Consider the following 72,089-nt stretch of genomic DNA (forward strand, 5'->3'; position numbering starts at 1 on the left):
GGGTCTTTATTTTTTGTTTTCTCTCTTATCTCCTCTAATTTTCTTCCTTTAATATGTTTAACATTTATTCCACTGAATACACATTTAATATGAAATTTTATGTATTGGTCACTACTGGGATAGGTCCTTTTTGGTAGAGAAGTGAAAATAGAACTGGAATTTGGAGTATGGAATGTGGCTTCTGAGACAGTTCCTCAGTTGTCTGGGGTAACGAGGCTTTGTATAACTATTTCTCCAATACTAGTGCATTTGCACAGTGAAGTATTTGTCTACTCTATCATTCTGCTTATGCCAGATAGTTTTTCAAAGAGACTGAAGGCAGCTGACAATGATGAATTGAAATGGTTACTTAAAATTGAATTCTAAGGTCTGTTGGAAGGAAAATACATTTATGAATCTTTTCTGAATTTAAGAAAGACCAAAGCTTTCAGAAATTTTTGAAACTGGCTGGAGGACAATATCTTAAAATGTATCCTGAAGTCAGGAAGGAATACTTTTGGGAAATCTTAGTTCAGGGCCTGAGACCAGTAATGATGTTGAGGACACTTTAGTGACAAAGGAACATGAGTAAGAACTCTGAGGGATATAATGAATCCAATCGATAAAAACTGTCTGTGGTCTCTTCTGAGTCAATGGTTAACGTGTCTGGATGATATTGAGATAGGGAAAACTGTCTGTGGTCTATTCTGAGTCAATGGTTAATGTGTCTGAATGATATTGTGATAGGGAGAAGAGTTTTGAAGTGAATAAAGAAGTCTTTACATGGAAATAAAGCTATTGGAAAATAGATCAGAGAATAAAACTGGGATATTTGATATAGATAAAGAGGATCCTTTGCCACAGCCTCAACTTTCATTAACACTATTGTATGAAAGCCTGTTGCAGCTTGCCTACCCTTATACTTAGCCCTTTTTGCACTTCATAACATAAAGGTACACTCTCTCACCTATCCCAAATCTTACAATATTGCATTGCCTGGAGTGTAAAATCCTTTTGGTGACAAGGGAATAATGTTTAAGCAGTAGCCCTCATTTGGGGGAAGCTTTCTTTTATGACTTCTCAAGCCCCTCCTAACCATAGAGCTTCATTGATTGTGCCTGTGTATGTATTCTTCTTTAAAGTGAGGTTTATTCCTTATCAGAATGCACATAAGTCTTTCAAACTACCTTAATGAGGTATAATAGACATAGAAAATGTCTATATATTTACTGTATAACAATTTGGTGTACTTAAACATAAGCATGTACTCATGAAAACATCATCACAAAAGATTTAAATTCATTTTGCATAAATTTATCTAACAATGCCAAAAGCTTTCCCTTTCCCCATTCCCCCACTTTTGTAGTGAGATTGCTTAAAGGGCTACCTTCTAAACTCTGTGCTAAAGTGTATACTCAAGTAGTGTTAATTATATGCCCAGTGTTGTAAATTAGATCTACAGAATTTATTTATCTTGCATGATTGATTACCCTTTGACCAATGTTTTACATTTCTTCCTCCCTCCAACAATCACCATTTTAATTTCTGTACCTGTAAGTTTGACATTTTAGGTTATAGATGCAGAAGAGATTATGCAGTATTTGTCTTTCTGTATCTGACTTATTTCCCTTAGGATAAAAACCTCCAGGTTTACCGATGAAGATGCCAAATCATATGAAAGTCTAAATCTCAATATTAAAGGTAAATATAAGGACAAGCATATGATACTAAAGTGGGGTGATGGTGATACACAAATCACTTTTGACATTAAAATGTAAATTAAAATATAAAAGCAGTAATAATACTGTAACTACAACAATTTGTAAATGGAAACAGCATAAATAAGCAAATCTAGTATCAATCACATAAATTGTGAGGATACAAATAAAGTGTCCTCTCTGTGATAAAAGTTAAGTCATTAGCTTAAAATAGTATTATAACTATGAAATATTTGATATGAGCTACATTGCAACCCAACAAATATACATAGAAAATATCATCGGGCATTGGTATGTGGCTTAGTGTTACTTTATGATGTGAAACATTTTGCTTCTTGTGTACTGTGTCATGAATAAACTGAATTTCTACTTTAAAAACAATGAAAGATGCCTGTGTCCTTAATTGGTGGCTGTACTTATAGCAAAAAAAATCAGCTTTTTCACTAAAAGCTCTACTGAATACTTAACAATAGAAACTATAGAATCTAATGAATCTTTGATTTTGTTTTCTTTTAATCAGTAATTCCTAATGGATTAGAGGTAATTTTTCTCCTCAGGAATATTTGGAAGTATCTGGGTAACTTTATATTTTCACAAATGTGTGTGTGTGTGTGTGTGTGTATGTGTGTTTGTGTCATGTTGAGTAGGTGTGGGTGCTATGGTCATCTAATGGGTAGAGGAGATCAGTTGTGTTAGTAAAATGTCATGGTCTTGTCAGTGGCATGATTTACATCCTGGACACCATCCTAGGCTCTAGCCCCTACTGCCATCGCTGGAAGCCAGGTGACCAGATGGCCCAACCACAGGTGTCAGCTCCATTCCCACCCTAATGAGATTTGCTGTTCCTGCATAGTAATAGAACCTGCTTCCTGCACACATGTTCTTTCACCAGCTCTCTCTCTCTCTCTTCCTTCTTCACCCTCTCTCTCTATTGATCTTTGTCTTAACCCCCTCCCCCTTCTCTGCTCCTTCCTTCCGGCCTGTCAGATTTCCCACCAGTAAACCCTTTCCCTTAACTCCAGTGTTTGGTGTGTTTTGTGGTAGCCTTACAAATGATATTGCAAAGCACACTAGAATGCATAGCCCACTCATCTCCCCCTCAAATGTTAACAACACAGTTGAGAAACCTTGTTTTAAATATAAATGAAAATTTTCTGGAATACTACATTTTAAAAAATGTAATAGAAAAGTCCTCAGGTATATAACTTCATCTAGTGTAATTCCAGTAAGTCATCACTCATTTTATTGTATTAAAATTATAGGAAGCCATTTTGTTGAACTAAGCTCCTGCACAAACCCCAACAGACCAGACCAAAAGTCCAAATGAGTCACTAATAAAAAAATTCAAACTGAAGCTAAGTTTTGGGAAAATCAGGAAAGAAAGAGATAAGGGCCAAAATTCTCAAGCTGACCAGTTTCAATTAGCATGAAAATAATGTTCCCTGGGCTTTAATCTTTCCATCCTTTAATCCTCACAAGAAGTAAGTTAAAGTAACCTGATGTTAGTCGGTTGTTATCTTTTATTGCTCTGTCTCCCTGTACTCTTCTTACAAATGAAAACATAGTAATGTATGAATTAATGATGGGGACATGGGGACACATTCTAAGAAACACATTTTTAGGTGACTTTATTATTATGTGAACAACATAGATTATACTTATATTAACTTAGATGGTATAGTTTACTACACACCTAGGCTAAATGATACAACTTGTTGCTCCTAAGGTCATGTTGAATGAAAATATCGTGAGATTAAATTAAGAAAAAATATGGTAAATATAAAATCTATGATACTGCTCCCAGTATCATATGGCACATTGTTTTATAGAATGCTTTTAAGAATAATCAGAAGTGTACTCAACATGATGATTAAAAAGTATAGTAAAGACAAATACCACTAGCATAGTTATTATTATCATTAGCAAATTCTGTATATTATGTACATAATTGTATATGCTACACTTTCATAAAACAAGCAGCACAGCAGGTTTCTTTACATCACTAATCACCATGAAATGTGAGTAGAATGTTGCACTGTGACATTGTGATGGGTACCAAGTCACTAGGTGATTGGCATTTTTCAACTCCATTATAATCATAGGCAACCACAGTTGTATATGCATCCTGTCATTTGTGGAAATGTTATACAGAGCATGACTGTACCTGTGAGATGACCAATCCACTTTGTACTTTCTTCCTGCCTTTCTTTAGCCTTTGTCTCTAAAATCAATCACTCCTGCATGGCCCATCAGAACACTTATCATAGTTTTTGGAATGAAGTGTTGCCTGAATCTAGAATAAAAAATGAAGCCAATTAAGATGTTTCAACTAAATTGCTGTAATTTTGTCTCTTGACAATTGCAGGTTATAAAGTGTTTAATGTGGGGCCAGCATTGTGGCACAATGGTTTAAGGCACCATTGCATACTGGCATCCCATACTGGAGTGCAATTTGAGTCCTGGTTACTCTGCTTCCAGGCCAGCTACCTGCTAAATGTGCCTGGGGAAGCAATGGAAAATGGCTCAAGTACTTTGGTCCCTGACATCTGGCTCAGACCAGGCTGTTGTGGCCATTTTGGGGAGTGAATCAGCTGATAGAAGCTCTCTTTTTCTGTTTCTCCCTCTCTGCTACTCTGCTTATACATACACACATGCATAAATAAATAAATAATAATTTTTAAAAAAATAAAATTTAAAAAATAAATAATGAATAAATAAAATTTAAAAAATAAATTAATGAATCTTCTATTTCAGAACATACTTATTTACATTTAGGATAGAAAAAATATAGATATTAACTTAAGGTCACAAGGAGAATACCATTAACTTAAAGCCATAAGTTAATTTAAGGCCATAAGTTGGAATTTACTTTGTCTGAAATAATTATTTTTCTTCAAAGAGCTCATTCTCTCATCTTCATCAGCCATTTATTCAAATATTTCCTTTTAAATAAGGTCTTTTGCAAAATACTACTTAAACTTATAATTATCACCCACCCTTTCATTTCTATCACTATTCCTTGCTTTAGTTTTCTATATATTTACCACCATCTAATGCATATTTTACTTACTTTTTTATTAATAAGTTCCCTCCTACTACTAGCATTAGCTTCCTTGGGATGGGGATAGTCATCTGTTTTGTACAAAGCTGTGTTTCTTACAACTGAAAAAAATACTTAGAAAATGTACTCAATAATATATATATATTTTTTTTGTGACAGGCAGAGTGGACAGTGAGAGAGAGAGACAGAGAGAAAGGTCTTCCTTTGCCGTTGATTCACCCTCCAATGGCCGCCGCTGCTGGTGCGCTGCGGCCAGCACACCGCGCTGATCCGAAGGCAGGAGCCAGGTGTTTCTCCTGGTCTCCCATGGGGGTCAGGGCCCAAGCACTTGGGCCATCCTCCACTGCACTCCTGGGCCACAGCAGAGAGCTGGCCTGGAAGAGGAGCAACCAGGACAGAATCTGGTGCCCATACCGGGACTAGAACCCAGTGTGCCAGTGCGGCAAGGCAGAGGATTAGCCTATTGAGCCACGGCGCCGGCCTAATAATATTTTTAAAATGAAGAGAATACTACATTTTGATTGAAAGAAACCTTTGAGAAGGATTCCAGAGAATCCAGTTAGGGAGTAGATAACACAGTAAGTAGAAAATAGACATAGGATGGATATAGTGAAAGTCTATAGACCAGCTCTCTCAGGTACCCAGGGAGTATAGCTAAGGTTGGATGCCGTGGGGAAACACTCAGAATTCTAGACTATCCAGTGAACCTGGTAATGTCTAACGAGTAATTAATAATGTAGTACAGATGAACATGCCTACTAGGAAGGACAGACTTTGGAATGAAGAGAGATATTATAGAAGGGAGCTCTAGAGAGAAGTACTGACATGGCTTGAGAAGGCAGTAAAAATTAAAATATATCCAAAAGTGTCAGCATTTATGTAGTACGGTGAACAGGAAATACAAAGCTTACAGCCTGGTAAATTTGAATGTAACAACCTAGTACAGATATTAATGTGCTTATTGATTAAAAGACTCTTATGGAAAGAGGTAGCTCTGTGATAGTGTTCTAGGACTGATTGAGAAAGGGGAAATTGCAGGACATGCCAAGTGATGAGTACAGGCCATTAGTGATGGAGTAAATGCTTTTCAAATAAGGAGATACCACTGTGTGATGACCCAGTCAGAATGATTTGTGCAGTCCATTATCAATAGAAGATACCATTTGCATACAGGTTCTTGCTGTGAAGTTTTCTCACAACCAAACTGGTTAAGGCAGATTTATCTCTTGTGGAACCACTAATGTGACTGGAAACACTAAGTCACTTTTCCTGGGAGAGTATCATCGTTTGATTGATTGTTTGATGGAGCCATTCAGTGGTCACTAATTGGTAACCTACTCCATGCTTATTAGTTGTGCGACATGCTTAAGAGTCCTGATTTTGAAGTTAGAAACAGCTGGATCTAAAGCATAGCTCTTACACTTAACAATTGAATTATTTCTGTACCTCAGTTTCAACACATACGTGAATTGGAATGAATCATAGCTTTCATATAGTGTTGCAGGATTTAAGGGGGACATTGTATACAACTTAGGTTATGCTTTACGAACACAGTGAGCTCAGTAAATGTATACATAATTCTTATGCTTTACTAAGATAATAGCAATACTGTGGAGAACCCTAAAGACCACCCCATATGTGAGCCACAGATAAAGTTTAAAAATATTTCCAGGAACTTAAATGTCCTCTCTGAAAGTTAATCCTAAATCTTGAAGTTGGATGTGAAATATTAAAACATTACATCACATCATAGAACACATTTGTTCAGTAAAGGTGGATATCATATTTTTGAAGTCTGTGTAATAAGACGACTCTTCACATGGTAAGTTATGTAACTATGTTGGATAATGTGAGCTGAGACCCTTCTCAGAGCTCATTCACGAACAAAGCTGCAAGTTAATAACAATAGTAAGACTCAGAATCAGGAAACAAAATCAGTATTGCTCCTGTGCCAAGTGGCCCTTTCTTCCTGAGGATGTATAGTTCCCATTTCTCTCTCTCTCTCCCTCCCTCTCTCCCTCTCTCTCTCTCTATCTCCCTCTCTCTCTTCCCACCCATGTCATTTAACTTTTGTTTCTTTTTCTTTCTTATAAGCTTTTTCTTTGAAAGTTGGTAGTTGTGTCTTAAGTACTTTTTATACCAATAGTCTAGAGGTACATTCCAACAAATCTCAATTGGAGAGAATGTGCTCAGGAATTGGAAGTCAGAGAGACTGAATGTTCATATTTGAGCATCTGACTATGCAAAGGAGGAACTGTTAGAAATCCACTATTTCTGGGGCTGGCATTGTGGTGTAGCAGGTTAAGCCACCACTTGCAACACCAGCACCCCATTTGGTCCCTGGTACAAGTCCCGGCTGCTCCACTTCTGATCCTGCTCCCTGCTAATGCACCTGGAAAAGCAGTGGAAGACGGCTCAAATCTTTGGGCCTCAGCTATCCTTGTGGGAGATGCAAATGAAGCTCCTGACTCCTGGCTTCAGCCTGGCCCAGCCCAGGACATTTTGGCCATTTGGGAAGGGAAGCAGCAGATGGAAAATCAACCTCCCTCTCTGTACATCTGCCTTACAAAGAAATAAAAATAATTTTTTAAAAAACCGGGAGTCTACTATTTCTGATACTGAAAGTCTATGGTTAGCATTTAGCCCCATTGTTTCTTTTCTTTCTCTTCTGAATCTCATACTATTTTGCACTTTACTTTGCTGGTCATGTGTTTGGCACAGGTTGTGGGATGGTTTGAGGAGGAAAGTGCCTGAAATTGGAAAGAAGACAAGTATGTGGCAGCTAGGGAATTCTCAGAGGTTCATTTCCAACGTCTGATTGCCTCATAGTATTTTCTTCAGAAACCTTTTATTTAAGGTATACAAACTTGATGAATTTCAGAAATACAACTTTAGGAACATGGTGATTCTTCCCACCCTACCTTCCCTCCCACTCACACTTCCACCCTTCTTCCTCCACCCTCTGCTATTCCCATTCTTATTTTTCACTATTATCTATTTTCAATTAACTTTACACATATAAGATCAACTCTATACTAAGTAAAGAGTTCAACAAATAGTATGAAAAAAAGAAAACTTCCTCAACAGTCGAGACAAGTGCTGTTCAAAGTCATCACATCTCAAAGTGTCAATTTCATTTCTGTAGATTACCTTTTAGGTACTCTATTAGTTACCACAGATCAGGGAGAATATATGGTATTTGTCTTTTTGGGACTGGTTTATTTCATTAAGTATAATGTTTTCCAGTTGCATCAATTTTGTTGCAAATGACAGGATTTCATTTTTCTTTTAACAACTGTATAGCATTCCATGATGCACATATCCCCTAATTTCTTTATCCAGTCTTCAGTTGGTGGCCATTTAAGTTGATTCCATATCTTAGCTATTGTCAGTTGAGCTGCAATAAACATAAGGGTACAGATAACTCTTTCACATGCTAATTTCATTTCCCTTGGGTTAAATTCCCAGGAGTGGGATGACTGGGTCATAAGGTAGATTTATATTCAGATTTCTGAGGTATCTCCATAGTGTCTTCCACAGTGACTGTACCAGTTTACATTCCCACCAACAGTGGATTGGGGTACCTTTTTCCCCACATCCTTGCCAGCATTTGTTGTTTATTGATTTCTGTATGAAAGCCATTCTAACTTGGGTCAGGTGAAACCTCATTGTGGTTTTGATTTGCATTTCCCTGACGGTTAGTGTTCCTGAACATTTTTTCATGTTTCCATTGGCCATTTGGATTTCCTCTTTTAAAAAATGGCTGTTTAAGAACTTTGCCCATTTCTTAACTGGGTTGTTTGTTGTGTTGTTGTTAAGTTTCTTGAGCTCTTTATATATTCTGGATATTAATCCTTTATCAGTTGCATGGTTTGCAAATAATTTCCCCCATTCTGTTGGTTGCCTCTTCACTTTCCTGAGTGTTCTGTTGCAGTGCAGAAGCTTCTCAAATGCATGTAATCCTATCTGTCAAGTAGATTCCCTTCTACATCAGAAAGCCTCTCTGAACACTGGTAGAGAAGTGATCAGTATATCTTCAAACTTAACGTTGAAAAATATATATTTAATCCTGTCCACATTTGAGACCTATTTATATCTTAGACAAGTGAGTGGCTTGTGTGTAAATATTTATCTGATAAAGACATTAATATTTCCCCTTTCCAAATGAAGACAAGAATACCATTATTAAGACCATGGGAACATCTTTCTAGCCACTCCACAGATAACCAGTTTCCTTCCCTCACCCTTATTCCACTGATGGCCTTTCTGGTAATTTTACTAAGACCAGTATCTTTTACCTGTACTAGAAGATCTTGATGATGCATGAGAAGCAATTCTTTGCAGAGGTGCATTCCAAAGAATATCTTGAGGGGCCAACGCTGTGGCATAGTGGGTTATGCTGTCGCCTGCAGTGCCGGCATCCTGTATGGGCACCAGTTCAAGTCCTGACTGATCCACTTCCAATCCAGCTTTCTGCTATAGCTTGGGAAAGCAGTAGAAGATGGCCCAAGTCCTTGGGCCCCTGGACCCACGTGGAAGACCCGGGGAAAGCTCCTAGCTTCAGATTAGACTAGCTCCAGCTGTTGTAGCGAATTGGGGAGTGAGCCAGTGGATGGAAGACCTCTCTCTATGCCTCTCCTTCTCTCTCTGTGTAACTCTCTGACTTTCAAATAAATAAATAAATCTTAAGAAAAGAAAAAAAAATTCATAGAACTGAAGAGAGAGTAAGAAAGAGAGAAAAGAGAGCTCCAATCCACTGGTTAACTACTCTAGGCACACAGCAATTTGGGCTGAACTGGGTTTGAAGCTGAGTTGGAATGTGATCCAGATCTCCCATGTGAGTGTTAGTAGCCTCATTTCTTGAGCCATCACTGTTCCCTCCCAGGGTCTGCATTAGGAAGATGCTGGAGCTGGGAGTTGAACCCAGGTACTTTGAAGTAAGACACAGGTGTTTTAACTTTTAGGCTAAGTGTTGGCTCGCTCTCTCCTCTCTCCTCTCTCTCTCTCTCTCCCTCCCTCAGATTTATTTATCTGAAAGGTAGAGTTACAGAGAGGTAGTGGGAAAGATAGAGAGAAAGATAGAGAGAGAGAAAGAGAGAGAGAGAGACTTCCATAGGCTAGTTCATTCTCCAAATGGCCACACAATGGCTGGAGCTGGTCCAATCCAAAGTCAGAAGCCTGGAGCTTCTTTGGATCTCCCACATGGGTATAGGGACTCAAGGAGTTGGGTCATCTTCCATTGCTTTCCTAGGTATATTAGCAGGGAGCAGGATTGGAAGTGGAGCAGCTGGGACCTGCAGATGATGGCTTTACCCACTACACTTCCACAGTACCAGCCCCAGTGCTGGCTCTCTTATCATCAATTTTGGAGACTTTGCATCTAAGGGACATATAGGAACAAGGACAAATGCTTTGTAGGTTTGGGAACCAGGGAACCTACCCATAGTCCATTATGCACACATTTGTCAGCAAGACAGAGGGGAGTGGTTAAGTCACCTACCAGAGCTGTGTGTCTCAGACTTAGCAGACAATGTTTACTTGCAACACAAGCCAGAGAAAGAGGAGCACAGAGGCAAGCCTATGTCTGACTAATGTTTTCAATCCACTCCAGAGTGTCATATTACATTGAATGATGAATGTAAGCTTTTCCATTGTCTTATTAAATATTAACATAACAATAGTAATGGACTTTCATAGCAGATATTTTCTAAGATGTTGTGGGCAGATCTGATACGTCTAGCCATCCTACTAGGGAGTGGGAATTGTAAATAGGATTATATTTTCTGGCAGTAAACAGAAAGTGCCTATCTCTGGTGCAGCCGAGCTGTGTTTCACACCACTACATATTACTTCTTGTAAAGGACAGGGGAATCATACATTTCAGAAATTGGGTCACATTTTTGGAGCCCCCTTCCCCATTTAGAGCAAGAGGCATTCTCAATACCTTTACTTTCTCTGCCTCTTTTCTTTCTTTCTCTCTTATATTTCCCTTGCTTTATGATGATGTTCTTTGTGGAGTTAATGCTAGTTATGTGAAAAAGATTTTAATCCATGGCCTGTATAAGCATGTAAAGGTATGTGTGACACTTCAGTAACTGAATTTTAATCAGTAATGGCAAGACTTGAAATAAAGTGAGAAGAAAATGAAAGGGCATGAAGAGGGACCAGATTCTAGTTGTTGGACTGGAAAGATAGAGACTTATGTTTTTTTTCCACATTGGACACATGGCTCTGTCCATTGTTCATATATTTGGTGCTCTGTGTGGCAGTTATTAGGGGGTTGAAGTCTATATAATTAAGCACTGGAGATGGTAGATATTTATATGCATTTTAACAAAATTTAAAATGTCTTAGCTAACATGAACAAAAGTATCTTACTAATGTGATATTGATTGGTGACTTTTGATATATGTTTCAGGTCAGGTGAACTTTTTGAAGTCTCCTAAGAAAAGGAAAGGTAGGTATAGGATAAATCTATGTATTAAGATACAAATAATTTTTAAAAATATGAGCAATTTTTCAAATTCTAACATGCTATTGCTTTGTGACAGTTTTTTACTTCTGCGCTTAGTTTTGCAATCCTTAAAATGGAGTGAACATTATTGTTTTTATAAAGTTGCTTTGCAGGTTGAATAAAGCAATGCTTTGTAAACTGCTTAGAGTGACTGGCAATCAGCACTTAGCTGCAGTCTTTTTTTAATATATTTCATAAAGATAATTTAGACTCTAAGAAGATTATAGAGGATTTTCTCATGAGTAATTGAGATATAAAACTCATAAAATATTTCCAAGAATAATGAAAGTTTTGATCAGAAACAGAATATTACCGATTGGGCTGTGTGATAATTATTACATTTCATTCCTAAAATGATATGTTAAGGAAAATACAGTAAATACTATGCTGACATTGAGCCAATTGGGCAAGTAGAAATTATAGTCATTGTATTTGAAACTTATGGAAAAGAGCAAAACTTCTGGATCATATGCAGAAAGTGGCATATTCTGGTAATACATAGCTAACACTCCTTGTTTGCACCGCACACACACAGACACAGGCTTATTGCCAAGAAGAGAGAATAATGAAACTCAAGAAGTCACAGATGTACAACCACCATAAGAATCCTGCTGGGCTGGAAACACATGAGGCATCACCTTCTGGCTCCTGGAGCTTCAAAGGAGGATGTTTTTCATCTTGGAACAGGGACCAATCATTTACTACTCTGGCCCTGCAGGGTCTCCCTGTCAATGTCACTGTCTGTTAATTTCCTTGTGTGTCCCATATTGTTTGTTTTTCTATCCCTCACCCACTCTCTTCATTTTTTACTTTACTTTTTTTTTTTTTTTTTTTGACAGGAAGAGTTAGACAGTGAGAGAGAGAGAGACAGAGAGAAAGATCTTCCTTCCGTTGGTTCACCCCGCAAAGGGTCACTACGGCCAGAGCGCTGCACCGATCCAAAGCCAGGAGCCAGGTGCTTCCACCTGGTCTCCAATGCGGGTATAGGGCCCAAGCACTTGGGCCATCCTCCACTGCCTTCCTGGGCCACAGCAGAGAGCTGGACTGGAAGAGGAGCAACTGGGACAGAATCCGGCGCCCCGACCGGGACTAGAACCTGGTGTGCCGGTGCCGCAGGCAGAGGATTAGCCTAGTGAGCCATGGTGCCGGTCTCTTCATTTTTTTCAGACAAATGCTTTTTGTTCTTTTTATTATTGGAGGGGTATTTTTTTTTTAAATGACAGAGACTAAGTTATAGGAGGCAATGAGTTCAACTCAATGAAGATTCCTAAATGCCTATGTTAAGGCATAGACAAGTTGATGATTAAGGAATACTACTTCCCTAAAGACCACTCCTGGGCCTTCACACTGAGAGCGCCTGAAAAATGAATAGGCTGATCTAGGATGAGCTGTGTGGCTGGACCAAATTGGTGGGACAGCCAACATGGTCTTGAAAAGTATGCCATAGAATGAAGAAAAAGGACACAACCAGTGGTAAAAATATTTCCTCAGTTGGAAGTCTACTAGAATTTACTCATCAATTATATTGCATTTTATAACTTGCAACAAACAAGACTCCAAATGCTATCAATCAGGATTGCATTGGAAAGGAAGAATGCTATCAGTCAAGGGCTAAATCTGGCAACTGAAAATTTTCTGAAGATGTCTGTAGGGATATAGTTTTGGACTAATAAACAAATGTCTTTATTCTCTCTTTTTTAAAAATAGAAACAAATGTCTTTATTCTCAAATATACATAAAGCTAGTTGCCTGTCTGCTGAATCTGTAAGTATAAAATCTCTTCCTCAGGGTGGGTATTTTGGCACAATGATTTGAACCACCAGTTGGAATGCTCATAGCAGAATGCCATTTGTAGCCCCCAGATAACCCTGTTGTGATGCAGCTTCCTGCTAATGCATCCTGGCAGGCAGCCAGTGATGGTTCAAGTGCTTATGCCCTTTCCACCAACGTGGGAGAGACCCAGTTAGGGTTCCTGGCTCCTGAATTCTACCTGGTTTAACCCTAGCTGTTGCAGGCATTTTGAGAGTGAAGCAGAGAATGAAAGATCTCTCTCCTTTCTCTCTCCCTCTCTCTCCCTTCCCTTACCCTACCTTCCTCCCTCCTTCACTTTCTTTCTCTCTCCTTTTCTTTGTCACTCTGCCTTGAAAGTAGATGATGTTAGCAAAACTCTTTTTTTAAGTCTTGATTATTACTATATTTCCAGTTGTGAAAATATTACTTTGCCAGCTTCACATCTGAGTTAAGTGTATGTATGTGTGGTGCTCACTTGTAACTTCACTAGGAAGAAAATTCCATGAAGTGGGAAGAATGTCTGTTGAGTGACTGATGAGGGACAAGAAAGAAGCTCCTTAACTCGAGTAGAAAGTCTGTCTCCTACTTTTCTCTTCAAGACTTCCAACTAATTTTGTATTATTTTGTATACAGATTAGAAATTCAGATCTGATAAGAATAGTGGGCTTGTGGATTCTGGAATCCTAGTACTTCTTAATAATCATAAAATGGAAATAATAATAATCAAAGGGAAATAATTACTGATTAATAAAAGGACAAAGGTAATGCTGATTTTTTTTTGAGATAGCATGGAATACAACAGAATCCAGTAACCCCCAGAGACCTATTGTGTCAAGAAGGCCTTGAAGCCCATTGCTTTATCTGTTTTTTGAGGTGTGGTGCATCTGCAACCAACATTCCATACACAGAAGACACAGCAGTCTTTCAGGACATGTCTATTGAGGCATAGAACTTAAAAAAAAGAGACACAGCCCTACCTAGTATTTGAACAATGCAACTTTACAGATACCTAGATCACAAAGAAAGTGACCCTGCAGCAGTGGCTGGCTGAGACACTCAATACAACTCAGAACAGAAAAAATCATTAGTGATGGTACTGGAACTGGCATTTTTAAATACCTTATGGGTATAATAAAGTAAAGATGTCTGAATTTGGAAATTTTGCAGTCAAATTTTAGAGAAATGTAAGGCAAACCAAATGGATATAGGATTATAAACAATCATCCTAATATTAGTCATATACAGAAGTATGTTCTTACAGGCAAATATCTAAGTGTTCTTTTATTTCCTGAGTTAAACCAAAATAGTGACTGATGCAGAGGCCACATCAGTAAAGAGGGTTGCTGTGGACTGCCTCATTTAGAACAAAAGCAGCGATGCGGTGTAAGTGGCAGCAGTACCAAAAGGGGGTGCCTGCTGAAGGAAGATTGAATCTGGGCTTCGAGGGGGAGCAAATTTGTGTCACAGAATACAAGTATTTCGTGACACCCTTTCATGCTGACATACTGAATTCTGGCACCTTCACCTGATGACAGAGAAAGTTTGCAATCTTATACAGAAAGCCTAAAATAATTCTGGTCAGACTTCTTTCCAGGACTTAGTCCTGGTCACATTAGCTCTTCTGCTACAACTGTGCATTCCCTTTTCTTGCTGACACTCACGTGAAACCTCTATGGGGAGGGCACGTTTCCAAAGAACTGCTTCGATGCCCTATATGAGTCCGAAAGGGAGTGACATGGTTTGTGCTTCCCGCCTTTGCTGTGAGGAAAGAGCAGCAGATCACCCACAAATTTAAGTGAATGTGCTTCTAAGGGAATGCTCTGCACAGATGAAGGATTCCTGAAGGAGACCTCCGTGTGGTGTGGCAAGAGTGTTAGTGTTTTAGGGTCTATTGGATACTTGGAAGAAGGTAATTAACCCAGGAATACCTCTTTCTTTTTGTTTGTTTAATTTGTATTTATTTAATTTATTTGAAAGGCAATAAGACACATTTACACGTACATACACAGAGGGAAAGATAAAGAACTATCTCCTATCAACTGGTTCACTCCTCAAATGCTTACAAGATCCAAGTTGGGCCAGGCCAAAGCCAGGAGATGGGAGCTCAATCCAGGTGTCCCATGGAGGTGTCATGGACATGGCTCATGTACTTGAGCCATCATCCCCTACCTTCCAGTGTGTACATTAGATGGAAGCTGGAGTGCAGAGTACAGCCGGAACGCAAACCCAAGTACTCTGATACGCTATTCGCACGTTGTCAAGAGGAGGCCCAACTTCTGCACTAAATGGACACTACCGTCCCCACTTCCCACTGCTCCCACAAGGTTCCTTCTGAGTGAATTGTTCTATCAACAGAGAATGAAGCTGTAGCAGAGTGAAAAACGTTAAACTAGAACCAGTGGGCTCTTAAGAGAGAACTTTGCCGTGGAGGGGTCTCTAGTGAAGTCCCTCAGGGAACTGTTAGTCCCTTAGGAACCTGTTCCTAAGCTACATTTGCAAAAAATGGGAGTGTTGACTTAACAGTAAATATTTAAAGAGAGGATGGGTAGCAGCCAAAAGGGGGTTCTGAAAGTAAACTGAGATCTAATGTAATATACACCCTCATTACTCCAGCCTCTTTCACAGAAGGCTGAAGTGAAAGAGACAAATTTTAAATATTATAGAAGAGTGAAGATGTATGCAGCTCTAAAAATCTTGGTACTTAAAAGTGGCTGGAATTAAAGGAATATGTCTAATATGCAGCTGCGTTAATAGCAGGCTTTGAACAAACAGAAGCTAACGTGATGAAATGAGTGAAGATTTTATTATGGGAAGCACCTGTGAGAGAAAATGCAGAAGCCTAGAAGGGTGTCAAATGACAATGCAGAAGTGACTCCTGATGAAGACTGGGTGGCAGTGTCATAGTCAGTTAGGAAGCCTGGGCAAGGCTCAGCAAGGTACTCGGGAAGCCCTCTAGCCAAGTTGATTACCATGAGTACCCTGTCTCCCAGGAAAGGACTTGCTTTAATATCCCTGCTGCCCTCAGTCATTGGCTTGAACAGCCTGTGGGAAGCCTGGCCTCAGAATAAACATGATAGAATAATGGATTTCAAAGCACAGCATCTGCTGCTTGTGGTCTATTATCTTCTCTGTACTTCAAAATCTGCAAGAGATGTTCTCACAGCCACTTCAGTTGTTAAAAGGAAGTGAAGAAGGGTTTCACACAGCAGGGGTGATGGAAGTGTTGGAAAAAATAAAAGCTTGAACTCCACTAAGTTCACACTAATCAATAAGTGGTTACACCAGACTGAGGTTAATAGACAGTTTGTGAGAATAGCAGAAGCAAATGGCTCAGATTCTAGGATTTGGCTGATGGATTTGTATCAGCCTTGTGGTCTGTGGCAGTCATGATCTGGACAAAGAGAAGAAAGAAAACTGGAACTTTTAAAATCCCTGGACTCCCATGACCATCATTTTAAATTTTTATCTAGGAACTAATTTTGTTTTCATTGTTATTTGTATTTGTATGTTTATTTTAAAAAATTTTTTCTCAGGGTAATTAACTGCAAAGGAGACATTATTTAGCAAAATGCATTTGGTGTAAAAGTTTTTTTTTAAAGATTTATTTATTTCTATTTGAAAATCAGAGTTACACAGAGAGAGGAGAGGCAGAGAGAGAGAGACAGAGACAGAGACAGAGACAGAGAGAGAGAGGTTTTCCATCCACTGGTTCACTCCCCAATTGGCCGCAACAGCCGGAGCTGTGCCGATCCAAAGCCAGGAGCCAGGAGCTTCTTCAGGGACTCCCACGCGGGTGCAGGGGCCCAAGGACTTGGGCCATCTTCTACTGCTTTCCCAGGCCACAGGAGAGAGCTAGATCGGAAAAGGAGCAGCTGGGACTAGAACCAGCACCCACTTGGGATGCTGGCGCTTCAGGCCAGGGCATTAACCTGCTGTCCCACAGTGCTGGCCCCTATGGGAAGCTATTTTAAACACTATTAAAAGTTTAACTTTTAAAGTTAGATAGGTTTAAGTTCAATCCCACCTCAAACACTTTCTGCCTAGATAAAAACTGCTGTCCACTGACCTCCTATGTCTCCATTTGTATAATGATACAAACACTATTTACCTAATATTTTTTTACCTAAGCTTTAAATATGTTCTATAAACAAAGTGTTTTGAACAGTGCCTGGCACTGCATATGGTAACTAATGTTATTATTTGTACTACAATATGATGCAGTAATCATGTGAGATGCTAGGAAGACAGAAATGGAACTCTTAGTGAGAAACTGATTAGGTTGAAATTAGATTTTTTTTTTTCCCCTTTAAAATGATGGAATGGTATCAGAGTTATGTCTCATAGCTGTTCAGGTAGGAAAAAAGCAAACTTTCAGAGGCCTCAGCATTTTCCATTCCTGATAAGCATCCCCAAATTAGCTGTACTTAACCTAGCAAATCTCTGTCAGTTATCCTATCTAAAACACTTATGATGTCAGCAAGTTATCTTAATTTTCACTGAAAACAAATGAAACATTAAATTAAAAAGTTCCTATGAGGGGCGCGTGTTGTGGGCAATGATCTAAGCTATTGTGCCTGTGATACCACTATCCCATATGAGCACCAGTTTGAGTCCCAGATGCTCCTCTTCCAATCCAGGTCCCTGCTAGTGTGCCTTGGAAGGTAGTGGTAGAGTACTTAGACCCCTGCACCAATTTGGGAAAGCAGACTCCTGGCTTTGGCCCAGCCCAGCCCAGCCCTGGCTATTGTAGCTACTTGGGTAGTGAACCAGCTAACTGTATATTCATTCTCTCTCTAGCTCTGCTTTTCAAATAAATAAATACATCTTTTTATTAAACAAATGAATAGGGGTAAATATGTTCAAATATTTTTCTAGTAATGAATTTATATTTATGACATAATTGTAATTCTTGCAATTCCATAATATCAAGGAAATATCCCAGCTACAAAACGCAAAAAGAATTCAATAGAAATTTCTCCAAAGAATGAATGGAAATGGTCAAAAAAACATTTAAAGAATGATGTTGAGGAAAAGATGCTTAGCACCATTGCCATCAAAGATGGGGATCCTCGCTTCAGCCTTACCTAATGAGAGTGGACAGAAGATCTCTTTCTCTTTTCCCCCCTCTCTGTCTGTATATGTGTGCATGTGCCTTTCAAATTAAAAAAAAAAAAAAACAATTTAAAATTATTAAATTATTTATATCTATATAAAAGGAAAATAATTGGTTTATTGAGTATAATTCACATACCAAAAAATTGCTTCCATTTAAAGTATAAAGTTCAAAGGTGTTTTGCATATTTATATACTTATACAACAACCATTACTGCAATCCACTTTTAGAACATCTTCATCTGCTCACCCTACTCCTATTAGCAATCAGTCTCCACCTCTACGCTCCGGAAGTGTAAGCAAACACTAGTCAATTTACTCTTTCACTTTATTACCCATTCTAGACATTTCATATAAATGCAGTAATATAGCAGGTGGTATTTTGTAACAAACTGCTTCAAGTTGGCATAATATTTTCAAAGTTCATCCATGTTGATGCATGAATCATTATCCCATTCCATTTTTGTGTATGAGTAAGTAACATTACATTGCTAGGAATATGCTACATTGTTTTTATTCATTCATTTGTTAAAACCGATAATTGTGGATATTAACATTTGTGTACAAACTTACATTTACACATGTTTTAATTTCTCTTGGGTATATGCCTAAAAGGGGAATCAGTAGGTCATATAGTAGCATATTTAATATTTTGAGAAATTGCCAAAATATTTGTTCAAAGTTGCTGCAACATTTTACATTCTCACCAACAGTGTAGGAAGATTCCAATTCTTTACCAATTCATCAGTTTGTCCTTCTTTTTGATAGCCATCTTCATGTGTGTAAAGTGGCAAGTTACTGTGGCTTTGACTTCCATTTCTTTGATGGCAAAAGGAAGACCTTTCTCTCTCTCTCTCTGTCCACTCTGCCTGTAAAAAATTTAAAAAAAAATTAAAAAAAAAAAGAATGTTCTTTCCTTAAGTTCTTCTTTCAATTAAAATATGACTCCTCAAGAATGCAATTTCTTACCCTACCCCACTATTTAAATGTGTTATCTTTTGTTATTCTTGTATTGTATTTTGTTATTTTCCTCAAATAGAAGATTATGCATGTGTTTATGCACATGTGGGTTATTTTAGATGTTTTTTTTCTCATATAAGATGATAAACGTCATAGGGTAGGATTCACATCTTTTATTCTCCACTCTCTTATCTTTGAAAGGTCTGGCACAAGTTAAATTCTCAGTAAATACTTCCAGAGTGAATGGATGGCAGAATGTGACCAGAATGGCATTCCCCAGAATGAAAGGGGATCTATGGCTGGTTTAATGTTTTCTGTCAGGGAAGCATTACTGATCAAAAAGGTGTGACCAGAGAAGCAGAATGGGATCATTAAAGCCTTTAAAAGTATCTCTTTGATATTGGGAAATTATGTGTGAGCTAGTCTAGCAGAAATAATTATTGGAAGTTATCTTATGGTGAAAGAGACAGGGAATGATGTATGCAAGAAGAATAATGCATAGTTCTGGAAAAGAACATAAGATTATGCTTGCTTAAAGAAGATCTAATGGGAAACAAAAAAAGAAGAACAATGATCCTTATACGATAGCATCCAGTAACCAATTGAAAATGAAAATCGTAATTGCAGTGCTTCTCTGGAAAAACAATTCAGACACTTTCTGATTCCGTTGGAATAAAAGCAAGCTTCTCAGTATGAGATCTTAAAATATTAGTCCTTCCTGCCCTCCTTTTCACTGAATTTAGGTCTATCGTTTCCCAATTTACTTTAATCCCAAAGCCTGATTTCTCTGTACACATCGGCTAATCTCTTTGCTGGTTCAATGATTTTGTACCAACTCATACTTCCCCTAGCCCTTCACCTGGTTGCTCTCAGCTCAAATATCACTTTCTCAGAAGAGCTTCTCATGACAATCCTTCCTCAATAAGTCCCACACTTCCTTCTGCCCTCATTTCTTTCCGTCATATAACTTTTATAGTTTTTTTTAAATCTTTTGCATAGTAGTTGACATAATCAGGAATTATTTTGTTAGATTTTATTCTTGTTTGTTATGTATTACTTATTATAGAAGGAAAGCTTCATTCTGAAAAGGACTAGTTTACATTAATAAATGTATTAAATGTTGTAAATTCTCTTAAGACTCCATTTCCTAAGGAATGAAATAGGAGTTATTAGACATATCTCAAAGATTTGTTACAAAGATTAAAGGAGATACTATTTGAGAAGCAATTAGAGAAGTGAAATAAAGAAAAGTTTAATGAAAGGCAGCTATTATGTCTCCTGTTATCATCATCATTGTTGCCACCACTTTGACCATCATCGTTGTCATCATCAATACTATCACCGTCCACCATCATCATCATCATCATCATCATTTCAGGTCATATTCTGTGTACTATGGTGACAGATAGAAAGGAAAAAAAACTTGCAGTTGAGAGAAATAGGCTGGCAAGAAGATGTTATCAGCTCCTTTAACAAATATTTCAAAAAGAATATCCCAAGGTTTCTGTAGATCAGGAATTAGCTTAATGGTACAACTTTCTCTGCTCCATTGTGTCTGAAAACTTATCTTGGAAGATGTGAAGCTTAGAGGTGATTCAACATCTGGTATTGGAATCATCTGGAGGCAGAGTCCCTTGTACACCTGGCCTAGAACCTGCTTGTTAGCTGGGACTTCATCTTAATTATTGGTAAGAACACCTTCATGTTCTCCATGTGGTTTTTCTGTTTGGGCTACTTTGGGCTTCCTCATCAGATCAGATCTTGGTTTTTAGAACAGATGTTCAATACAAAGTTCGAAAATATCTAGATTGTAGACAATTAGGAAAGTCCATTTTTTTTCTGAGTGTTTTTTTTTACAAGACAGAAGTAAGAAGAGCCTTTGAGGATGAAGATACAGTGAGGAGGGTGACCAACCAATGGCTGACCTTTGACAAGATTGAAAATATTTTAAAGTCAGTGTTTAACAGAACAAAGGAAACAAATGAGCAGAAACCTGCTCTGTCAAGACTGGCCAATCTCATCTTCTCTTCTGTGCTTAAGCTCTCTGTGATGATAGTTTCTGGGTTGTTATTTCTCCTTTTCTTTATGTAAGTATTTTCTCTTAACAGGATTGTTTTTAGTATCCCCCTATATATTTTACTTCTGTGATGAAACTTGTCATAAAGAATGTTTATCAGGATAATAAATTTATCACTTTCGAGTGAGGGAAGGAGGAGTATGTTTAAAAATAACCAAAAAGGCCAATGTTATGATGCAACAGATTAAGCCTCACCTAAAATTCCACAGGCATCCCATATTGGAAGACTGGCTCAAGTTCCAACTGCACTGTTTATGATCTGGCTTCTGCTAATGCACCTCCATTTGGGGAGTGAATCAGCAGAAGGAAGGTAGATGAAAGATCTTTTCCTCTCTCTCTCTCTCTCTCTCCACCCCCCTGTCATTCTTCTTTTCAAATAAGTAAAAATAAATCCTTTTAAAAATTACCAAATAACCTACTTGCTGTGCTTTAATGCACTTCATAGGCATTGTTCTGCATGCTGAGCTATGTAGTCTTATCACAGTGCTGATCTTTAGTTGACTGGCTCCCATCTATAAAGCCAGAGCTGAATATTGTTGAGATGTAGCGAAAAATGTTGTGATTTTAGGACAGAAGGCACAACCTAGATTGGTTACTTTACTAACACAGGCTGCAGATACCAGAAGTCTGCTGGAAATATAGAACATATGGAATAACTGAGTTAAATGATTTAAGAATTGGATTGAATATTTTCTTACTATATAATCAGCAGTGTTCAAAGTGTTAACATGGAAGAGATGACTAGTGTAAGAAAATTAAAGTATGTGGCGTGCACGTAAGAGAAGTAGGGTTTAAAGCAAATTGAATTGGAAAAAATAACCATATGGGTATTGAGATAATGTGTAATCATAAAATTTAAACCAATTAAATAATTGAAAATCAGATAATGTTAAAATAAAAAATGCCACAAAACACACACACTATATTACACACAATAAAGTATGCTACCATTAAAGAGCTATTAAATGATGTGGAAAATAACCATATTCATGAAAGATGCATATAATAACATACAATACGATTCAGATTCCATGAAAATATGTGTAGAAATAAAGTTTGGAAATAAATATATTACAATGCATTAAAATATTGAGTGGATCTCACTAATTGGCACAATGACAGGTTAGTTGTTTTGATTGTCTTTCTTCTTTTCCATATATTTCAAAGTTGAGAAGTACATGTTTTTATTTAAAACAAAAAGATTTTTTATTTATTTGAAGGGCACAGTTACAGAGAAAGGGAGGGAGGGAGAGAGAGAGAGAGAAAGAGAGAGAGGGAGAGGGAGGTCTTCTGTCCTCTGGTTTACTCATAGCCCCAATAGCCGGGGCTAGGCCAGATCAAAGCTAGGAGCTGCAAGCTTCTTCTGGGTCTCCCACATGGGTGCAGGGACCCAAGCACTTGGCCATCTTCCACTGCTTTTCCAGGCTGATTAACATGGAGCAGGATGGGAAGTGGAGCAGCTAAGTCTCACACTGGTGTCCATATGTGAGGTGTCCATATGTGTGATGCGGCATCACAAATGGTGGCTTAATCTGCTATGCTACAATACTGGCACCCTCCCCCCATGTTTTTCTTTAGAAAAACATACTATTTACAAATAGGGTAATGGCTATGTTTGGTGTTAGGATTGTGAAAGAGCTATGTTCTGAGGGTTTGTTAAGAACTAAACTAGGACTAATGAGAGGATGCCTGTTATAGACACAGTTGGTTTAAGTATAGCAGTTATGCTTAAAAAGTGGAGCTGGAGTGTCTAAAGCCTTAAAAAATAAGAAACGCCATAATGATGAATTTTTATTGAGTAGTTTGCTACAACCCTCAGTTGGGAATTAAACAGAATCTTCCAGCTTTGAGATACCTTGGTTTTAAGTAGCAGGTATGTCTAGCACTTTGCAGTGCTAATAATCCAGCTGGAAACTTCAAATAAACTTTGTAGTGTAGGTAGAGTTTTTATATAATTTTTCATTAAAATAAATTATTTTTCACTTAAAGTAAAATAATTTTTTAATGAACCTTTTAATGTCTCAGGAGAAAATGGATAAATTCTAGTAACACCATCCTTGTTGATGCATTTTCAAGGTAGGTGAGATTAGGGAACTCTAAGACTGTCAAAGAAGAATATGTAATATTTAGTTGCATAGATAATTTCTTAGTGCAGCTGAAATAATCTGAAAATATACTTTGGTCCTAACACATATTTTAAATGAGGCAATAAAAATTGGAGGAGGAAAATGGAATAAATATCAATTTCTTCATTGTTTATTAATATACTTAAAGGTGAATTTCTACCAGAGTAAATTATAATGCTAAATTGAATTACAAGGTATTCCTGTCACTTGTTATGTGTGACATTGTGTTCACTGGAACAATTATTTTTATTTATTTTAATTCTTAAAATTGACTGTTTTCTAAAGCCTAATGATGTTGGCATTCATTCTAGGTGTCAAATGATTAATTGTAAGGAAATCTAGGCTCTGTTCAAATTTACAAAAATGTCATGTTTGTAAGCATTCTACAAAAAGCTAAAAGTGTTAGAATTAATAAACAAACATAGCTAGTGCACAGGATTTCTGGTAAATATGCAGAAAACATTCTATATCCTATTAGTCTATATTACTTGATTTAGTACTTCTTTTAGTAGTGATTAACAAAGTGAATTATTTTTTGTCCATTCAAAAATTGTATTTCTTTCACTTTCATTATTTTGTTTTCTTTTATCAATTTTTACAATAAGGTGACTCATACAATAAAAAATATTTTTAATTGCCATACCTTTCTGTGAGTTTTGACAGTCACTCACAGGAGTTTGACTACCACTATAATCAAAATACTGAACAATCCCATTGCCTCCCATAATTACCCATAAGAATCCAGGAAATCACTGATCTATTTTCTAATCCATAGTTTTGCCTTTACAGAATATCATATAAATGGAAACACAGCATGTAACTTTTAAAGTCTGGTTTCTTCACTTATAAATCATTTTAGATGCATTCATTTTTTGGCTTTATTAATACTTTATTCTTTTTATTGCTGAGAAATAGGCCACTGTGTGCCTGTAACATAGTTTATCCATTAAATCAGGTGAGGAACATTTTGTTCTAGTTTTTGGGTCTTCTTTTTTATCCTAAGTGAGAGAGAGTGTGCTTGTGTCCCCCTTCTCCAGGATCTTAAGCCTTTTGTTCCCTGGAGAGAGAAGAGAATTTATGAAATTTTTCTAATACCAGTCGCTGTTCCCCTTCCCCAGGAATCTTTCTCAAGATTGTCACCCTGTCCCTGACCATTCTTTTGAGCACTGGATTAAATTGATGAAGGATCTGCCAGTAGCTGAAAATGTCCCTTGTGTCTGTGGTTCACTCTTCTAATGTCCACCACAACCTGGGCCAGTGCCAAGGTCAGGAGCTGAGAAAACAATTCAGGACTCCCAACTAATTGAATTATCACTGCTACTACTAGACGTGGCGCTGGCTGCATGCTGGAGTCAGGAGCCAGAGCTTGAAATTAGACTCAGGTACTCCAGTGTGGGATGCGTACCTCTTAACCACTGTGCCAAATGCCTGCCCCATACCTGAATTCTTATTGGCATTTTATGTGGTCTCTGTTATCTGCCCCAGGGAAGTAACCGCTGGTGTCTTGTCTCTCTTTGCGTGGACTTGCCTTCCTTAGATTTCAGGCTAGTTGGCTGTCCTGGAACCAGTAAATCTTTCATGAGTTCAAGAAATGTGACTGTTTAGATTATACAGAACTGTGGTTATATGTGTGAGTGCAAAGCTCTTTTCAGTTCTCTACATCTAAAATAGAAGCCAGAAGACAGCTCACCTTCATTTTTAAGGGCTACTTTGACCAAGTGTATATTATCTTTCTATATAAATACATACTTTGTTTTCAGTTTCCAATCATTTTCATAAGAAGTGATAGATCTTATCATTGTTTACCTCCATGTGATGTTCCTTATTTCTCTGTCTGCCTCTACTTAAATTTACCGGATTGTCTTGCAACTATAAACAGTTGAGATCTAAAAATTTATAATCTTGTATAAAATATGACTTATTCTCATTGTTTGGTGGGAGTGATATGTTTCTGAAGATGTCTACACCTTGAGCAGTAGAAATCAACTGTTTCTAAAAAGCATTCAATGATTTGAAAATGTATGTTTTTAAATACCAGCATTTTTATTATTTTCAAAACATGAATTATGTAGATATTTATTTAACAAAATACATATAAGAGCTTTACACTGAACATAGTAATACATAACTGAAGGAAACTAAAAAATATGCAGTTAAATGGAAAGATGTGCCACATTTGCTGTTAGAAATTTCAATATTAAAAAAATTCCTGCTCCCCAAAGGGAGCAACCACAATCTAAATCCCAGCAGAGTTTGTTTTGAGAAGGAACTGAAAAACATATGATCCTAAAGTTTATGCAGAAATATAAAATCCAAAAATAACAAAAGCAGTCTAAAGGAAGGAAGTTGAAAGCTTTGCACTGCTTAAATCAAGACTTATGAAGAGACCCATTGTGTAAGAATATTCTACAAATACACAAGACTTTATTTATCTAATCTCAAATTAAAGTCACTTTGTCTAAAATCTTGTCTCTCGAAATTGTAATAGGTTAATCTAAACCTTCTTATTGCTCACTTTTGTCTACTTTATAGTACTCATCATAGAAATATTGTCAGTATTCCCTATGAAATAATCTATTTATAATGGGAAGTTTGTCTTTATTGTTTATGAGTCTGTTAAGACTTAATACAAAGATTGGAACATAATAAATGTGTATAATAAATACCAAATGTGTTATTTGTAGGGTGGTAAACAATTTGAGATGAAGTTATAACTAGTGGTCATTAATGGGCATGTTTTAGCTGTGAAGACCAAGGATATGTACGTGAGACCAGAATTTGTTGTTTTGATGCTGCTGCTTTTCTTCCTTGCTTTTCTGTAACTGGTCTCATCTGGTCTTTAGTTGTTGCCTCTAGATTGCTATATCAGTTGGTGTTCTTAATTTCAGGCAATCAGAAACAAAATCAGTGTTTCTTTGTTAGTGATAATATGCAGCAAATTGTCTCTCTTAGGAGTAAATTCTTTAGAATGAACTGTTGGATTCCCCAGCTTTTCACAAGATGGCAGTTCCGCTGGCTTTTTTTTTTTTTTTTTTACTTTGTACTTTGAAATGATTCAAGAATTATGAAATATTCCAAATGTGGTACAATAAATTCTCTTAAAGTTTTTCTTAAAATATTTTACTTGTTTATTTGAGAGGTAGAGTTACAGAGAGAGAGAGAGAGACAGAGAGAAAGGTCTTCCATCCTCTGGCTCACTCCTCAAATGGCCACAAAGGCTGAATCTGGACAGATCTGAAGCTAGGAGCCAGGAACTTCTTCCAGCTCTCCCACGCAGGTGCAGGTGCCCAAGCACTTGGGCTGTCCTCTACCGCTTTCCTGGGGCCATAAGCAAAGAGCTGAATCAGAGAGGGGGCATATGGACAGAAGGATGCCAGCGCTGCAGGCAGAGGCTTAGCCTACTACACCACAGCAACAGCTCCTCCCTTAAAGTCTTATATGAATTTCTCAAAATATTAACACTTTGCAGTTAAAATTTTTCATTCTCCCTGTCCCTGCATGTTTGTATAATTATACATACATATTACATACATATGTACTTACATCTACACAATATATTGTGTACATTATTAGACCACATGGGTACATTCTGTGTGTGTGTGTGCGTGTGCGTTCTCTTTTGGAAGCTTGAAGGAAATATTCAGATGTGATACCTTATTTTTTGCATCTAAGCTTCAGAATTCCTAAAAACACAGATTTTCTTTTTTTAACTTTTATTTAATGAATATAGATTTCCAAAGTACAGCTTATGGACTACATTGGCCCCCCCCCCCCATGACTTCCCTCCCACCCGCAACGCTCCCCTTTCCCGCTCTCTCTCCCCTTCCATTCATATCAACATTCATTTTCAATTTTCTTTATATACAGAAGAGCAGTTTAGTATACATTAAGTAAAGATTTCAACAGTTTGCACCCACATAGAAACACAAAGTGAAATATACTGTTTGAGCACTCGTTATAGCATTAAATCTCTAAGTACAGCACATTAAGGACAGAGATCCTACATGAGGAGTAAGTGCACAGTGACTCCTGTTGTTGACTTTACCAATTGACACTCCTGTTTATGGCATCAGTAATCTCCCTATGCTCCAGTTATGAGTTTCCAAGGCTATGGAAGCCTTTTGAGTTCCCCAACTCTTATCTTATTTAGACAAGGTCATAGTCAAAGTGGAGGTTCTCTCCTCCCTTCAGAGAAAGGTACCTCCTTCTTTGAAGACCTGTTCTTTCCACTGGGATCTCACTCACAGAGATCTTTCATTTAGGTCTTTTTTTTTTTTTTTTTTTTTTTTTTTTTTGCCAGAGTGTCTTGGCTTTTCATGCCTGAAATACTCTCATGGGCTTTTCAGCCAGATCGGAATGCCTTTAGGGCTGATTCTGAGGCCAGAGAAAAAACACATATTTTCTTACAAAGTAAAATTATCAGGGCTAGGGAACTATGTCAACATAGTATCATTATTAAAACAATATACTTTATGTAAATTTCTCCAGTTGTCCTATCAATGTCTTCTTTTTAAAGCAAGAAACCATTGTTTTTTCTTTGTCAGGACTTAATCTAGGGTTACATAATACATTTAGTTACTCAATTGGTCTTTTATATTCTTAAGAATTTGAAAAAGCTGTGACTTTTCACTTATTAGATTGCTCCTAATTTATGTTTGCTTGATTTTCATCATGATTAAAATCTTGTTGTGCATTTTTGTGGAAATCATGGCAGGAGGCTCTCCATGTTGACTTTTTCCACTAATTGTATTGTTAATTTGATCATTCCATGTGGTTTTGTTTGACAGATTTCTCTATTCTGTGTCCCACAGTAATTAATAAGTGTCTTATGAAGATATCTTATAAATAATTGTTTCTCTACATATTTTTGCCTACATTTTGATGAGTCTTGTCTAAAACAATTAATAAGAAAGTGCACATCAGGTGATGACTTCCTATTTCCATCATTTCTTCCACATTTGTTACTTTTCAATCTACTGTAAGAGAAGTGCTTTTTCTGCACTATTTAGATCTATTTGGATTTTTGTATACTTCTTTTGTTCTATGACCTATAAAATACTCTATTTTAGTCATTGTTTTTGAAAGTTCCTCTCCCAGTCATAGTACACATATGTCTTACTAAGGCATATGCCTTACTAAGGCATCCGGAGTATATAGGCCCTGTTAGCAGGGGATCATCAATCTAGATGACTTAGGGTGGAGCTCCTTGGATGGCAAGACAATTGAGGTTCCTGCATTCTATGAAATGCTACAAAGATAGAGAGCTGGGGCAAGATGGAGATTTCTGCTAAGTTAAAAAAAATAAAAGGGTTACATTAAACCATTACTTGCAATAGGGAGAAAAATCATCCTCCAGATCAATAGATATTTGGCATATTTCTCTATCAACAAGATGATGAATAAAATGGGAAGTGATAGGTAACATTACTTTATTATGTATGTTTCAAGTTTTCGATGGTAGCATTAATTTCTTTAATGCTCTTTCAGCAATGTTTTTCTTTTGATGTATTAGGAAAGAGAGAAAAGAAATAAGGATTTTTGCATGGCAGTTTTTGTTAACAGTAGCCACTATTCCAACAATTAGAGAACCAGTATGGAGATGCTTCTGGGTACTAATAGTTTCTGAGTATACATTCAAAAACTTGATAAACATTGGATATATTGGGTGTTCAACTGGAGGTATGGTGAGCATATTCATATTAGGACTATGTTGATCAATTGCATAAAGAAAAGAGGCACAGAACAAAGAGGAAACAGGATATGAACCCACAGCCAAAATGATTTATTTGCATAGGTGGCCAACTGCTAACAAACTTAGAGACCGAACATGTGGCATAGGGTGCAGTCCTCCAGGGGCCTGAGCCTTATATAGCTTAGTGTGGGCTAAGGGTCTGGAGGTGAGTGGTGGACTGGTGGGCAGGAGTTGAGGGTGAGTCTCTCCATACAGGTTTTTCAAGTTTCATACAGGCTTTCAAACCTGAAAAAGGATGCAGGTGGTGGGGTAGGAAACAATACAGTGAGATTGAAATTATCTCTTGAAAGGATGCAAGGAGAAGGGGTAAATTCTGAATTTCAAAAGATGCAAGGGTATGGGATAAATTCTGATTGTACTTTCCAGCAAGGAGCTAGAATGGCTGAGGCTTATGTCCTTGTTCCATCAATCTTGACTCTGAGTATAGATAAAGAGATCAGGTACCCTGGTTTCTTTCTGACTACTTCTTGCTGATTCACAGTGTTGACAGGGGGTAGGGGTATCTATATTCTGGATGGGATTGATTGAAAAACAAGAACATGATGGCTAGCGATAACCTCACCTCTATAAACTCACATGTATAGTGATAAAGAATATGGGATGTAAGCCCCCAGATTATATTGTTAATATCAGCCAGATTCCAAAAATCTAAATACATAAGAAAATTAATAATGGCAACAGGTAATTTTGGTAAAGATTTGCACTATATGTATATTTTGGTAAATGATTGTACTATATGTTTTTTCTTAAGTATACCGAAATTCTACTTCATTAAAGAAACTAACGAGGGGCTTGTGCTGTGGTATAGTGCGTAAAGGCACCGGTTCGAGTCCTTGCTGTTCCATTTTCGTTCTAGCTCTCTGCTATGGCCTGGGAAAGCAGTGGAAGAGGGCCAAAGTCCTTGGGCCCCTGCCTCCATGTGGTAGACCCAGAAGAAGCTCCAGGCTCCTGGCTTCCAATCAGCATAGCTCTGTCCAGTGTGGCCATTTGGGGAGTGAACCAGTGGGTGGAAGACCTCTCTCTCTGCCTCTGCCTCCTCTTAACTCTGCCTTTCAAATAAATACATATTTTAAAAAAATGAAAAAGAAAGAAAGAAACTAAAGAATCAAAAATTGGTTCAGGTCTTGGAAAGACATTTTAGAAGTCTGTTACTGGGCCGTTGGATGTATAAGAAAATGGTGTTATCTTGAAATGTGGGTAACTTTGAGTGTACTAAGACACATTAAAGAAAAGCAGAAAACATCAGATGGGTGATAAATAGTCTGTGTTAGGTGGTGGGGGAGACTCAGCAAGGGTGAAGGTTTTGATGAACCATGGTTTTGAAATTCCCCATGTATCTGTATTCCACTTTGCATCTCTCACATTTTTGTACTGACTTTCACATGAGAGACCAGGAGAGTCAGGGAAGTAAATTGTCACAGCCATTTGGAAACCTGTAGGGCCGAATCTTGAGCTGAATGGATAGCTACCTTATCCTCAGTGCTGCTAGAAATACCAGACTTTAAAGTGATATCACAGTCCTGTATTCAGCTATGGAGAAAACAAATATTAAACATTCGACCTTGCCATTTAAATTGTTCATTACTCACAGGAACAGCTGCCCCATGCTTTATTTCTTTGATTACTTTTGCCTATTGTGCAATTCTAGTGCAGCGACAGAAACGATTCCACTCCCCCAATTTTTTTGTTCAATCAGCTCTTTGATCATGGTTGTTATAGAGGATAATTTAATTTTCTATTTCATAATTGAGTGTCACTGCCAACCAGCTGTCTATACACTGACAGTAACAGAATTTTCATTGCCCTTAGCAGTGAAAGAAGATAATTAAGATTGCATTTCTTGCATTTTACTTCAAAACTCTCTTCCACAATATATTCTTGATTCCAAAGGCTGAATCACACAGGGTTCTCATTTTCAAGCAAGATAGATTGTTGCACTTGCAAGCAATAGGAAAAAAAAAAAAAAACAGAAAAGGGGCTTGGGAGGTATAAGGAACCTGTAGTAGATCAAAAGTATAAAAATAAATGCCCAGTTTACCACTAATAATGCTATCTTTTCTGAACATGCACTAATAATAGGAAAGCTATAGAAGATTGAAACAATATATCTAACAAGTTTAATTTGAGGAGCATATATAGAATCTTCTACCCCACAGTAAGGGAATACCCATTCATCACAAAGATATGAGCAACATTTTCATAGGTCCAGTTATCCAGTGTTAAAGGAGACAGGAATAATATTTGAAGTCATATCTAAGCCTTTGTTTCCTAAAGAGCACCAAATTGGAAATAACAGATGTCAAAATTTCCTTGAACTCCATGAGGATACATCATATTTGACTGTGATAGCTATGTAATTATCAACAGAGTGTAAGTAAATGTACTCCTATTTTATACACATCTAATCAGTGCATTTGTTGTAGTTACTATGTTTCCAAGGAAAAATGAGAGTATGAGCACTGGCTCAATGGTTAATCAGTTTCAATTACCAATCTCTGGCAGAAACAAATCCTGACAGAAGCAAGTCATTTTAACTGTCTGTAGCTGGGATTCAGTTGGAGTAAAAATGTACTAATGTGTAATTTCTAGATATTTTTATAAATCAGTAGTCTAAGACCAAATAAATTACAAAACTAAAATTATCAGAATATTATAGAAGAGGTATCCTAAAGTTTTCCCTTTTAAAAGTTTTTTAAAAATCATGTAGAGAAAAAATTTTATGTATTCCATATATGCAGTTTTAAGAATATAATGACACTTCTCACCCTACCCTCCCTCCCTCCCTTGTCCCACCCTCTGTCATCCTTTCTTTACTATTTTTCTTTAATTTTTGCAATGACATAATTTCCATTCACTTTATAATCACATACTTAATCCTCAGCTAAATAAGAATTCAATAAGTAGTAAGGAGAAAAACCACATGCTCTTTAGGAATATAAACAAGGGCTATAAATAATAGTCAAAACTCAAAGTATCAATTTTACTCATATACATTACATTTTTTATACTGTGTATATTAGCTACTACAAATCAGAGAAAATATGTTATTTGTATTTTTTGGACTGGCTTATGCCCTAGGCTCAATAGGCTAATCCCCTGCCTGCGGAGTTGGCACACCGGGTTCTAGTACCGGTCAGGGTGCCGAATTCTGTCCTGGTTGCCCCTCTTCCAGTCCAGCTCTCTGCTGTGGCCTGGGAGTACAGTGGAGGATGGCCCAAGTGCTTGGGTCCTGCACCCGCATGGGAGACCAGGAGAAGCACCTGGCTCCTGCCTTTGGATCAGCGTGGTGTGCCAGCTGCAGCACGCTGGCCGCAGCGGCCATTGGAAGGTGAACCAATGGAAAAGGAAGACCTTTCTCTCTGTCTCTCTCACTGTCCACTCTGCCTGTCAAAAATAAAAAAAGATACCCTAGTTTTAAATAAGTCTTATATTTGCCATACATAACATTTTGATGGATATTGTGTCACAATGACGCTTTATAGCAGCCATAGTAGTGATGTAAAGTTTATGAGAATAGTTCTTATTCTTCATTTTTTAAATTATTCTCTTTTAGGTTTAGGCATGACCAAAGTTCTATTTGCAGTCTTTTTATGTAGAAATTAATCATATTCTACTTAATTTTTTGACTTTAATATTTAATGAGTACCTGGCAGCTACATGGTAGGGTAATAAGCATTCTTCTCTTTAAATTTCTGTTTATTCACAGATTTCAGTGTCTTTTTATGATGCCAAAAATCTTAGTTTCACAATATGAAAAACATAATAGTCCCTTTATGAAGAATTAACACTCTCTAAAATATCCCAGAAACCAAAATTAAAAAGAGTGTATTTCCATGTACAAGGCTTTTTCTAGGTACACTAAAAGTTTTCACAACTCTTCTACCAAATATAAAATCATCAGAATGCCTAACAAAGGCTTCACCATATGGAGATCTCTCCACTAACTAGATGTCAGTAGACTACACCTAACAGAACAAGGTCTACCACCACAGTCTTAAAACTCCTGGTCCTTTACAAGGGTCACATCTACCCAGGTGAGGAGTGTACAACCACCTGCAGCTCTTCTTGCTAACAGATTCTAGTAGTGAAGTGGTAGTGGTGGGGTCTAGTATTTTTCTTTGCAGCATATATCTGATCACGACTATTACATAAGTCTCTCAGAGACACGGGCTTATAATTATCTCTTATCTCAAAAGAAAGACAATTTCTTGTGCTTCTCACAGAGAAAACTGGTTGTCATAGACAAACAGCCTTCATAAGATGGCCATTTTTTCTTCTTGCAAAATTTATCTTACTTTGCAAAGAATATATACCATGGTGAAATACTGAGCATATCACATGTCAGTTATCATGCAGTTTTAGGAGAAATTTGATTCAGATTAAGAAAGAACACTCAAATAAATTTAAAAAAAAATTTTAAAAAGGGGCCATTGCTGCAGTGTAGCGGGTAAAGCCACCGCCTGCAGTGCTGGCATCCCATATGGGCCCCAGTTCGAGTCCCAGCTGCTCCACTTCTGATCTAGCTCTCTGCTATGACCTAGGAAAGCAGTAGAAGATGGGCAAAGCCCTTGGGACCGTGCAGCCATGTGGGAGACCTAGAAGAAGCTCCTGGCTCCTGGCTTCAGATCAGCTCAGTTCTGGCCATTGCAGCCATTTAGGGAGTGAACCAGAGAATGGAAGACCTCTCTCTCTATCTCTCTATCTGTGTGTCTGTCTGTCTCTCTCTCTGCCTCTGCTTCTCTGTAACTCTGTGTTTCAAATAAATAAATAAATAAATCTTTAAAAAAGAGAGCACTAATTTGACATCAGATAACAAAAGCATCTTTTGAGTGTTTTTTAAAAAACAATTAATGCTTAGTGAACTATGTATTTTATATATATATATATATAAATTAATTCCTCTACTCAGTTTTCTCTGAAGTAGCAAAGACATGCTTTATTTTCATGAACTTAGAAATGAGTCTGCCAAAACACAATGTATCAATTTTCCTTAGCTAAGTTGGTAATAAAAATATTTATAAGCTTGAGCACTGTTTGTCAGATATTTTTCTTAGCACTGTACAGAATTTGTCTCAGTCCTCTGCATAGCCTTGTGGATGAGTGGCTTTCACTCAGACCCATTATAATAGTTGAAGAACGTTAGGCTCAGGATATTCCTCTTAAATGTCAACAGTGGATGGATCTATGACTCTCGTCCAGTCTGCCTGACTCCAGATCCTTTATCTCATCCAATATGTTTGTCAGGGGCGATTTGTACTGAGTTTGTAGCAGGAAGAGAAAGAGACTTCAGTGCAGGAATTTACATTGATTACTTGATAAGGACCCTGTATGTCTCACTGATTCATTCTTCATAAGAGGAAAAACCATCAAATCTGCTGCCCATTAATTTCCTTTGTAGGATCTGTGGAAGGAGTGATTGTGTGTATGTGTGTGTGTGTGTGTGTGTAATAGTATTGAAGGATGTAAGAGTTTACAATAAGAACTTAAAATGAAAATTATACAAATACATAGATATGATTGAAACTCCTTATATCACATTGAGTCCCTTTGTTCTCACTTTATAAAATAAACTTAGGTCTATCGTTTAAAGATATGTCATTCTCTTAAGGAATTAACTGTCCTACTCTTACCAACCATCTTTGAAATGCCCTGGAATTATTAGACTCTAGAAATTTTTAGCAGATCAAAATTACTATGGGAATAATAATGAAAATTGCAATGAACCAGTGAAGATGTTTTAAAAAAAACTACTCTTAATTTAGGATGTATGTACTAAACCATCTAACAACTATTTGTATATATTGTCTCTTTTGAATTCATTGAATGTGCTCCCACAAATTTATATGTTGAAACCCTGACACCCACAGTGCTGTGTTTGGGCAGGAGACCCCTAGGGAAATAGTTAAGGTTAATTAGGTCATGAAGTTGGGACCCTGCTCTGATAGCATTAGGGTTCTTCTAAGAAGAAATAATGCAAAGTAGATGTTCTCTCTGCATACTCACAAAGATATTGTAAGAACGTGTCAAGACATCAGGACTCAGCAACTCAACAGGAGACCCTTGTTCAGGCAAGAATACTGGAACTTATCTTAGACTTAACTCTCTAAAACTGGAAAAATCAATTTCTGCTGTTAAAGTCACATAGTCTATAGTCTTTTACTAGGGTATGCTGTGCAGACTAGTTATGAATTATTTCATTCCAACTATACTATCTTCATCTTAGGTATCATCATTTTCCCCACTTAACAGATAAAATAACTAAGTTTTTAAACTATTAATTGTAAAATGTCACAGTTTTTAAGTTATAGAGCTGAAAGTTACAGTTGGCTTTTCCCGTTCTAAATCAAATGTGCTTTATGATTGTGCCACATACTTAATTCTCCTTTTGAAAATTCCTAGTGCACCCTGGGATACAGAAAAACCCAGCAGAAATCCAACCTGCTCGCCAGAATGCGTTGGCTCACAAAGAAGAGTCATGGCACCATTTTGGAAGACACTGTTGTTAATACTGAGTGAGTATTCCATAGGCACTAGTTAGAAATTATTCCCAATGGGAACACAGTCCCAAAGACAACATGGGAATAAGTTGAAAAACACAATTTGGTTCATTGACACTAGTTCAATACATAACTTACTCGGAGTGTCTAAAATGTAGTTAAACCCAAATTCCTGGACAAAACAAAACCTGAGTACACTGTCTTGCTGCATTCTAAGCAAGCAGTAAGTAGACAATTGAAAATCAGAAAGACCATGTTACTAATGACGGAGTGGTCAGTTGCGGGAGCAAATTTTGTGGGTTATTTTCCTCAGCTCAGTATAGAAATAAAATACTGGGAAACAATTTGCAAAGAAGCAAAAACTTTTACTTGACAGAAAAGTGTCTGGTCCAAGAGGAGACCATGCGGAGTGCTTGAAAGGGACACTGGCTTTGAGGAAGTGCCCAGGGTTTTTAAGGCATTCTGTGAGGTTGCCCATTTTGAGGGTGCGTTTCACATGCTGTATGTTGATTGGCTTGGAGCTCATGGAGATAGCTGGGGTCTCCTGGAGACCGTCTTTTTAGGGACTCAGCCTCTGCTAGCCACTAACTTGAAGGCATGATTTAAAACTGCAAGGTCACAAATGCAGCACAAGAAGATATTAGTGGGGAGATACCAGCAGGTCTGAAAACAAGCTTTGCAGCCACACAGCTAGAAGCCTGCCTGTGAAGAACATTCTAGGCCCCCAGACCCACTGGACAGCTTCAGACCACCTGCTGTACAGTTTTTCAAATGGAAATAGTTGTGCAGAGGGTGTGTAATTTCATTAAGGCACAAATACATTGACTTTGGGAAGGGTGAGTCATTTTAAAGATACTTGAAATATAATTTGGAAGTACTCTGCCAGTAATGGCAGAGCTTCAGAGTGGCCAAAACAGCACCACAGGAAATGTTTGTATACTGTTTTCCCAAGAGAATTACTCATAACCACTGCCGTCATCATGTGGTGTGGGTTTGTGGAGAGAGGAAGAATGGGCAGCAAATTTTGAGTAAAATAAGATAAGGTCGATACCTTTATGCAAAATCTTCACATTTTGTCTTATCATAGCTTATTTTAACCTACTGGAACTATTATTTTTTAAATGGCTTTGCTAAGATATCATCCACGTATATTTAGTGTGTAAATTTCAGTGGTTTTTAGTGTATTTACAGAGTTGTTCAACTATCACTATCCTCTAAATCAAGAATAGTTTCATAATCTCTTAAAAATACTAACAAGTGGGCTTTCTGCAGTTCCCACAACCAATCCTCAGGCCCCCTATTGCTGTAGACTTTATTTTCAGGATATTGCAAATAACTAAAGTCATGTGATGTTTTGTGACTGACTTTTTCCATTTAGGATAATGTTAGTGAGGTAATTCATGTTGTTGTATATATCATTACTTACTTCATTTTCATGTATGGCTGGCCAAATATCATTTCATTAAATAGATATACTGTGTCCCAAACAATGTCTTAACCACTGTGCCAAATGCCTGCCCTATAGTTTCAATTTGCTGATAGCTAATGGTGATGAATATCTTTCACTTAACTTTTTGTCATCTATCTATCCTCTCAAGTGTATTAACTTTTCATGCTTTTTGCCCATTTTAAAACTGGATTTTTTTCCAGTGTTGAGTTCTGATGGTCTTTTATATAATTTAGATACTAGTCTATCTAGTATATTTAATTTAAATTTGTCATAAATAGGTTGTAGAACATTATCAACTTTATAATGATTCAAATTAAAATTTAATAAAAAGTAAATGAAATATTTAAATGCAAAAGTCCTGATATTTTCCTTATCCAAGCCAGTTAAGAAAGGTGATTTTTTTTTTATCATTTAAATAGTCTGGTTAACTGAAAATTATATAGAGAGATTTTCCCAAACCCTTCCTGTAACTGATTACTAATTCCTGCTGACTTTAACTCTTTACAATCTTTTATTTATGTATTTATTTATTTAAGATTTATTTATTTACTTATTCGAAAGTCACAGTTACACAGAGAGAGGAGAGGCAGAGAGAGAGAGAGAGAGAGAGAGAGAGGTCCTCTATCTGATGGTTCACTCCCCAGATGGCCGCAACAGCCAGAGCTGCACCAATCCGAAGAGGAGCAGCCGGGACTAGAACCGGCACCCATATGGAATGCCGGCACTTCAGGCCAAGGCGTTAACCTGCTGCGCCACAGTGCCAGGCCCCTCTTTACAATCTTTTAAATCCTTTTTTTGGCTCCAGTTTCACTACCAATCACTTAATTTAGACCCTTATTACCTGACAAACTACTACAAATTAAGATACTAAATTATTGACTCCATATAAATGATAAAATGTTGGATACCTACTAAAAATTATATGTGTATATCATGTAAATATATATATATAACAAGCAGGAATTCAATAAGTTTATAATTATTTAGCATCTTAATTTGTCTACCTCCTCTTAGTCTTGTCTTATGAGTGCTCTAATATATTTCTGACTCTTGATCATGTCTCTTTCTTCTTAAAATTCACCAATACATTTCCATCATTCATTGGATAAAGTATAATCACATCATTATGGAAAATACGGGCTCTTCTGATTTATTCCCTGCCTTTAACCTTTTTCCAATTTAGGAATGAAGATATATTGAAAGTTTTACTCTGAAAATGTCCATAGAATTTGAACTTGATATATACTTGAAATGCCCTCTACTTTTTGTTTGGCTAGATGTAATTCTATCTTTAATCTATGTTAATTAAATATTTGTTTGTTTCATGATGATATAATCCCTGCTTGGGCATAGTGATTCTTTCCTGTGTACTATATAACAAAATTTACATACCAGTCCATACTTACTTTATTGTGTGGGAATTGTCTAAATGTATGTAATTCTAATTTAGAGTAGAACCATTTTATACATTTTGATATTCAAATCATCAGCATCATTCAAGTATATATTTATTTATGTGATATATATGTAATGTTATGGTATTCAATAATTTATAACAATATAATAGATATTAAATAATTTAGCTAGACTCTGCATATATTTCTTAACCAGTGTCTATATCCTGAATTAGATTTGTATTTCAGATTTCTTTGCAGGATGGTGGGCTCTTATGATTATTTTCTCTACTTTTAAGGATTTATTTTATTTATTTGAAAGGCAGAGTGACAGAGACAGGAAGAGCCGCATATAAACAGATCTTCCATCCATTGGTTAACTCCCCCAAAGACTGTGACAGTAGAGGCTGTATCAGGCCAAAGCCACGAACTCATCCAGGTGACCAGGTGACCAATGTAGATGCAGGGGTCCAAGCACTTGGGCCGTCTTCTGCTGCGTTCCCAAGCACATTAGCAGAGAGCTGGGTTGGAAGTAAAGCAACTGTGACTCTGTGGGATCCAGTGTTTCAGGTGGCAGCTTACTCTGCTGTACCACAATGCCAGCCCATAGTGACTGTTTTCCACTCAATGGAATATGGATCAATGAAGTGCCCAATTTCCTGGCCTTCTAAGTATATAGTCTTCATGCTCTTTTTTTCATCCAAATAACCAAAGATGCTGAGTCCACAGTATTTCTTTGAATCTGAACACTATTTGAACAGGAAATAAACTACTTTTTTGAATTATAAGGTTCTTCCAGCAATCGTATTTTAAAGAACACACATAATTTTCAATATATTTGAACATGAATTTCACTTCTTCCAAAACTTTTCTTAATCATCCATTTATTTAATTACATCCCAGTAATCTCAGACCCTCTAAACAAGAATAGAAAAAGGACTTACTGTTAACCCTTGGTTCTCATTGCACTCTCTTCACACCTTAAATATAACCCTTATATAATATTTCAGTTATTGCCTAAATAACAACCTATCTTGTTTCCCAAAGTAATTTAGGTTCATTTTAAGAAATACAAGGAAGAGGTCTTAAAAGAAGCTGAAAATCACTGACATGGATAAAATTCCAGTGTAATGGTATTTTTATTCCTAAAACTCTGATTGAGCTGTCTCTTCTCAAACAAAACAAAAATGAAAATATAATTATTAAGAAAATATATTTATAGCACTTGATTACAAATAAATTTCTCATATGGTATTATTTATACAAACAGTGGTAGGAAAATGTCAACAATAGTTCAGAAGCAAATATTTATAAGAAAATATAGTCTTTACTTATGCATAATTCTATCTTGTTGATTTTGTACTCAAAATCCCAGGGCATAACATTAGTGTGCAATTTGAAAAAGAATTTTATACCAAGATAAGTATATAGATGTAGGGTCATTTTTTTTAAAAAAGATGTAATTTAAAATATGAACAATAGAATGTCAATATTCTCTATTTAAGAAGTCTTTTTGCATTATTGAAAGACAGCAACTTCATTCTAAATTTCCTTATATTTTTTAACATTTACTGGAGATCTGATATTGATCTTTTTATAAGGAAATCATTTCTGCTTGAATAAGTAAATGTAACATATTTTCCACCATTGGTCAGTACCTATAGTACTAGGGTTCTTTTTTTGAATACATTGTGAAGATGAAATCATTACTGCAAGCTAGATAGGAAAATACCAATTTTGGTTTATGATTTTATACAGATGGTCTCAAACATACACACATGGGCATACACACCCCCACCACACACACACACACATTGAGTTTTTTTTTTTTTTTGTTTGTTTGTTTTTTTAAGGAAAAGGGTTTATTGGGGAACACCCTACAGACCGGAGTGAAGAGGCGGTGAAGGAAAAAGAGAGAAAGAGAGAAACAGAGAGGAGAGGAGCTAGTGAGCAGAGAAGAGAGCAGAGAAGAGGAGAGAGGAGAGCAGAGCCAAGAGAGAAGAACCAGGAGCCAAGAGACCAGAGGAGGAGGCTAGAGAGAGGAACCGAGAGAGAAGAGTCAAGAGAGCACGACACACATTGAGTTTTAATTTCATTCTTTTCAACCATATTGGTTTTAGCTGATTGAATTATATGATTTCCCCCCTCCCCCTTTTTTCCATTATTGATTCACATCCTTTTGGAGCAGTGGTGCCTGTTTGTATGCATATACTTTAGCATTTCCAGAATAACAGTTTGTCCACAGATACTACTATTCCTTTATTCCTTCTTAAGCTTTTCATCTTTCATTTTATAGTTTTTTTGATAGCTGGACTTTGCAGGTTTTCTCATTTGAATTATCAGACTGGAGACATGGACATTTAAACATTTCTATCTTGAGTGACGTTTTCCTTTATTTGATTGAAATGGAGTTGAGCTTTGGTGAGCTGAGGTTAAGTATGACTTGGCCATAGCTTTATCTACTTTTCCACACTTTCCATAGATATGGAGAATGCTAGGTTATATTTTTATACCATGAAATTAATGACTGAAATATGCAGTGTGCAATACATAAAGGCTTCACAGCATAATTGGGATCCTAAACACCGTTTTTGACATTTCCAGACAAAAGGTTGTGTGGAATTCAGTATCTTACTATACCTATTCAAATTCTAGAGAATGTGAAAGAATAATGGAATAAAATAAGGGCTTAAATATTCTTAACTACTTTAATAAGCTAATTATGAAATGAATTATTGAGTTAATGGGATCTTTACTTGCATGCAGAACAATTTTCATTTAGTATTTCCTAATGATTCAAAAAATTTGAAAAGGGCAGATCTTAATGTTAGCATTTTTAGTAACAGAGCCTATTTTTCAAGGACAAGTGAAGCTTTTTAATCTGGAAGATTTTCTTAGATTGAAAACATGCTGTAATATTCTATAATTATGCAAAAAAGTTCCTGTCCATGTGCACCCCTTTTCTTTATTGCAATCACCGACTTCATCCTGGAAATGCATTCCTTTGTTTTAATTTATTTTCTCATTAGATCTTTAAATTCATTAATGAAATACTATAGAATTGAGAGCGTTAACACTTGATTTTTGTGTGCAAGATTGCATAGCCTTTTCAGCATTCTTCGGGTCATTTTTTTCCTGACAATTCTTTGTCATACAACTCAGAGTGGTTTTGAAAGAACCTAGCCTCTTCGGGTTTGAGTTACACAACTATGATTTTTATTAAGGAAAAAGGGGAATTCAAAAATATATTTAGTTTCTGATGATAAAGATAATAATTTAAGATAAGAAAGGAGAAGAAAAAAGTAGACTATAAAAAATATGGTAAAACTTAGAAGTAGAATTAGCATGTTCATTTTAGACCTTGACTCTCTGAGATTTTCATTCACTATAAAAAGTCTTTCAGTTGCATATGCAAGGCAAAGCTTTCTGGAAATGAAACATGGATTCCTCCCACTCTTACCTACAAGAAGCTATAATCTTAAGTGAATAATATGCACACATATTTATTATATTAGATAAAAATATAGATAAAATGCTACTGCTTTTATGAATAAAATAGTACTTTCAATTAGCAACATACAAAAATCCGGAGAAAACTGCACTTGACGTAAGCCTGGAAAGAACAGAATATATTGAGTATATGAGGGTAGAAGGATAAGAAGGTAGAAGAAGCAATGAAAGTCATATGAAACATGAATTGATAAAATAAGAAAATAATTTTTATTTCATTTTTTATACGATTTTGTAAAAATAGGGAATATTTTGATAAAGGAAATTAAGTTAGACAATTTTACACATTGTAGATAAATCAATGAATGCATTTTCACATTTTCAAGTTCAAGTTTATTTTTATAAACATTATAAAATATTTATAAATTATAAAATGTTTATAAAAATGAGCTGGATGCTGGAACATAAAGTCAATCTGAAGACATTTCAGAAGGCAGAGTGATAGTGTACTCTGATCACAGTGCAATAAACCTAAAATCTAAGTGTCAAGAAAGGAGATAGAAGTTAGAATGTTTAGAAGAAAGAATAATTATAAATAACTCATGAGTCAACAAGGGAAATACTGAAAATTAGAGCATATTTCAGACTGAATCATTACTAAATTTCTATATATCAGAACTTGTGAAATAAAGCAAAAGTTGTGGTAAGAGGAAAAGATACATATATATCTGAACAAAGAGTGACATAAATATCTGAGCAAAGAGGGATGCAGCTCAAATAAACCATTTAAAAAAAAAAGCCAATAAAACTCAAAGAAAGTCGAGGGAATGAAGTGATAAAGCCCAAAGTATAGAAATTGACTGCATTAATTAAACATATAGCATAGAAGATCACTAAGAGAAAAGTGCTTTGCAAATGCTAATAAAATTGATAAACCTTTAAAAAAAAATCACTGTAGAGCCTGAAGCCACTATTGAAAGCACAAAAGTAATTGAATATTTGGAAGAAACAGGAAAATTTAACTGTATTTGAAAATATCAACATGAAATAGCTACAACTTTATTTTGTTTTTGACAAGCAGAGTTAGACAGTGAGAGAGAGACAGAGAGAAAGGTCTTTCTTTATCCGTTGGTTCACCCCCCAAATGGCCACCATGGCTGGTGCGCTGCACCCATCTGAAGCCGGGAGCCAGGTGCTTCTTCCTGGTCTCCCATGTGGGTGCAGGGTCCAAGCACTTGAGCCATCCTCCACTGCCCTCCCAGGCCACAGCAGAGAGCTGGACTGGAAGAGGAGCAACCGGGACTAGAACCCAGCGCCCATATGGGATGCCGGTGCCAAGGACAGAGGATTAACCTAGTGCGCCATGGTGCCAGCCCCCAGATTTGTTCTTTTTCAAAGTTATTTTAATATATATTTTAAAACCTGCTTATCTTCCTAAATAATTGCTAGGCTTTTGACATATATTGCACTTTGACATAAAATGCATTTTATTTATAGGTTATTTAGGGGAGGATGACTGCTCTTAACACCATTAAAACTTTATTCAATTTACATCTTCCTAAGAAGATGAAAAGAGAGGCTGGTGCTGTGGTGTAGTATGTAAAGCTGCCACCTGCAGCACCAGCATCCCATATGGGCATCAATTCCTGTTCAGCTGCTCCACTTTCTATTCAAATACCTGCTAATGGCCTGGGAAAGCAGTAGTGGGATGGCCTGAATACTTGGGCCCCGCACTCTCGTGGGAAACCTGGAAGAAGCTCCTGGTTCCTGGTTTCAGGTCAGCCCAGCTTCAGCCATTGCAGCCATTCGAGGGGTGAACCAGTAGGTGGAAGATCTCTCTCTGTCTTCCTCTATAACTCCACCTTTCATATAAATAAATAAATAAATAAATAAATCTTTTTAAAAAATGATGAAAGGACAGATTATAAAATTGGAGGAAAGATTTATAGACCACATATTCAACAAAATGTTTATAACTAGGATTAATAAAGAATTCTTAAAGCTCAACATTAAAATTAATCTAATTGGAAAATAAGCAAAACACTTGAATAGATATTACCAAAAGAGGAGATGTAGATGGCAAATGGACATATGAAAAAGTATTCAATACCATCAGCTTTGAGGAATACATATTAAATCTAAAATTAAATATCCCTATTCACCTATTACAATTGACAAAATTAAAAAAAAATAGTGAGAACATCAATTGTTGGTGAGAATGTGTAGTCATACTTTGGTAGTGCAATGTTAAATGACATACTCACTAGAGAAACATGTTTGGCATAAAGTCTAGCAATTGCACTATTAAATATTTATCTAGAGATGTGAAAATTTATTTTTAAGTTCTCTTTAAGTGTTTACAGTAACTTTAGTTGTAATATCCCTAAAGTGGAATATATTTTTCAATGATCAATGGTTAAACAAAATGTGGCACATCTATAGAAGAGAATATTACTCAGCAATAAAGTGGAATGAACTACTGATAAATGAAACAAAATGGATGAATTTCAAGGAAGTTATGCTGAATGAAAATGCCAGTCTTACTATATATACAAATATACACTGTACAGTTCTAGTTATGTAGCATTTCTGGAGTAACATAAGTAAGGAGATGGATACTGATCAGTATTTACTAGGTGGTGAAGGCAGAGAATTGCATAGCTACAAAGGAGTATAGAGAAGGATAATTGTGATGGTGATAATAGTCATGTATCTTTTTTTTTATTTGATAGATAGTTAGACAGTGAGAGAGAGAGACAGAGAGAAAGGTCTTCCTTCCATTGGTTCACCCCCCAAATGGCTGCTACGGCTGGAGCTATGCCGATCTGAAGCCAGGAGCCAGGTGCCTCCTCCTGGTCTCCCACTCAGGTGCAGGGGCCCAAGCACTTGGGCCATCCTCCACTGCCTTTCCGGGCCACAGCAGAGAGCTCCACTGGAAGAGGAGCAACCGGGAATAGAACTTGGTGCCCATACGGGATGCCAGCGCCACAGGCGGAGGATCAACCAAGTGAGCTATGGTGCCGGCCCAGTCATGTATCTTTTTTTTAACTTTAATTTAACAAATATAAATTTGTAAAGTACAGATTTTGGATTACAGTTGCTTCCCCCCAACCCCATAACTTCCCTCCCACCTGCAACCCTCCCATCTCCTGCTCCCTCTCCCATTCCATTCACATCAAGATTCATTTTCAATCATCTTTATATACAGAAGATCCATTTAGTATATATTAAGTAAAGATTTCAACAGTTTGCACCCACACAGAAACACAAAGTGTAAAGTACTGTTTGAGTACTAGTTATAGCATTGATTCACATTGTACAACACATTAAGGACAGAGATCCTACATGAGGAGTAAGTGCATAGTGACTCCTGTTGTTGACTTAACAAATTGACCAGTCATGTATCTTGATAGTGATTAAGGTTACATAATGCTGCTTGTAATAAAATTTCATAGAGCTACACACACACACACATCTCATACACGTGTGCACACAAGTGTATGCCCACAAGTGCATATATGACTGATGAAATTGGAATAACCTAAGTAGTTTGTATCAATAGAAAAATCTAGTTTGGGGATTGGTGTTGTGGCCTAGCAGATAAAGCTGCTGCCTGCGGGGCCGACATCCCATATTGGCTCTGGTTCATGTCTCCTGCTCCACTTCCTATCCAGCTCTCTGCTATGGCTTGGGAAAGCAGTGGAAGATGGCACAAGTCCTTGGGCCCCTGCATCCATGTGGGAGACTCAGAAGAAGCTCCTTACTCCTGGCTTCTGATGGGCCCAGCTCCGGCGATTGTGACCATTTGGGGACTGAACCAGCAGATGGAAGACCTCTCTCTCTCTCAATCCCTCTCCTTCTGCTTCTCTGTAACTTTACCTTTCAAATAAATAAATAAATCTTAAAAAGAATAAAAATAAATAAAAAGGAAAATCTAGTTTGGATGGATATTGTGCTGCAGATTTGTGCAATGTTAACTTTGGGGGCTATAGGGTAAAGAGTCCTGGGGATTTCCCTGTATAATGATTTGAAGCTTCCTGTGAATCTACATTTTGTTTCTCAAAGTTGAAAGCCAAGGGAGAAAGAAAAAAAGTTAGAATTTCTGAAAACATATTTCAGTTTTGAAAAATCATATAAAACATAAGTAATAAACATGAATTGTTAAAACTTCTAAAGAGGCACAAGAACCTTGTAGAAAAATAGCAAAATAAAAAGCGTAAAAGATATAAAGAGCATGACTAATTCTCACATGGAGAGATAACTGCTCTTGATAACCTGATGTATACATTTTTCTTTCTTTTCATGCATGTAATAAATATTGCTTTGTAATGGACTTTATAACATATAGATTATGAGCATTTTATCATACCATTGAGTGTTCTCCCACATCATTTTTAATGTTTACATAAATGGAGAATGTGTGCAAGTGTAATAACTTCTAAAGAAATTGCTGCTGGATGTTTCATTAGTTTCCTATTTTTATTATGCTAAACAGCTTCAGTAAATATTCTTTCAAACCTTTCTTCACAAAAAGCTACAATAAATTATTCAGGAGATATTTCTAAACATAGAAATACTAGGTAAAGAATCAGGCATATTCAGGAGTGGTCATAGTGGCGGAAGTGCAGTGGGTGACACTGCTGCTTGGCGATATGCATCACATGTCAATTGACAGAGCCCTTCCCAGCTTCCTCTCAGTTTCCTAGTATTACATCTGAGAAGCAGTGGATGACGGCCTGGTACCCACTTAGGAGACCCTATTGGAGTGGCCCAGCCCTTTCTTGAGGACATTTGAGAAGTGAACCAACAGATGGATGATGGAAGACCACTCTCTGTAACTCTGCCTTTCAATTAAGTGAAAATAAATATGTAAATTTCACTCTATTTATAAAATAGGGAAATGTTCAAAAATTTATATAGAAAAATTGTTCTCAGTGGACATTGTACCAATTTATATTCCCACCAGAAACAGTTATTCATTATTTTTGGAAATATTTCATTATTCATTATTTTTGTTTGTTCATTTATTTATTTTAGTTAAAAGACACAGGGAAACAGGGTCAGCAACAGAGAGACAGAGATCTCCCATTTGCTTTTTCATTCCTTTAATGCCTACAGCAATCAAGTATGGGCCAGGCCAGTGCCAGGAACTGGTAATTCAATCTGCATATCCTAGATGGGTGACTGAGGCCCGACTACTTAAGGTATTGTCTGTTGCCTCCCAGAGTACACATTGGCAGGAAATGAATTGGGAGCAGAGCTGGGACTCAAGTACTCTGGTGTGGGATGCTAGCAGCCCAGGTGGTGAATCCAGCTATGCCACAACACCCACCTCACACCAGGAGTGTTTAAGTTGCCTCACATCCAACTCTTATCATTGAGTGTATTGCATTATATGTGCATAATAAAACATGTTTATTTCATCCAATTAAATGAAAAATATTTCACTATGTCTTCAATTTATGTTGCCTTTTTTTATGTGCTTATTGGCAATGTTTATGCTTTTTGTTAATTTGCCCATTGTATCTACCTGTTTTCTGTTAGAGTATTTTATATCTTCCATAAACTTTTGATCTGAACAGCTTACAATAACATTCTATTTTCAAAGAGATTGATGTAATTTTAATAGGATAATACATTACATGTGTAGCATATATTGTGCTTTTTCAAAGTGTGGAATTCTATAAAGGTGCTACTTTTGAATTTATCTTTGGAAAGTGTTCAACAAACCAAATACTGTACTATAGTGAATTAATTGATTTGGAAAGCTCTATGGAAAACTAATACAATTCTAACTAGAACCAAAATGGTTGATGAAGTATTACTATTTTTCTGTAATAGTTTTGTTTTTGGTGTGCTAATGCTATATTGATATTTATTTGTAAAGTAATTACATATTATATTTACTTTACTATCATAGATGTTACATTACATTAATTTTATTCCCCAAGTTCTCTCTTAGGAATAATAAAAAAAAAGTGCTTAAGTTATTCCATAGAGATATGGAAGAAAATAAAATTCTTTTTTGTTTTTATGCCCATTTCACAAGGGTTAGCACAGGCAACAAGATTTTCTTTTCTTTCTTTTTTTGACAGGCAGAGTTAGACAGTGAGAAAGAGAAAGAGACAGAGAAAGGTTTTCCTTTTCTGTGCAGCCGGCGCACTGCGCTGATCCAAAGGCAGGCCCAAGCACTTGGGCCATCCTCAACTGTCTTCCCGGGCCACAGCATAGAGCTGGACTGGAAGAGGAGCAACCGGGACAGAATCCGGTGCCCCAACTGGGACTAGAACCTGGGGCGCCGGCGCCACAGGCAGAGGATTAGCCAAGAGAGCCACGGCGCCAGCCAGGCAACAAGATTTTTGTATTCCATTTTTGCCAATTGCAGACTCCTTATGAAAATCATTTAACATCTCAGTACTATGGTTTAACCATCTGCGAAATATGTGTAGTTGTAATATTGGGTGATTTGAAGCTTAATTAATGTTTTAAATGTCCTTGGAAAACTCTGTATTAAAACTCTGTATTAAAAAAAGTACTAGAATCACAAAATTTGATGCAGTCATAATTAGACTATTTTTCTTTCAAATTTATTGAGCACAGTTGGTACAGAAACATGACAGAAACCAAAGATCAATTTTGGAAGTTTGATCACATTTTCTATCTCTATATAATTGGTAGAAAATATAATAAACTCCACAGAAGATATATAAAGCTAGGTGACTTCTGAAAACTATGCTAATTTTTCCAATTAATGTCTAAAATTAAAATATTATTTTCTTAACATGTTTGAGGATTCAGTTATCTATGAAGCTGTTTCTTTATTATCCTTCAGGTCCTCTTCATAATGTTATGCAAGAAGATATCCTAAGATTCTGATTCTTCCAGGCCTTGATGTTTATTTCTTGGGATAAATTTATCAAGAGTCTGTGTGTGTGTGTTGGGGGGTTGCTATAGAAAATGAGGGGCTTGGTCTTTTTTTTTTTGATGAATCAGATAAATTTATTAGAGAATTACTTCAATCACTTCTCAGCCTTTTGGGTAAGATTAAGTGTGGAGATTTACACTGAGCATCACTATTGCTATCTTTATTTTGAGCTCTTTCCCATGAAAAACTATATCGTTTGTCCTTGACTTTGCCCATTTTTTTTTATTTGACAGGCAAAGTTAGACAGTGAGAGAGAGAGAGACAGAAAAAGGTCTTCCTTCCGTTGGTTCACCCCCTAAATGGCCACCACAGCTGGCGCGCTGCACCGATCCAAAGCCAGGAGCCAGGCACCTCTTCCTGATCTCCCATGCAGGTGCAGGGCCCAAGCACTTGGGCCATCCTCTACTGTCTTCCCAGGCTACAGAAGAGAGCTGGACTGGAAGAGGAGCAACCGGGCCAGAACCCGGTGCCCCAACCAGGATTAGGGCCCAGGGTGCCAGCGCCACAGGTGGAGGATTAGCCAAGTGAGCCACGGCACCGGCCGACTTTGCCCATTTTTAAACCCCGTTATGTTCATTGCCTCCCAATTTGTGCTAGTACTCTTTTAGGTTTCTGTGTGTCAGAGTTACCTGATGGGAGTATTTTAATGCTTTATTTAACTAAGAGACATATTCCAAAACTAAGGCATATTCTTTAATCAGCAATCTTCTTCTGTTGCTATTTTTTTTAAGTTGAGAGACAGAAGGGTCTTCTGCTGGTTTACTGCCCAAATGCCCACAATGGCTGGGAGCTGGCCAGTAGCAGGAAATGCAAATCATGTTTCCCATTTGAGTGGCAGGGACATAGTCAATGGAATCATTACGAGCTGCTTCCCAGGGTCTGTCTTTGCAGCAGACTGGAGGCAGGAGTCAGAGCCAGAAATCCAGTCCAGGCACTCTGAAGTGGGACCCGAGCATCTTAACTGCTACCTTGAATGCTACTCTCTACAATCAGAAAATCTTGAATCCTTTTGGTAAGTGATATAACTTCTACTTCAGTCTACTCCTATTTTTAGCACATAGTTGATAGAGATTATAATTTTTAATTATAATGAATAATGATTATGAATAAAACATACCCATAATCCATAAAATATTTATACATGAGGACAATTCATAAGTGTGCATCTTAACACACCAGGTTCTTAGGAGGTTCTGCAACGACTTTGTTCTAGTACAAAATCTGAAGTTGGTACCATGTTCCATGATTCCCTATATCAGATCACTTAGTCCACCTCTTCAGCTTCGTTTTCAGAGCATTTTCCCAGACAGTCTCAGTCCCACCTTAGCTAGCGTGCTCTCTGTACACTCTGTGTTGTTTTTACTGCAGACTTTTACAGTTTGAAGCCTGTTTCCAATTCCAGAATTGATCCCCTTAAAAAGGCTGACACCCTTTATACCATGCAAGCTGTCTTTCCTGGAATGCCTACTCAAAACCTGGTTTAGTGCATTACCTTCTTGAAAAATCAACAGATTTAACAACTGCATAACAAGTTTACTATTCACATATAATTTGGTGCCATGTGAGACAGTATACCAATCTATTTGATTCATCATTTCACCACCATTGTCTTGCCCAGTGTCTGGGTAGGCCCTCAATATTTATTGATCTGATTAATGATTTATGTTTTCAGATGTAACTGCATATTAGAAACATACCAAGGGAAAAGTTTAGATGTACCCTAGAGAAAATCACATGCTGTTTGTAATTTCTCCACAAAATATCATTCACAATCATATGTCTAAGCTTCTTCTTGACCATCTTCAAAAGGATGTTATTAAATTGCAAACAACCTATATCACTACCAGATGGCACTGATTGTTAAAATGCCAATTATTTTTAAATTAATCATTTTCTCTTCAATATTCTTCTGCTAAAAATATTAGACTATTAGCATGCAATTATACTTATTTTCTTACATATATCTAAGGTATTATGAATAACTAAAATTAAGATGAATAAATGGTATTGGGAGCAATTTTCAGTAAAGTAGTGATGAAATTCTGTTACTAGTCTAATTGTTATGAGCTAAAAGGCTATACCATTACTTTTAAAATATGAGCCTTTTTGGGCCCGATACTGTAGCATAGTGGGTTTAGCTGCCACTTGCACTGCTGGCATCCATATGGGTGTTTGTTCAAGTCCTGGCTGCTCTACTTGCAATCCAACTCCCTGCTAATGCAACTAGGAAAGCAGCAGATGATGAGTCAAGTCCTTGGGCTCCTGCACTCTCGTGGGAGACCAAGAAGAAGCTCCTGGCACTAGTTTCTGCCTGACACAGCCCCAGCTAGTGACCATTTCAGGAGTGAACTACCAGATAGAAGGCATATCTCTCTCACTTTCTCTTTCTGTCCTCTCTCTTTCAAATAAATAAAATCTTTAAAAGAAAATAAGAGCCTTTGTAGACATCATTTGAAGCACATGGAACCCATGATAGAGTGTGCAGGTTCAAATACTGGCTCTGCTTTTTTCTTTTTCTTTTTTGAAGATTTATTTATGTATTTGAAAGGCAAAGTGACCCAATAACTCCATGCTCTTGCTCCTCCCATCCTCTTTCCGCCATCTTTCCATGCCGCCACAGTGGTGCGCATGAACGTCCTGGCAGATGCTCTCAAGAGCATCAGCAATGCCTAGAAGAGAGGCAAACACCAGGTGCTTATCAGGCCGTGCTCCAAAGTCATCGTCAGGTTTCTGACTGAGATGATGAAGCACGGATACATTGGCGAATTTGAAATCATTGATGGTCACAGAGCTGGGAAAATTGTTGTGAACCTCACCGGTTTTTTTTCCCTCCCCTCTCTGGAGGCCCTCTCCATGCTGCTCTGGCTGGAGGTCTTTGATTCTAGTAAATCTTGCTTTTAAATCTCTCTGTTTGTCTGCTTGGAAATTCTTCTTCCATGTGAAACAAGGAACTGAGGTAATAATATACTCTATGCCATCCTGTATGCCATCACCTGTAACAGGGTTTACCTGAACAAGGTAAAATTGGGAGAAATACTACTGATAAAGTAGGCAGGCATACAGGCTAAAATTGATTATGTCTGTGAGCTGGAAGACTGCACGTTCGCCATACCTCTGTGTGACCTCATACCCCTACCTGGCCACATCTGGGTGCCCACTAGTCAATCAGGTTAATTAACCACTCCCCTTTGGAAGTGGGTTAAAAGCCTGGGATACTGTGTGTCCCGCCCTTCTTTTCCCAGGCCTCTTGCCAGGAGGGGGCTTGCTGTAGCCCTGCGCCTCCAGGGCACATGGCCTTTGGGCCACCCGCCCTAGGCTTCCTGAATCAGAGATGCAATTTCATCACGTGTCCCAGTGATATCGGAGATGACCCCCTAAAATCTATACAAAAATGTAACCCCTTAAAGTTCCCCAGAAGCACCATCTGGGGTGCCACATATGTTACTGGAATTTGGGGTGCCATATGATATCACTATATGCTTATTAATAAATTAAAAAGCCTGAGAGGGTTCTTGCCTAATATTTAGAAAAGAATTCCAAATACCGGCACAAATAAACGATACAGCATAGTACATTTTAAGCTTTATTGAATGTGAAAAATGCATTCCTCAAATGGCTGCAACAGTCATGTCTGAGCCAGGCTGAAACCAGAAGCCAGAAACTCCATACAGGTCTACTAAATGGGTAGCAGGGTCCCAAGTAGTTGGAGGCATCTTCATCTGCCTTCCCAGGTGCTTTATCAGGAAGCTGGATTGGAAACAGAGCCGTGATGCAAAGCATCATTCAATCATGGGATCCTGGCCTTGAAAACTTTGACTTAACCTGCTATGCCACAGATGCTGTGGGTTTTTTTTCCCTCCCCTCTCTGGAGGCCCTCTCCATGCTGCTCTGGCTGGAGGTCTTTGATTCTAGTAAATCTTGCTTTTAAATCTCTCTGTTTGTCTGCTTGGAAATTCTTCTTCCATGTGAAACAAGGAACTGAGGTAATAATATACTCTATGCCATCCTGTATGCCATCACCTGTAACAGGGTTTACCTGAACAAGGTAAAATTGGGAGAAATACTACTGATAAAGTAGGCAGGCATACAGGCTAAAACAGCATCTGTTGGTACTGTTTTTTGTTGTTTTTTTTTTTTTTTAATTTATTTATTTGACAGGTAGAGTTGTAGACAGTGAGAGAGAGAAAAAAAGGTCTTCCTTCCGTTGGTTCACTCCCCAAAAGGCCACTACTCCTCACAACTCCACATTCCCAATTGTCTCTTAATTATCAAAATACACATTTTTCTTCAATATTTAGATGAACAAATTCTGGAATCAAAGGTGGATCCAGGAGCTGGCATTGTGGCATAGCAGGTTAAGTCAAAGTTTTCAAGGCCAGGATCCCATGATTGAATGATGCTTTGCATCACGGCTCTGTTTCCAATCCAGCTTCCTGATAAAGCACCTGGGAAGGCAGATGAAGATGCCTCCAACTACTTGGGACCCTGCTACCCATTTAGTAGACCTGTATGGAGTTTCTGGCTTCTGATTTCCAGAGTTAACATATTAACCTAGTTAAAATATTTTGGATTTGATCTGGCATTTTAGTCATGTATTTTTATTTTTATTTTTTTATTTTTTTATTTTTATTTTTGACAGGCAGAGTGGACAGTGAGAGAGAGACAGAGAGAGAAAGGTCTTCCTTTTGCCATTGGTTCACCCTCCAATGGCTGCCGCTGCAGCCGGCGCACCGCGCTGATCCGATGGCAGGAGCCAGGATCCAGGTGCTTTTCCTGGTCTCCCATGGGGTGCAGGGCCCAAGCACCTGGGCCATCCTCCACTGCACTCCCTGGCCATAGCAGAGAGCTGGCCTGGAAGAGGGGCAACCGGGACAGAATCCGGCGCCCCGACCGGGACTAGAACCCGGTGTGCCGGCGCCGCAAGGTGGAGGATTAGCCTATTGAGCCACGGCGCCGGCTCAGTCATGTATTTTTAATGTGCATATCTGTTTCTTCACCTATGTTATACATCTATTACATTTTTAAATTATGGACAAGGAGTTAAGATTTGTAAATCACTGTATAAGTAAATGATTTATCATTAAGGAAATGAGTATTCTGAGAAATTTGGGAAGCCCAGCAAAGTCTTAATTCAAAAGTATAAGGACTTTGGGTTTATCCACTTAGAAACCACAATGATAGCAGAGATTGCCAAATTGGAGCTGGCAACGTGTCACTCCAGTATATCAGCCGTGTGTGTGTGTGCACTTTACCTGCCATAGTGCAACCCTTACAGTCTGAAACCTTCCTTAGTGCACAGCCTGTGATATGCTGGAAGAGGCCTTTTCCGTATTTGGCTCAGTGGAGAAGGATGAAGTTATTGGGAAAAAATATTGTTGGGTTCTCAGAGAAGCCAGCTGCTTGGAAGGCTCTGGACAGATACAATGAAGACTATTTCCTGGTAAGCATTTTTCCTTAGCCTGTGACCTTGGGCCAGTTAGAAGATGAAGAGGGACTTCCACGGAAGCTTGCTGTAAAGAACCAGGAGTTTCACAAAGAGTGAGAGCAGCACCCAGGTCTGCACAGCATGGCTTCTGTTAGTATGCATGTGCCATGCAACAGAAGGTGCTCGTTGACATGGAGAAGCAGCAGCCAGACCAAGTGGACCTCAAAGTCAAGGAAGCTCCTGAAAAGCTGAAGATGGGTATGGAGGCTGCTCACCATGAGAACAAGGTCAAGTAAATAAAGCTTAATTTGATGAAACATCAAGAACTTTGGAGAATGGAAGAGCTAGATAACAAAGAGGTGCAAAAGCAATTGGAGCTCAGGCAGGAGGAGGTATGGAGGCACAGTGAGGAAGAGATGCAGATAAATCTAGTTTCCCAAAAGGCCTTAAAAGAAGGAACTTTTTGGATTAATCAGAATGGTATCCTGGAAAAGCATTAGAGATTTTTCTCAATAATTAAGTCTTCCCTGACTACTGTTCAAGGGAGTATGTTAGAGGAAGTGGACCAGGGAGGGGTAGTATAAAATAGATCAGTTCTGAATAGTATATAGTTTAACTAATCAGTTCTGTTTGCTGCATTCCTGAAGTCCCAAATGTGATAGTTAAGGTCCTGGTGGAACCATAGCAAAATGGGTCTAGTTAGACCCCTTCAATCTTGATTATCCTATTTTTGTCCATTTTGCTTTATTTGCTTTTTCATCCTTATACCCCCAAACCCAGAGGTGCCAAGCATGGCCCATTGCTCTTCTCTCAGCTGAGACTTCCATAGAGGTAACAGTACATTCACAGTTTTGTTATATTCCATATATTTTGATTTTCTGGAAAAGACATTGTTGCTTAGAGATTGTCATTTTATCTTTTTTTTTTAAAGCTCACTGTTAACTTTTCTCTATATTTTTCTTAGGTAAGAACAACACAAGAACTGTCCATTTTTGTATGTGATGTTCCTGTTCACAGCTTTTCAAGATAGCCCTTTTATAATCCTGGGAAGAGGAATGTTACATGCTGAAGATCTGACAGTAGCTTTTAGTTTTGCCAATCTTAAGCAGTTATGCTGTAAATCTTTTTTTTATTGATATACAAAGTTTGATTTGTCCTTGATAAGACTTTTAAATTTGGAGTTTTTCAGAGGAACAGACAGTAATGTAGCATCAACTTATCAAAATAGATATTAAGCCAAAAATTCTTGAGATAAAATCAACACTTTGTTAATCTGAAAATGAGTGGTATATCCAAGCATGTGGGTCTTACATATGGTCCAAATCATAAATCCACATGGTTGTGACAAGTTATATTCAAAAACATTGATTTCATTAAAGAGCAAGTTGGTGGTCTTTAAGGAGAGATGGACAATAAACCTTTTTTTTACCATTTCAGTTAATTTTTCCTCTATGGTTCACAAAACCCAATCATATTGGTAGAAAATTATCAGTGCATTTTATTTTTTTTTTTTTTTTCTCTTTTTTTTTTTTTTTATTTTATTTATTTTTTTTTTTATTTTATCTTTTATTTAATGAATATAAATTTCCAAAGTACGTCTCATGGGTTACAATGGCTTTCCCCCCCATACCGTCCCTCCCACCCACCACCCTCCCCTTTCCCACTCCCTCTCCCCTTCCATTCACATCAAGATTCATTTTCGATTATCTTAGTATACAGAAGATCAGCTTAGTATACCTTAAGTAAGGATTTCAACAGTTTGTTCCCACACAGAAACATAAAGTGAAAAATAATAGATGATTTTTTTTTAAATGATGATGAAATCAGATCAGACCTATTGTCATGTTTAATCCCAGTGAGAGTCAAGTTGGGAATTGATAGTTTCTTTTCTTTTTTTTTTTTTTTTTTAACAGAAGATCAGTTTAGTGTACATTAAGTAAAGATTTCAACAGTTTGCACCCCCATAGAAACACAAAGTGAAATATACTGTTTGAGTACTCGTTATAGCATTAAGCCTCAGTGTACAGCACATTAAGGACAGAGATCCTACATGAGGAGTAAGTGCACAGTGACTCCTGTTGTTGACTTTACAAATTGACACTCCTGTTTATGGCATCAGTAATCTCCCTATGCACCAGTCATGAGTTTCCAAGGCTATGGAAGCCCCTTGAGTTCTCCGACTCTTATCTTGTTTAGACAAGGTCATAGTCAAAGTGGAGGTTCTCTCCTCCCTTCAGAGAAAGGCACCTCCCTCTTTGAAGACCTGTTCTTTCCACTGGGATCTCACTCACAGAGATCTTTTTGCCAGAGTGTCTTGGCTTTCCATGCCTGAAATACTCTCATGGGCTTTTCAGCCAGATCCGAGTGCCTTTAGGGCTGATTCTGAGGCCAGAGTGCTATTTAGGACATCCGCCATTCTATGAGTCTGCTGAGTATCTCACTTCCCATGTTGGATCACTCTCCCCTTTATTTATTCTATCGGTTAGTGTTAGCAGATACTAGACTTGTTTATGTGCTCCCTTTGACTCTTAGTCCTTTCATTATGATCAATTGTGAACTGAAATTGATCACTTGGAATAGTGAGATGGCATTGGCACATGCCACCTTGATGGGATTGAATTGGAATCCCCTAGTATGTTTCCGTGCATTTTAATAACTCACATTTCAAAATTTTACAGGTAGTGCCTAGAAAATGTGATGAGTGAATTGAATTAAAACTTGAAAACCATATTTATTTATTTCTTCGGTACCCATTTATTCAATGATATAAATCCAATATTGTGAGGAGGTAGATGAAATATTTGGCAGTTAAGTGGAGTCCTGGTGAGAATAAGGAAAGGGAAAGTCTCTTTAAGAGGGCACAAAATGCAGGCTTATCCCCAGAAGTTGCCTTTAGAAGATAAAATGCCAATAGCAGTCCTCTGAGTTTCCAGTTTTATCATGAAAATAGCAAGGAAGTAGTGATTCCATCCTACTGAGTTGTTAGTTTATCATGAGAATAGCAAAGAGAAGTTACCAATCACTCCCTTCTGATGGATTTTGTTTTGAGCAAGCTAGACAGGATTGCAATTCTGGCCTTTTGATTGGTTGTTGTCCCCACCCTCTCATTAATTGTTAGCTACTATTCTGTTTTATTCCCTAAAATTGTGGTTAAAAGACTCCTCTATCAGTTTCTGGGGTCTGCCTTTTTTGGAGCCCCACTCCCTGTTGCTGCATCAGGAGGTTTCTGACTTAAATAAACCTTGCTTTGCTCACTGCCATGTCTGCATGGAAATTCTTCTGCTAGGTGAGATATGAACCAAGTTGCCTTTGATGCCATTTTAACTGTAAAAATATAGTGCTCCATACTTAAGGGGGCATATTTAGACTAGAAATATAGGTTTTTTTTTCATTTTTGAAAAGAAATGTTAGTACATTTGCTAAGATTACAGATGCTAAGTAAATAGGAATGGCATCTGTGTTATATGATCATGTTAACAATCAAAATTAGGCATTTTGCAGAATAATCTATAACCTGAAATGTGCTTTCATACTTAGTATATTTGTTCATCACAGTTCTTTCATTCATGAAAAGAAGGAGGCAGGAGACAGGCATCAATGTTTAATTATTCCCTTTGATTAAATAGTATACAAACATTTCTTCTTTCAGTTACACAAGGGTGCAAGGACTCATCTTTGTTTTGCAGGAGTTCCGCTGTGTTTTCAGGATTTTGCACATCAGGCTAAATGGCAACTGGCCCTTTATTTAGAGAATCTTCATTTTCCACTGTTGGCACTGCCATCCTTTCAGCTGCTCTTAGCCTCTAGAGCCTACACATAATAAATAATACAATCTGCTGGAAGCCTCTAACAGCTTTAAATGTTTCTGCTAATGTGCCTGTGGCATTTTAGACCAGACTTTTAAAACTTCCCTAAAATCTAGGAATTACAAAACATTTATGGGTTTAAAAGGGCATAAACTAATGAACTGCTTGACTTTTTTTTTTTTTTTTTAGATGAACCATCCATTTTTCACTTCAATCACTGAGTACTTATTGCTGTCTGATATCTAAATGGCTTGGGCATCTAGTATAAGTGACCACACATTTTCCCATATCTGTATTAAGCTTGATCTACAGAATTTCACTATTAGTTTAGGAGTCAACCTATTAGAGATTCAAACCCCAAATGAAAAATGAGCTCTTGTTCAATTCAGGGGAGGAAAGAACAGCTTTTGTTGCTCATTCACTCCTAAAGATGCTGTGTTCTCACTGTTCCATGTGCAATCCCTGCGGCAGGGAAGAAGTTAAAGCTTCTGCAGTCTTTCAAAATTGTTGCATAGACAAAAAAGAGAATAGTATAGACATAGCTGTCCTTGTATTTTCACCTCAGATTATTGTCTGAGGAAGTCCTAATGGGCAAGGTCGAGGATATGTTCTGTTGTTAGGGATGAATACTGTTGATGAATATTTGCAGGCTTTCTGATGCAAAGCTTATTTCACTACAAGTTCTAAAGAAAAGCTATCTTGCAAAGGGATTATTTCAAATGCTATTATTTATGTATATGGTGTAAACTTTTCTAGTTCTCTATGTTTTGCACACTGATATATTTTAAGAAGCTAGATGGTTGCTCAAATTGCTAAAATCTGGGGCCGGTGCCACGGCTTACTTGGCTAATCCTCTGCCTGTGGCTCTGGCACCCCGGGTCCTAGTCCTGGTCGGGGTGCTAGATTCTGTCCTGGTTGCTCCTCTTCCAGTCCAGCTCTCTGCTGTAGCCCAAGAGTGCAGTGGAGGATGGCCCTCCCTGGTCTCCCTGCATCTGCATGGGAGACCAGGAGGAAGCACCTGGCTCCTGGCTTCAGATCAGCGCAGTGCCGGCCGTAGCGGCCATTTGGGAGGTGAACCAATGGAAGGAAGACCTTTCTCTCTGTCTCTCTCTCTCACTAACTCTGCCTGTAAAAAAAAAAAAAAATTAAAAAAAAAACACACAAATTGCTAAAATCTTGTCCTGTGTAGAATACAATAAAACCCATAATATAAGAATGTCATTGCTGATTAACACTTCACATTTCTATTCACTATAATTTATTCCAAATTTGGGATAAACTTGGTCATTCATAATTTTAAAATTCTATTAATCCTGAATATGAATTGGGAAAAGTCCAAATGGAGCCAGTCAGTTAATTATAGTGTAATATTTTGTAAAGATAATAAATTCACCAAAGAGAACACTTGAGCTCGTAAGTGGAAGAATATCTCAAATAACTGTCAGTGACACCTCACGGCTGTCAGTAGGACACCCAAAAGTAATCTTTCTTTTTCTTCTATGTTCATATACTGTCCTGGACTTCCTGGCTCCTTCTCTTCTTCTCCTTCTCCTTTTTTGGTGGTTATTTTGGCCTCTATATTTGAATATTTAAGGATTTGAAATAGTTACTGTTAGTAAAATGATGCAGTGCTTATCTGTGGTGCAATATACACCCCGGACACCATCCTAGGCTCTAGCCTCCGCTGCCGTGACTGGAAGCCAGGTGACCCCATGGCCCAACCACCAGTGTCAGCTCCACCCCCACCCCAATGGGACTCGCTGGTCTTACTTCCCTGCCCAGCCCCTGGCAAAGGTTTAAGAAGACCTGTTCCTGAACAGGTGGCGCTCTCTCTCTCTCTCTCTCTCTCTCTGTCTCTTGATATCTCTCTCATACTCCCTACCTTATATTCTTCTCCGTCTTTTCCTTCTTTGCCCCTTCCCTCCAGTCTGTCGGGTTTCCCCCAATAAACCCTTTCCCTTACTCCGGTGTTTGGTGTACTTTATGACAGCCTTACAGTTACTTCTATTCCTTCAGAAAGTACAACCACTCTTACATATTTATTGATGAATTGATCTAGGACTTTTTATTAATCATAATTTTTGTACCAATAGAATAGAATGATGACCTTCATATTCAGGCTAGAATTCATATCATTCGTTCTTCTGTGAACAATAGATATTGGATGTCTAGAATTTTTATGCTTATACAGATTAAATAAGAACTTAGTAGATTTTCCTTTTCACTTCTAGGAACACTGTGATCAAGTAGCCATTGCCATGTGTTTGAGCATATCAGCCTATTCTGATTCCTGCTGTGAACCACAGTCTGTTATGGTAACCATGCCACAGTCTGTTATGGTAACCATGCTTACTTTATCTTTGGTGGTTGTGTGCTCCTGTTTGTACCCTGTCAACCTGGGATCCAATTCTCATTACAATTAGGTTTCTCAATACAGTGACTGAGGTTCCCAGTGTAGGTTTTAGCCTCTAAAGATAAGTGATCACAGAGCTCTTCAAGCAGATTTATTTTTATAGTAAGCAGCAAAAGGTATCTTTGACCAATGTGTATGAATAGGTCTTAACTATCAAACTCACCCTAACTTTCCAATCTCCCTAACCCTCTCAATCTTTGCTACATTAAATCAAGATTGGTATGGAATTTGTTAGTAAAATAGTACCATCTTTCTAAGCCCATCCTGGTTTACTAGAAATCAGGTGACTAAATGGCCTAATCCTAAGTGTCAGCTCCACCCCCACCATAACGAGATTTGCTGCTCCCACTTCCTTACCTCTGCAGAGCTATATAAGACCTGTTCTCATGGTACAGGCTGCTGTTCATTCGTGCATGGGGAGGCAGCCTGTTGGGTTTCCCCATCAGACAATAAACGTTTTCCCTTACTCTGGTATTTGGTGTGTTTTGTTGTGACCTTTCAGCATTTATATTTTCTGATTGTGGGCTATCTTTTGGTCTATATTTCAGTCAACTAGCAAACTTTCATGGCACTTCCTTCCTTCTTCTTGATCTATAAAGTTGAATGTTGAATTTCTGCTTAGAGAGCCTATATTGATTAACTTATCCTATTTACACTTTTCCCCATACTTTTAATATCCAGTCCCACAAATGATTCCAAATTTCTGCTAGCATATATTGGAAAACTCAAGTAGTTCTGGAATGTAGTGCACCTTCTCATGGCTCATATTTTGTACCTTAACTTTACAAGGCTTACAGGGATGAGAGTCTAGCTATAAAGCTAGAAACAAAGAGTGTGGTGTGGAGTTTCCTGAATATAATAAGCATTTTCTTGCATGGGAACTGCCTCAGAGAAGAAAACTTACAATCAAGGGAAATCCCTCCGGATGTGTGCAGAGAGTGTTTTCAGAAAATGTTATTAGATAACATAAAGGAAATATCTTTAATATGTCATTGAAGAAGTGCTATCATTGAATAAGGTGTTGAAAAAGCTACTACCAGTAGGGGAGTGTGATACAAGCAGGATAGAGAAATGCTAGCCCTGAGGAGGAAAAGGCTGCTATTAGCAGGAGTTGGCATGCCTTAAATTGGCAAAGAAAACTTACCAGAATGTAGAGTATAAAAGTCCCAGTGTCATTAGGCACACGTGTCCCCATTCCAATTTACTTGATCCCATTGTTTCCCAATAAATGCTTTCATTTTGACAGTAGACACCCTGTAAAAACTGGAAGCTAAATTTTCATGGTAATTCAGTGCTCTCTGTTGCTGGGAGATTTAGCAGTGGTCATAGATGGATTGGATTCCATGAATGGAAATCCTTGTATAATCTCCATCTCTGCCACCCTGGCCATTATGTTCATGAGCCCATTAGACAATGTCAGAGGTCATTGGGGAAGGAGGCTGTCGGGTATCCACAGAATGTGTCATCTCATCCAGTACACAATGAGAGCCTATATTTGATTTTCAGCAATCTCAGCCCTGAAACTATCGGAAATGAGGGTCTTCTTCAGGCTATCATAAAAGCTCTTAGATCATTTATGTGACACTTAAGATTGCAATCTAAATAGCTGTGTGGATTTTTTCTTACCAATTTTTCTGTTGACATTTGGAGCCACCAGTAAACATCATTATATTCATTAGTTTTCAGAAGTTCAAAAGTACTAGGGTACTTCAAAAAGCTTGTAAAAATGAAATTGAAAGTTATCTATTTTTAAAATTGAAATGCACACAGGCAAGGGGGTCTTCAAAAGCTCATGGAAAATGTATTTTAAGGGCCAGCGCCATGGCTCAATAGGCTAATCCTCTGCCAGCGGTGCCAGCACACTGGTTCTAGTCCTGGTCGGGGCGCTGGATTCTGTCCTGGTTGCCCCTCTTCCAGTCCAGCTCTCTGCTGTGGCCCGGGAGTGCAGTGGAGGATGGCCCAAGTCCTAGGGCCCTGCACCCACATGGGAGACCAGGAGAAGCACCTGCTGCCTGCCTTTGGATCAGCGCAGTGCAACGGCCGCAGCGCACCAGCCACGGCGGCCATTGGAGGGTGAACCAACGGCAAAAGGAAGACCTTCCTCTCTGTCTGTCTCTCTCTCACTGTCCACTCTGCCTGTCAAAAAAAAAAAAAAAAAAAAAAAGAAAAAAGAAAAAAAGAAGAAAATGTATTTTAAGCAAAAACTATGCCTGGATTTTAAAATGCATTGCATCAAAATTAATTTATCTTTTTAAGATTGCTTTTTTTTTCTTTTTACTTGAAAAGAAAGAGAGAGAAAGAAATCTTACATCTACTGGTCACTATCCAGATGTCTGCAACAGCAAGACTGAACCCAGCTGAAGCCAGGAGCCTGGAGCCTAGAACTCCATCTGGGCCTGCCATCTCAAGGCAGGGACCCAATTACAAGGGCCATCATCAAATGTCTTCCCATGTGCATTGGCAGGAAGCAGGATTAGAAGTCAAGTAGCTGGGGGGCGGAGCCAAGATGGTGGAATAGTGAGGACGCACACTGATAGTCCAGGACAAGATAGTTTAATAAAAGTGGAATAACTGTAGTTTCAGGGAAAGGCTCGGGAAAAAAATTGCAGAGTTAACTCTTCTGGATATAGTAGATGTGACATGGAGGACCTATTGGGAGAGCAAGGACTCTCCCCATAGCTCAGGAGCCCAGCTGCAGAGTCTACGAAGCTGCGCTGAAAGGGGAGGTGAGGCAAACCCTCAGTAACCCGAGACACTGTCAGGGAAACAGCAGAAGGAGCCTAGAGGGAATGAAGCTTGAAGCCCCACTGGGGAAAGTTCACCAGGCTAAATAGAGGACAGAGGAAAAAAAAAGGGACTGGTACGGACAGGAGTCTCTCTCTCTCTGCTCACCTCTCAAAGGCGAGCAAGACAAACAGCAGGTGCCATTTTGGACATACATAAAAATTGCACGACCCCAGGGCTGCGCCTGCCTTCAACTAAGCAGAAAAACCTGACGCTAGGCGAGTGAAATAACAGGAGGTTAGGACCTAGTGATTGTGTGGAGCTAATTAACTGAGATTGTGAAAAAAGTGATGGTGAGTGAGAGAACTCATAGAGTTCATGTGAGTACTCCCCAGAGACGCTACAATTCGATAACCTTGGCAACCTGGTGGGAGACTGCAGGAGAATTTGAGCCCACACTGAGGGCAGAACAGATTCTTTGTGTGGTCCTTGGGAAAGAGCAGAGGAATGCAATAACCACAGGAGCCAGAGATTGGAAGCTGACTACCTTCAATTCCACTCAGCTGTGTGGAATTACTTCCCTTCTGAAATAAAAAAGAGAGAGAGAGATTTACCATGCCTAACCTGAGTGTGTCACCTTTGGCACATTTGATTGATTTTGATATTTTGCTGTGAGGTTTCCTTCCTTTACCTTCTTTCATATTGGTGACCATGTTTCTGTGTGTAACACATCTTTAAGCATCGTTTGCAGGGCTGGACGAGTGGCGACAAATTCTTTCAATTTCTGTTTGCTATGAAAGGTCTTTATTTCACCTTCATTCACAAATGAGAGCTTTGCAGGATATAATATTCTGGGCTGGCAGTTTTTCTCTCTTAGTACTTGGGAGAGAATGATCCAACATGGAAAGCAGGATACACAGCAGACTCATAGAATGGCTGATATCCTAAACAGCACTCTGGCCTCAGAATCAGCCCTTAAGGCATTCAGAGCTGGCTGAAAAGCCCATGAGAGTATTTTAGGCATGGAAAGCCAAGACACCCTGGACAAAAAAAAAAAAAAGGACCTGAATGAAAAATCTTTGGAGTGAGATCCCAGTAGAAAGAACAGGGCCATTGAAGAAGGAGGTACCTTTCTCTGAAAGAAGGAGAGAACTTCCACTTTGACTATGACCTTGTCTGAATAAGATCAGAGTCAGCGAACTCAAAAGACTTCCATAGCCTTGGCAACTCATGACTAGAGCCTAGGGAGATTACTGATGCCATAAACAAGAGTGTCAAATTGTTAAGTCAACAACAGGAGTCACTGTGTACTTACGCCTCATGTGGGATCTCTGTCCTTAATGTGTTGTCCAATGTGAAGTAATGCTATAACTAGTACTGAAACAGTATTTTACACTTTATGTTCTGTGTGGGTACGAACTGATGATATCTTTACTTAATATATACTAAATCAATTTTCTGTATATAAAGATAATTGAAAATGAATCTTGATGTGAATGGAATGGGAGAGGGAGCGGGAGATGGGAGGGGTGCGAGTGGGAGGGAAATTATGGGAGGGGGAAAGCCATTGTAATCCATAAACTCTACTTTGGAAATTTATATTTACTAAATAAAAGTTAAAAAAAAAGAAAAGTCAAAAAAATAAAAAAAAAATCCTAGAATCTCCTGTGGAACAAGGTCTATTAAGCCTCTCCAACACGATTTCAAGAAGATTATAAGGGGCATGGATAAGATGCTAGGAAAGACGGCTGAGAGAGATATTCATTCCATTCAGAATAGTGAACACTTTTGACTTGCAGAACTACAAGGATTATGGTGAACATCAAATTAGAGTTAGATTGAAGGAGTAAATTACTAGTATTACACAGCATAGTAGGATTACAACAGTTCATTGTAACCCATATATTTTATGAGAAAGTAGAAGAAAGGAGTTCCAAGACTCTAATCATAAGTAATGTCATAAAAGCCGAAATGTGGATTACCCTAATTTGAGCAGTACACCTTATATACATGTTGAAATATTGCACTGTAATACAGAAATATGTATAATTAGTATCAAAAAATTATTAGAAGAAACGTTTATATTCATTTATGATTTTTTATAATATCAAAATGGGTAAAGCCTTTGTAAGGTAGCGATCCAAAAGACTGATGAATCTGGAAGGATAAAAATAAAAACATTGCTATTTGGTAAAAATAAATAAAGACAAAAGATAAACATCAAAATTGTAAGACTATCTACAATTTCTAAGACTGAAAAGAGGCTAACTTTTCTCATAGAAAAAGGCTTTTTGCAAGTCTTTACGAAAAAGATACCCTTACCCCCCAAAGAAATTAAAGAAAAATAGAGAAGATTTGAACAGGCAGTTTATAGGAGAAAATATTAATGGCCATATAAAATCACATCAACCTCAATCATAGTTCAAAAACAAATAAAATAACAACATAGTATTTCTTTCATTTACCAGATTGGCAAAGAGTTTTGGCAAAAATGTAGAGGATTCCAGGCATGAGGAACTATCAAAAATAATCTATTGTAGTGCCCATTTATTTAAAACTTTTGGAATGCCATTTAACAATGTTAAAATTCAAATCCCATGCTCTTTGACAGAGTTTCAACACAAAATTTAGCTGAAAAGGTATTCCCTACATGAATTTTAAGAATCTGATGTGATCACACCTTAGAGCATCAGAATTAACTTGGTTCTTTCTAAAATGCAGATTCTTAGGCACTAAGATAGGTCTTGAGAATTTGCATTCTAATAAACACTGCAGTAGTATTTAACATAATACAGTATTGCAGAACCATCAAAGTATTCCATGAAAAAACTATCATAATTCTGTGTGTGGGGGATGAGTGTGTGTCAGTGTCATTTGAATAGAAAGATGTGATCCAGGAAAGATGAAAGGTTGGAAGACAAGATAAGATATTTTAAACATATTCCTGGTGGCAATAATGAGAACTTGTATTAGGTTAGTGAACACTGCCATGTCAAAATTTCTGACACATATTCTGTTACGACATAACATTTTGGCACAATAAAAATACAAGCATATAATTTATAATAAAAATTCAGAATATTTCTTTCTGATTTTTGCAAATGTAAAACTGAAGACACACGGCCTTCTAAGGGAAAAAAATGTGATTTAAGATAATTATAGAGAGAAAGGAAGGGAGGGAGGGAGGCAAGAAAGAAAGAGAGAAAGAAAAAAGGAGAGAAAAAAGGTTTATTAAAAGCAACATGAGAAGAAATCCAATTGGTTTAAGATAAAACCACAGAGGGACTGGTACTATGGCATAGTGGATAAAGCCGCTGCCTGCAGTGCTGACATCTCATAGGTGGCCGGTTCGAGACCCAGCTGCTCAACTTCTGATTCACCTCTCTGCTATGGCCTGGGAAACTATAGAAGCTAGCCCAAGTTCTTGGGCCTCTGTACCCACATAGAAGATCCAGAAGAAGCTCCTGGCTTTGGATCAGCATAGCTCCAGCTATTGCAGCCATGTGGTGAGTGAACCAGCATATGGAAGATCTCCCTCTGCCTCTCCGTAACTCTACCTTTCAAATAAATACCTAAATCTTATATATACATATATTTTTTTCACGGAAGTGAGGATGCTTCCCACCACATACAATATAGTACCTCAGGTGTTCTTAACTGAATTTCAAAGCATTCCCTAAGTATACAGGCCAATAATAGCTGTACAAGAGACAGAAGCCAACATTATCTATCATGTATATCCTCAGTTTTCTCTTACCTGCCACTTTCTTTATCCCTCCATCCAACCCTCCTCCCCACAAAAACACACCAGATTCAACTGCTATCCTAGTCATGATGGAGAATGTGATGAGTGTTGATGCAAAATCCTATCTTTGTTCTGTCTCTTCCCTTATCCATATAATAATGTAATTGTGGGAGCAAATAAAAGGAAGCCATCTTTAAATCAGCAGATTTATGTAGATGGATAGACATTGATATACCAATCAGATGATTCAGCTTACTACAGCATGCATGTATTGGAAATATAGCTTTTGTTTTATTTTATATTTAAAGATTTACTTGATTTATTTATTTACTATTTGAAAGGGGGAGAGAGAGAGAGAGGTCTTCCATTCACTGGTTCACTCCCCCAAATGGCAGCAATGGACAGGGTTGGAAGCCAGGAGCCAGGAGCTTCTTCCCAGTCTCCCATGTGGGTGCAGGAGCCCAAGCACTTGGGCCATCCCCCCACCTGCTTTTCCTAGGCACATTAGCAGGGAACTGGATTGGAAGTGGGGCAGTCAGGTCTTGAACTGGCACCCATATAGGATGCCAGCATTGCAGGTAGAGGCTTAACCTTCTACAAACAGCTCCAGCACCTTCTATTTTTTTTTCCAGGATTTATTTATTTATTTAAAAGAAAGAATTATAGAAAAAGAGAGAGAGATATCTTTGATCTTGTGGTTCACCCTACAAATGGCCTCAACAGCTAGGGCTAGTCCAGGCCAAATCCAGAAATCCGGAACTCTATCTGGGTCTTCCACATGGGTGGCATGGGTCATCCTCTGCCACATTCCAAGATCCATTAACAGGGAGTTAGATCAGAAGTGGAGACCCCAGGACTCCAATAGGCACTCATATGGATGCCAGTGTCATAGGCAGCAGTTTAACCTACTGTGCTACAACACTAGCCCCAATTGTCAGTTTTTAAGTACTCTAAAGTGCTTTTAAGAACTTAGTTAGAACCCGTATTTTATGCAATTCAAAACTTTCTATTTAAAATGGATCAGCATGTTAATTTACACAATTTTTAAGCTAATGTCCAACTGAAATTTTCCCACTGATTTTGGAGAAAAGGAAGGAAGGAATATTACCATTTTTCTAGAATAATTATTTTAAGCACAGATACCTTTGTAGAAGAATACTTAATATTCTTCAACTGTCAAGAAAAGAAGTAGCCATAAGTATTATATATTTAAAGGCAAAAATCAATTTGCATAGCTGAATAGCTTTCTCGGTTCTCAAAAGAGAATTCAGCTGCTTTTGTTTAGCAATAAACATAGAGACTGTTTTGCAGGCAACTTCTTTCTTAATTTATATTTCCCAAAATCCTGTCCTATTTTAAAATCTCTTACAAAAGTTTAAAATGGAATATCTGACAAAATACTCAGAAAATGTCTATGTTTATTTAGTGTAATAAATGCTAAAACAAAAAATTGTTTAGTGAAAACCTGTATCTCATCAATTCAATGAATACAGTTTACTAATGAATCAGCCCCTATATTCATTAATCCATTCATCTACTAATCTACCTGTTAAACCATTCAACATTTATTAAATGCCTGTTATTTCTAGTTTCACAGAAATGTATCTAAATCTCAGATGCAGAAGTGATAAAATTATTCCAACCGTTATTACATAGCACTTCTTTTTGAAATGTAATATTTCCCTCAGCAAGTAATATGTATTTTATCACCAAAATTTATATCAAATCTATGCACTCCTTTCCATCTCTACTACCACTACTCTAAAGTACCAACAGCTGTTTTCTGTAATAGCCCAGTGATTTGTCTTTCTATTAATCTTTTGCAATCTTTTCCCTCCAGTCCATCTAGTCCCTACATTGTTAAACCATTGTCTGAAGGGAGCTGCCAGAGTAGTAAACCTGAGATTTAATTCTGGTCGTGCCACTCTGTACTATTCACAAAACCATTCATCGCCTGTCTGAAATACACTTTTTATACTTAAAAAATCTGTTACACAGTCTCCTAGAGTTGAATTTTCATGTTTGAGACTTTACAAGAGCAATTTTTACTTGGTTAATCATCCTTCTATAACCAGTGCCTACTACAATCTGATATTCAACTTACATATTCAGTATTACATTTTGATTGAGAAAATAGAATATGTAATGGCAATACTATTATTTTCAATGCACAATGCTTTAATATGCACTAGCAAATAAAACCAGAGAGAAATAAAACTAAAAGATCCATTTTTATATATTTGAAATACTTTTGTTCTTGAATATGCAAATGACATGAGACTTCTAATTATGCCCCCCAAAACACATATATACATATACTCATATGAACATTATATCAGAGTATAGAAAGGATATCATCTGAGGAAACAACACAGAAAAAGCAGGAATTGGACCTACCTAAGAACTCAAGTAACTACAGCAGTATTCCAAGTAGATTTTAGCTAGAAATGTGGAAACTACAAGGATACTTCAAAAACTTAATGGCAAACAAATTTAAAAGATAAGCTTATTTTGTTGCAAAATAATTTGAAATCTATGAATAGTTTTTTATCACACACATTTTCCATAAACTTTTTGAAAACATCTCATTTAAAGAAGATTAAATATAATCCACAGAAATATGAGGAAAAACAAGCAGTATGAGTCATTTAAAGGAGTATTTTGAGGAGCAGTCAATCCTGTCAACCATTGATGAGTGTGATCCTGCTAAGACAAACACATCCCTTGAAAATCTAACAATGTGCCCTTTAAAATGGGCTTCAATAACCAACTTCATCACACTTAGGGGAAAAGACTGGATGGGCATGGGGGGAAAGTTGACTTAATATCATTTATGAGTGACATGGCATTGTGCTATTTGGAGTGAGAAGCAGAGTGGAGATAGTTTATATTAGAGAGTTGGAAAAACCAAAAAAGCTCTTTGGCTGTGAAGATAAAAATGTAATTAAACATCAATAAATTTGGTACCTCCTAATCTTATAAGACATAATAAATACTATTATAGCAAATTTTTAAAGATTCTTTTCATTTATTTGAAAGTCAGAGTTACACAGAGAGAGAACGAGAGGCAGAGAGAGAATGAGAGAGAGGTCTTCCATCCGCTGGTTCACTCCCCAATTGGCCAGAGCTGCACCGATCCGAAGCCAGGAGCCAGAAGCTTATTCCGGGTCTCCCACACAGGTGCAGGGGCCCCAGGCCTTGGGCCATATTCTACTGCTGTCCCAGGCCACAGCAGAGAGCTGGATAGGAAGAAGAAAAGCAGCCACGTCTCAATCAGGTGCCCAAATAGGATGCTGGCACTTCAGGCCCAGGCATTAACCCACTGCGCCACAGTGCCAGCCCCACTATTATAGTAATTTTAAACGCATTTTATTTGTTTTGGAATGAAACTTTGCTTATGTTATGTTTTGGAATACTCAAGTTGTAATAAGATAAATACAACCATTGGTTCTCAGGTCTCACCAATTTGGAAATAAGATAACAACTATAAGATCATACTTCTCTGATAGTCTCCCATCTTCTCTATTCAAAATCTGATCTGCTATATATGTTTCTTCTAAATTGTTCCAGTAGTCACCAAGGGATTCTTCATGAGACATCCAAGAAGTAACTATTTACATTGGATTCCAGATGGTGTCTAGTTTCCTTCTCTATTACCTCAGGAATTTCTCTAATCATCAGTATCTCCAAAAGAGGGCGCTGTATGACCAGCATTGGGGAGAGTTTTCTACTCACAATGGCTAACATTAAAGGCAAGGAGGCCAACAGAGCTATGGGAACCTCACCACAACAATCAATGCATCCATCATTGCCAATCCTGCCACCATATTTGACAATTTCTTTTCCAATAACCCCAGTAATATTCCCAGTGTGCCTTATTCTGAGTGTTCCAGCAGTGTTGTGGTACAGCATTAATTTAGCCTTTACTTTCCTTTTAATTATTTCTCAATCTAACAACCAACTTTGAGTTCAATGATGCTGGAATGAGGGGCATTGTACAAGTCACAGAATTACTCAGACTCCCCAAATGTTCATTGTTCCTAGTTTAATTGTGTTATTTACTTATTTTGTTTTTGCTAACTAACTTGGATCTTGGGAGAAAATACTTAGTTTTCTGTATAAAAGAATTTGTTTCCAGATTAAACCATTCACACCAAGATTCTTCTAGCATGGGCACAAATTAAGGACCTGACATAACATCATTTTGCAAAACCATTAGGTGGTAACACTTGACATTGATTTTCTGATATGTCCTGCAGCATACCTGGTGAGAAAAGTGCAAGTGAATGGTTAGGTTGTAATTTAGAGAGGGAATATGAGAGATTTAGAAATGCTTGTCTTGTACAATTTAAGTATCAGTAATTTAATTTATATAGGTTACCCAAAATCTTAGTTCTGAAGTAGTCCATGGAGTCCTCACAATTTCCCAAAAAATCTGAAGTTGTAAAAGCAATTTGAAAGTCAGATATATGCCAATTCACATTACTTAATTTACTCATTTTTAAAGATTTCTTAAGTCATACCAGATTATAAGCAAAGATACAGTAATCACAGAGAATCAAATAGTTATTGTCCACATACATTGCTTTGGTACATCAATTGGTCCCACTATGGAAAAAAATCCCAGATGATAGCAACGATAATAATTATAACAGTGCTGCACCTGATACATATTAAGAGCTTAATATATGTGTCAAGCATCGGTAAATGTGAGTGATGATCATTTACATTTCATGGAGCACTACAAAACACATTATTATATATTGCCTGAATTAATTCTTAAAGCAAATACAAGGTGAATAGAGTTAATGATTATCCTCTTTCCTGATGAGATCTAGAGTGACTAAAGGATTTCCCAAAGCCCAACAGCTAAAAAGTAAGTTAAAATATGGTCTTCTCGCTCCATATCTTTGCAATGACCTCTTTAAATTCTTTCCTAAAATGGCTTCTGCCCTATTTATGATTTGAATGTTTGTTTAAAAGCCCATGTTGTAGAACATGTACCAGTGGGTTTTACTAGCCCATTTGCATCAATTCTGGGTTTAAAATCTCCACAGTACATTACCCAAACTCCTCAAAACTTACATCTCCTTCAGAAAGCAGTCAAATAAAATAAATCTGGATTTCTTTCTCAAGAGCTTTTATTTTAGCATTTTGATTGACAAATATC

General features: G+C 37.6%; 1 pseudogene; it reads left to right on the forward strand.

The window, feature by feature from the left end:
* Positions 1 to 14,878: 14,878 nt before the first annotated feature.
* LOC100355167 (non-POU domain-containing octamer-binding protein pseudogene) lies at positions 14,879 to 54,731 on the forward strand (annotated as a pseudogene).
* Positions 54,732 to 72,089: the final 17,358 nt, after the last annotated feature.

This window comes from Oryctolagus cuniculus, chromosome 1 (genome assembly GCF_051225735.1).
Source record: "Oryctolagus cuniculus isolate XC-2025 breed Fujian yellow rabbit chromosome 1, ASM5122573v1, whole genome shotgun sequence".
NCBI classification, from domain to species: domain Eukaryota; kingdom Metazoa; phylum Chordata; class Mammalia; order Lagomorpha; family Leporidae; genus Oryctolagus; species Oryctolagus cuniculus.